The following is a 72,089-nucleotide window of genomic DNA, read 5'->3' on the forward strand; positions in this document are numbered from 1 at the left end:
TTCTTAGCCTGGTTCAGCTGCCAAGTTGTTCCTGGCCTTCCAATCCTCTGCAGAATTTCTAAATAGTCCTTTTCAGGACTATTCTTAAAAATGTTGAACTCCAGCTGCCCAGGTTGCTTCTCAGTATTAATGTTCAGCACTCTGTTGATGTTGGCAGTAATGAAGTCCACTCTCATCTCCTTGACCATTGTGTGGAATTTGGGGATTTGATCTCCCTTGAATCTCATAGCATTAGCATAGAACTCTTGTGTGATTTCTCTCCAGTCCATGCCAGCCAATGAGCTGAAGGAGTCCCATTCCCTCTTTTGGATCTCCTCCTTGTATTCAGGGTAATTTTCACCAGCAATTTCACCCCTGAAGTAGTTTTCATAGGCCAGACTCCTAAAATGGTCTAAAGGCTGAAGCTCCATCCATTCTGTCCCTCTTTGATCTGGAAGTTCCCTTGAAAGATCTAACTGGAGTATTGTTTGAAGTTCTCACCATTTTCAGTTTGCTGCAATAACAATTCAATTTAACAAGTTTAATTTCTCTATGCACAGAGGCAAAAAGTACAGATTGCTGCTATATTTCTAACAGATTAATATGCAGTATGCTATCAGGGTATGTCAATATGCAGATGCAAGAGCACAGATGCACAGTATTAAGAAATCTCATTCTGAGGAATTTTAAATTGACATCCCTAATTTGTAAGTTCAAAGTGCACACTCTCACAAAAAAACATGGTAACGTAGAGGGATATTTACAGGTCTCAACTAATTTTCAAACATAGTTCTGTAACTCACTCATTGTCAGCAAAGAGCTATTTTATCAGAAATAATGCAGAACTGATTTCAGAATAGCAGATAATTTTAGATAATCATATTTAGAAATTTTCAATCTAACATTTTCACAGAAGTCTGTTTAGGTCAACTCAAATTCTGCAGAAATATTATTCATATACAAGCTACAATGCAGGTTCGAATATTGCAATAAAAGCATAGACTACAAGAAAAATCTAGTCACAGTATTTTTTTCAATGCCATTGTTGAATCAAATAATATTAGAACATTGTCCTATTGCCCCATTCGACATTTTCCCAAAATCTTCAAACACAGAAAACCCTAACCACGAATTCATAGAAATGAGGGGAAGCGTACCTTGAAAGAAGATGCAGAAATGTGTGGGAATCAGGTATTACTTCTAGGTCGACACACAGAAAGGGTGACACTTTAGAGAATGTTCAGAGAGAAATGGAATTTTTAGGTTGAGGAGTGTGTGCGTGTTCACTTTAGGGAATATTTATAACTATGCTTGGCACGTGATCACTTTTAAAATTAAAAGTGAATGTCGCATCATTAAAAGCATTTAGTGTGGTTACTATTTTTAAACAGAGTAAGCGTTCCAGAGAGGTTAATTTTTATGATTGAAAAGTGCGTTGTCACTATTGCTGCGCAAAGTGACAACGCACAAGTTACGCATATAGGATTTTTCATACTACCTGTGCATGGTCACTTTTTCCAAGGAAAGTGAGCGTTCCAGAGGGAGGTATTTCCTGTTAGTCTCTGCGTAATCAATCTCACCAGTGAGAGTGAGTGTTCCAGAGGAGTGTTTGAACCTGTATACCTCTGCGTGATCACTTTTATCAGCAAAAGTGATTGTTCCAAAGGGGAACATCAAAATGCAACTTCTGCGTGATTCCTTTCCTATAAAATATTGACTCCTGTCATTAATCTAAATTCTCTAAAACCTCAAATAGCTCACTTATCAAACTCTAATCCTTTCAATACATACTCACAACATCAAATCTCAATTCATTCATCAGATTCACCCCAAATTACAGATGCAGCAGAATCATAAAGATGAAATTGCAGAAATTGAATGATATGAATAATGAAAATTCAAAAGCAATGCAGAAAACTTAAAATGGGTTAGAAATGTGAGTTGCCTCTCACAAAGCGCTCTTTTAACATCACTAGCTTGACATTAAATGTTTCTCACTCAGGAGAAACCAGTTTGGCATAGAAGATATTCCTTGAAAATTCCTCTCCATGATAAACCTTCAACCTTTGGCCATTGATCTTGAATTCTCTCCCTGTCTTTTGATCTTCAATTAGAATTGCTACAAAGGGAGATGTTTCCTTGATCAAAAAAGGGTCAGACCACCTTGATCTAAGTTTCCTTGGAAATAGTTTCAGCCTAGAATTAAACAATAACACTTATTGTCCAGGTTTAAATTCTCTTTGCAGAATAAACTTGTCATGAATTCTCTTAGTTCTCTCTTTGTATATCTTTGCATTCTCATAAGCTTGCTGTCTGAACTCCTCCAATTCGTGCAGCTGCAAAATTCTCTTCTTTTCAGCACTTGTTAAGTCAAAGTTCAGCCATTTAGTAGTCCAATAAGCTTTATGCTCCAACTCCAAAGGTAAGTGACATGCCTTTCCAAAGACTAATTGGTAAGGTGACATACCAATTAGAGTCTTAAAGGTAGTCCTATATGCCCATAGAGAGTCATCTAGCTTCTTTGGCCAATCTTTCCTTGAGATATTCACCACTTTTTCCAAAATCTGCTTGATTTCTCTGTTTGATACTTCAACTTGTCCAAAATCGTAAAGGTAGCAACCTTGTGCTTCACACCATACTTCATTAGTATTGTTTCAAGGTGTTTGTTGCAAAAATGAGCACCTTCATCACTTATTAGAAAACTGGATACTCCAAACCTTGCAAAAATATTCCTTCTTATGAAAGAGATCACTACCTTGGCATCATTTGTTCTTGTTGGAATGGCTTCCACCCACTTAGAAACATAATCAACTGCCACTAGGATATATTCATGAGAAAATGATATGGGAAAAGGTCCCATGAAGTCAATTCCCCATACATCAAATAATTCCACTTCTAGAATACTTGTCAATGGCAGCTCATGCTTCCTAGAGATGTTGCCTATCATTTGACACTTATCACAGCTTTCAACATATTTCTTGGCATCCTTGAAGAGTGTAGGCCAAAAGAAACCTACCTGCAAGACTTTTGTAGCAATTCTTGAACTTTCATGGTGGCCTCCATATTCTGAGTTGTGGCAATGCCATAATATCTCAGCTTGCTCACTTGGTGCGATACATCTCCTAATTAGACCATCCACCCCAATCTTGAACAAATAAGGGTCTTCCCACATATAAAATTTGTTGTCATCCAAGAATTTATTCTTTTGCTACCAAGTAAACCTCTTTCGAACAAGTTGAGTGGCCTTAAAATTTGCAATATCAGCAAACCAAAGCATGTCTCCCACTACAAGCAGCCTTTCATCTGGAAATTCTTCATTGATTTCTAAAGGGTTAGGGATTAGACTTTCCAATGGAAGTCTGGACAAGTGATCAGCTACCCCATTTTTCTTTCCCTTTTTGTCTCTAATTTCCAATTCAAATTCCTGCAGCAAGAGAATCCATCTCAGTAATCTTGGCTTGGCATCCTACTTAGACAACAAATATTTAAGTATAGAATAATCAATATACACCATGACTTTTGATCCCATTAAATATGATCTAAGTTTGTCAAAGACAAACACAATAGCTAGGAGTTCTTTTTCAGTAGTTGTGTAATTTACTTGTGAAGAATTCAAAACCTTGCTAGAATAATAGATGAGATGCAATTTCCTATCCTTTTTCTATCCTAGCACAGCACCTACTACTAATCACACATCAACTCAAAAGGTAAATTCTAATCAGGTTTTGCAAGAATAGGTGCAAAAATAAGTTTTTCTTTTAAAATAGAAAATGCATGCAAACAAGCATCATCAAATACAAAATCAGCATCTTTCACAAGTAAATCACTAAGAGGTTTTGCAATTTTTGAAAAGTCTTTGATAAACCTCCTATAAAAGCCTGCACGACCTAGAAAACTCCTAACTCCCTTAATTGGTTGAGGCAATTTACTAATGATTTCTATTTTTGCTTGGTCCACCTCCATGCCTTCTTCTGAAATTTTATGGCCAAGGACAATGCCCTCTTGGACCATGAAATGACACTTTACCCAGTTCAACACAAGGTTAGCATCTTGACATCTCTGCAAAACAATGGATAGATTAGCTAAACAATCATCAAATGGGTTACCAAAAATAGAGAAGTCATCCATAAACACTTCAATTATTTTCTCTACCAAATGAGAAAAGATGGAAAGCATACACCTTTGAAATGTAGCAGGAGCATTGCATAATCCAAATGGCATTCTTCTATATGCAAAAACTCCAAATGGACATGTAAATGCAGTCTTCTCTTGATTCATAGGGTCCATTGCTATTTGGTTGTAACCTGAATATCTATAAAGGAAACAATAGAATGCATGTCCAGCAAGTCTTTCCAGCATTTGGTCAGCAAATGGAAGTGGGAAGTGATCCTTTCTAGTTGCATCATTCAACTACTTGTAGTCAATACACATGCGCTAACCAGTGACAATCCTAGTAAGTATGAGTTTATTCTTCTCATTAGGCACAATTGTCATTCCTCCTTTCTTAGGGACAACTTAGACTGAACTCACCCATTGGCTGCCAGAAATTGGATAAATGATCCCTGCATCAAGTAATTTCATGACTTCTTTCTTGACCACTTCTTTCATGGCTGAATTCAACCTTCTTTGTGGCTGCACAACTGGTTTAAATTTCTCTTCAAATAAAATTCTATGTTTACAAAAAGAAGGATTTATACCTTTCAAGTCTGAAATGCTCCAGCCTATTGCTAATTTGTGCTCTCTAAAAATTCTCAGCAACTTTTCCTCTTCTTCCTTCTTGAGTTCATTGTTGATGATGACTGAATTTTTGTGATTCTTATCCAAGAAAGCATATCTCAAGTGCAGCTGCTTGAGTTCTAGCTTCTGATTTTGATCTTCTTTCACTTCCTTTTCCAGCTTTTCTTTGATTGAGTTTTTTGCAGGGGTTAGAATTGGTAGAGCTTCCAATTGTTGCTCAATTTCCATGATGTATGCTGCTCTATAAATCTCAGATTTGGTACTCCCTGCAGCTATGGTTTCTCTCAACACAGAATTTTCATCAAGCTCATTAATAGAATAATATGTAATAAGAGAATTCATTATTTCTACTCTCAAGCATGAATAATCTTCAACTGGATATTTCAATGCTTCAAAAACATTAAACACTACCTTTTCATCTTGAACTCTAAGCATAAGCTCTCCTTTTTGAACATCAATAAGAGCTCTCCCAGTTGCAAGGAATGGTCTTCCTAGAATCAAAGGTATGTTTGCATCCGCCTTCATGTCCAAAATTACAAAATCTGCAAGAAAAATGAACTTATCAACTTTAACCAATAAATCTTTAATAACTCTATATGGATAAGGGTATGATCTATCAGCTAGTTGTAGTGTGATGTTGGTGGGTTTCACTTCTTCTATGCCCAGTTTCTTTATGATAGCTAAAGGCATCAAGTTAATGCTTGCTCCCAAGTCACACAATGTTCTTCCTATAGTACATTGTCCTATTTCGCATGGTAAGCTGAAGGATCCTGGATCTTTAAGTTTTTGAGAAATTTTTCTCTTAAGAATGGCACTGCATTCTTTTGTCAATGGCACTGTCTTATCATGCTCTAGCTTCCTTTTTCTAGAGAGTAGTTCCTTCATAAACTTTGCATATGATGGCATTTGCTCCAAAGCTTCTGCAAAAGGAATATTAATTTGTAATTTCTTAAAAATATTCAAAAATCTCTCAAATTGTTCCTCCTATATATGATTTTGGACTCTTTGAGCATAAGGCAGCCTCTTGTATTTTTCGGGATCTATTGGCTTGCAAACATCTTCAAAAAGTTGCTTCTTGGTCTTCCTCTCAGAATTTATAGGAACTTCTATCTTTTTTTTTGAATTATCTCTCTTCAATAATTTAAAATTTCCTTGTTGCAGATCTTGTTTAATTCTTCTTTCTTCTGCTGCATCATTTGCTTTCTTCTCTGTTGGTTTTGGACTTGCAACCACAGCTCCACTCCTTGTAGTTATGACTTGACACTGCTCCTTAGGATTTATTATTGTGTTGCTTGGAAATCTTTCTTCATCTCTGCTGGACAGTTGTTCAGCAAGCTGTCCAATCTATGTTTCCAACTTCTTCATAGAAGCTTCTTGGTTCTTGAAGATTGTTTGAGTTACTTTCATGAACTGCAGCATAGTTTCCTCCATCTCAGTCAACCTTTCAGTCATAGGCTTGGAAAACTTCTGATTTCCTTGAGGTTGAGTGGTTAGATTCCTTTGGAAATAAGGTTGTTGTGCTGCTGGACCTGCATTTGAAAAAGGCAAATTAGAGTTAGAATTCTTGGTAGCAGAATATTGATTATTTCAACTAGAATACTGCTGATTTATATTATTCGAAAATTGAAATCCAGGTGGGAAGGAAGGTTGTTGTCTCTGAAAGTTGCTCATATAGTTCATTTGTTCCTATGGTTCACTTGTAGATGCATCACATGCACCATTGGAATGATTTTCTCCACAAAAATCACAGCTTAGTTGACTAGTTTGCACACTTCCTGCTTGAAGATTGCTAATCTGTTGAGTCAAGGCAGCTATTTGTTCTGAAAACATCTGGTTTTGTAGCTGATTCTGTGCAAGAAAAGTTTCTAAAATCGTGGCTTCATATCCAGTATTTCTCCCTTGATTTCTTGAGTTTGAGTACTGGTACATTGATGATGCCATCATCTCAATTATTTTCTAAGCTTCTTCTAAAGATTTCATGTTTAAAGAGCCTCCTATAGCTACATCAACCAGGGTTCTTGTTGCTGCATTCATCTCATTGTAGAAAGTTTCCAATTGCATCAAATTTGGAATACAATGATGTGGACACCTTCTTAACAATTCCTTGTATCTTTCCCAAGCTTCATACAATGACTCTCCTTCCTGCAGCACAAAGGATGTAATTTCTCCTCTCAGCTTGGTAGCTTTGGATGGAGGAAAGTAATTGGTTAGGAATTTGTTCACAAGCTCTGTCCAAGTTGTAATGCTTCCTTGTGGTTGATCTTGTAACCAACATTTAGCTTTGACTTTTAGAGAGAATGGAAATAATCTCAGTCTTATGGCATCTTCACTTACTCCATTCATTCTTATAGTATCACATAATTGCAAAAAATTTGAAATATGCAGATTAGGATCATCAGAAATTCCACCAGAAAATTGGTCTTGTTGCACTAAATGTAGCAAAGCTGGTTTAATTTCAATATGATTAGCTTGAATGGTTGGACTAACTATTGAAGATTTATAGCCCTGCATGTTTGGAATTACATAGTGTCCTAATGTTCTCATCCTATATTACTCTGCCATCTCTATTTCTGGAGTTAACTGTCCTAGAGGTGAACTTGTTTTGTTTGAAATGGGAGTATTCTGAATCTCTGGAGATTGGATAACCTTTAATTCACTATCACTTCCTAAAAAAATTTCTGTTCTAGCCTTTCTTCTTAATTTTCTCAAAGTTATATCTATATCAGAATCAAAGACCAGAGTTGATTTATTTTTATTTTTGCTACGTATATACAGTTAAAGAAAAAAAAATACAGATATAGCAAAGGAAAACAGAAAATTGCACTAATTCACAGTATACAAATGCAAGGTAACTACTTACAACAATATAAAATCAATCAGACATTAAAACTACACACATATAGAATTAACTATTCAACTGATTGCAAAAAGAAAAAATCTAACAGCAACAAATATGACAGAAACTTTCAAGAAAAAGAAATGCTCAATCTAATTACTTTCTTGTTACTAATGATATTGAAAACAATATTTCCCAGCAACGACGTCAAAAACTTGTCACACTTCAAAAGAGACATAAATTTGACTAGCAAGTATACTAGTGTTGATGTAGCAAGTTATAAAAATTGATAGAACTGTGTTAGAGTCCTAAGTATCAATCTCAAGGAATAAAAGTATTCAATTACCACTTCACAAGGCCACTATTACTTGAGCTTCACGAATTTCAAGGAGTGTTTGGAATTAAAATTGACAAATATCAAAATCAGAAGAAAAACAGAACAATGAATATGTAAATGTTTGATGAACAGATATGGAAGACATAGCTAGGGAGTTGTTTCACCAAAACTTCAATGTTGAATCAATAAGGATCTGAACTTTCAAGTAATTAGAAAAAATGACAATCAGTTTCACGTTTTATTATTCAGAGGTTAATTCCTTAACTCAATGAACCTAACATTCAATCAAATCACTCTAATTACTTAGATCTGGTTCAATTCAATGTTGCTTTAAGTGTGAGAAACTAGAAGATTGCAAGATTAAGTTCTCTTATCCCTAAGAAAGCTATAATCCTGGTAATTAATTTAGATTTGAGAAACAAATCCAATTTTCATTGATAAGAGTTTCTCTATAATTAGTTTATCAAATTTCCATCCAATTACTATGTAAAGTGCAAAATCAACCACTCAATTCATTCCAATAATTGAAATCCAGATCCAGAATCAATTCAACACGTTCGTTTTGGATCCACAATCCATAACTATAAAGAAATTACATAGCCATTGCAGCAGAGAAAGAAAAAGAAAGGGAAGAGGAGAAGGAACGCAGAAGAGTCATCTTTAATCGATCTTCAATCTGATTCCTCAAGGTTGAAGCTCGGTGTTCGTCCCCAATCTCTCTCAAACTCTCTCCATACCAAGAAACGAAGTGGAAGTGAAAAAATGAACAAAAGATCCAAAGATCTGAGCGTTTCTTCAATTTATAAATATCCCGCCATGAGCGCGTTATCACTTTACTTCACAAGAATAGTTACGTAAAGGCTTATCTAATGTTCTGGAAGACTGGAGTAATCACTTTCATTCATAAAAGTGGCAACGCTGAAAGTTGAATTATGTGCGTGTTCACTTTCATGAGGAAAAGTGACCACGCGCAACTTGTAAAGCTGAAGGTCTCTCTGGAACACACACTTTCGTTGGCGAGAGTGACTACGCGCTTCTCGCTATGTATGGAGTCTCTCTAGAACACTCACTTTCGCTAGCGAAAGTGACAACGCACATCATGAAATGTTTGGAACTTCTCTGGAATGCTCACTTTCACCAGCGAAAGTGACAACGCACATTGTGTTCTTCTGAGAAACGCTCTGGAACACTCACTTTCACTGATAATAGTGACCACGCCCAGCTTAAACTCCATAAACCTTGTTCTTTGAGTCTAGACTTGCTATTTTTCTTCTATCTTTCCATTGATCTTCCATCTTCATGAACTTTGCTCACAATTTTCCACAATAACATGCTTGAATTATTAATTTCTAAACAGAAAATTCACAAATGCTAAAATAACTATTTATTTAAGGAAAATCTTCAATCATTCTATTTTTATGAGTTTTTCTGCTTTTTCTAACATATTTTCCTTATCAAATTGATTAAAACAATATTAAAATACTAGTAAAAATATGGATTTATCACTAAACTTATTATTTGTATACTATCATATTATTCATCTCTTAATTTCTCTATTTATCCAAGTTCATTACTACATCATATATCAATCAATCATTGCCGAGGGTTGGTCACCCCCAAACTCAGTGCACAACAAACATGCATATACACTCAAAGCAAAGATCATACACATCATCAAACACCACAAAAACATGCTTTCATCCAACATATGTTCACCATCATTGAGGAACGAAGATTTGCACAAAGATTTGTCGCCAATCCTCATCAAAACATGCAGAAAAAATTATGTAATCTAGGATATAAGCCTAAGTTGTCTCCGATGACTTTGGTTAAGAATATACATCAAACATGTGACAAATCAATTAAATGGGAGATTTTGTGTGATTCCAAATTCTGTATGAAGAACAAGAAACAAAATTATAGAGTTCAATCAATAAGATGCAGCAATCCCTAGTTCATTCACGTGATTCTATCCCAATTCCTCTCAAGATTTAATACTCTTCCTTCTCCTCCCATATTTAGGTTAATTTAACAAGTGAAAATCAACCTTATACTTCCATACGAATTAAGCAATTCAATGGACTCCAATCCTTTTTCCTAAGATTACGCAACTTTAGAAATAAACTCAGAAATAAGCAATTTAAGTCTAAAATTTCATTAAAATGAATTAGGGTTAATTAAGCAATGTCTCCCTCATTAAACTATTTATTCAATTCAAGAAATTAGGAAGAAGAAATTCATGAAAAAAAAGAACTTATATTAACATTCAAAACTCAAGAATTCAAGAATCTAAGTGAACTCACTAGGGATTACTGTCACACTTTAGAAGAGAAGTTAATTTGACTAGCAAGTGTACTAGTGTTGATGTAGCAAGTTATAAAAATGATAGAACTGTATTAGAGCCCCAAGTATCGATCTCAGGGAATAAAAGTATTCAATTACCACTTCACAAGGCCACAATTAGTTGAGCTCATGAATTTCAGAAGGAGTTTGAAATTAAAATTGACAAATGTTGAACTCAAAAGAAAAACAAAACACTGAACATACAAATGTGTGATGAACAAATATGGAAGATATAGCTAGGGAGTTGTTTCACCAAAACCTCAGTGTTGAATCAATAAAGTTTTGAACTTTCAAGAAATTAAAAAGAATGACAATCAGTTTCATGTTGTATTATTCAGAGGTTAATTCCTTAACTCAGGGAACCTAATATTCAATCAAATCACTCTAATTCCTTAAATCTAGTTTAATTCAATGTTGCTTTAAGTATAAGAAACCAAAAGATTGCAAGATCAAGCTCTCTTATCCCTAAGAAAGCTATAATATTGCAACATGCATCAATAATTATCATACAAAACAAATTTACCAAATAACAAAAAATGGGGTGTTACAAAAGAAACTGTGAGAAAGACAAAAACCATGAAAGAGAGAGAGAGCCTTACGAGAGGAAGAAAGAATGAATTTGGTTTTGCCAACCTTTCAACACATGGCTGCACATGTGTTCTGCTGTAAGGGCTAGTCTTGCCACCTTTTGCCACCTATCATCTAGTTTTGCCACCTATTGCCATCTAACGTCACTTATCTTATGGTTTTGCCACCTATCTCATGCATGCATGATATTTTAAAGGCATTTAAGTCATTTCGCGATTCATTCTATGAATTAAAATTTTGAAAACCCTTATTGAAGCAAAATCTACCTTGCTAAGGTTTAAACCCAGATACTTCCAACTTCAAACTAAAGACTAACCCTTCTACTACTACACCACCTTTGCAAGTGCGTATAGTATTTGCAACTTAAATATAATTATGGGATTTCTAAATAATCCAAAGCATTGATATCCATCTTCGACAAATTATTTGAACAAAATAAATTAAATATTTTTATCTCAAAACTTCTTTAATCAAAATTATAAAATTTTGTAAAATATATTGAATTACTTTTGAAAGAGATAAAATTTGCTAACACGCATTAACATGGAGGGAGTAAAAGTAAAGATGTTACACAAAGACATGTTTCTCTAAAGTTATAATCAGAGAAGATGCAACAAACCTTATTGGAAAGAAAGATTTATAGCTATATTACCAACCTTTTTTCTAGAAAAGTATTAGAAAATGTAGAAGCAAGATCAGAAGGAAGAATAAACTATGAGGCTTTAACATTTGGTCAAATACATAATGTAATATGAGATTCATGATTATGAGTTTGTAATGATACAAAATTATAAAATCATATGAGAAAAGAAAAGTTAACTGACAGGAGAAAACTAGGAACTTTTTGTGAACAATATAGTATGGAATCTATACAAACTCATAGTAAAAATATAAAAAACAAATTAAAAAACATACAAAACCTTGAAACATTTCTAATTATAGACCAAAAAAAGTATAAAAAGAATTATAAAAATAATCAAAATATGAAAAAATCAAAAGAAAATAAAAATAATTAAAAGAATAATAAATTTAAAGAAACATGTTTGAAGTGTAGTAAATATGGACACTGTGCTGATTAAGGCAAGGTAGAAAAGAAAATTAATTCTTTAGAAAGTGAAAAGATAAAACAAATTCTAATAACAATATTAATAAATTATGAACCAGAAGAATTTGAATATGGAATTTCAAATGAAGATACATTAGAGAATGAAATTGTTCAAACAACCAAGTGCTAGTGTAGTTATCGATATGACCTTAGAACCACCTATTCCTTTGTATCCCTTTCTATATATGAAAACCCTTATCTCTGCCTGTATCTTCTTGATTATGCAATATCACGATGCCTATCTTTGCCTGTGTATTTCTTAGCTTCTTTTCATTGCACTACAATCTTGTTCTATCTGTACATCCTTTGCCATATAATATTGTAATATTTCTTTTCTACTGATGAATCAGATGTTATTTCTAATAAGTGCTTGACCTGTTCTGTAGCAGTTCGAAGTAAAACTTTCTCCAATAAAGTTGAATTGTCTACCATTTTTTCTTAACTCGTAGTATTGGGAACAAGTTGGCCTAGGCATGTTCTTTTGCTGTAAAAAGGTGAAGCCTTAATATTGAATATTTGTGTACCAATTGTTCATAGATTTTGAATATGGGTAACTTAATGAAATCAAAGAAGGTTAGAACTTTCGTAGCGTTATTTTCTTTGGTGTTACCAATTCTCCTAATATAGAATCATGCCAATTACAGAAAAAGTTCTTAAGGTCTTTCAGAAGGAAGTGATGGAACTGCCAAGTGAAAAAGGACTTGAATCCACTATAGGCCTTGGGTGGAGCATAATTGATGTCAATTGTGTTGAATAGCATATCACTAATGAAATTAACTAAGATGAAGACTCGAGTGCAAGAATAGTTGTAGAAAATGATTCTTGGGACTAAGAATATAATCTTATGGAGTATTCATACTTTTAATGAAAAGAAGAATGACAAAATAAGGATATATACAGACCAACATCAGTTAATAAGGTAACTGGTAAGGATAGGAACTTGTTGTAGCGTCCTAAATTACTAAACTTTGATATCATCCTTTATAAGATAGTAGTACAAAAAACACCAAAATCTGGTAATTTTTTCTTTTCTTTCTTCATACAATCACAAGTATAATTTCCTTTCTCTAAGAGAGAGTTAACATGCATATAATTTTCTCATCTCATCATTCCATAGATAATTAGCATTCCTCATTTCAATCTCGACAGCACAAGATAGTAAGAATATACACAACTCATAATATGAAAATACCTCAATATATTAAGCATTAGTTTGGCAGAATAGTCAAGTACTTAAATAGAATTAAAAGCAGTTAACATGATCCTAAGAGCAAACTTTAATAGATCAGACTTCCTAAGAGCAGTTCCCCTAAAGCATACAAAAATAAAACAGACTTCAATCATAAGGAAAGTAATCCTCAATGGGATCAGACTTCTCAAAAGAAGTAAGGGAAGCGGAGCTAGAAGAAGCAACAGCAATAGAGTCTCCACCGTTCTCCTCAATCTGTGCAACAGTGCGAGGAGGTAAACGGGTATCAGCAGTGGGTAACAAGGTAGAGGGGTAAGCAGCATGCATATAGGATGGCATAGTAGTGTACCTAATTGAGGATTTCACCACATGGACATCCCTCTCTATTGGCACAGGTGGAGAAGCAGGGTGCATAAAAGGAAAAGGCACAGGTGCGGGTGCTGGTGCTGGTCTAGAAATAGACGTGCTGGGGTCAATAGACATAGGAGATGGGGAAGCAGACAAGGCGGGGTAAGGTAACTGAGTGTCACCAGGAGGGACAGAAAAGACAATCTCAATAGGTGTATCAATAACAAACTGGGTGATCCACGAACCTTCATTCTCCAATCCATGAATCACTCAAGCAAATCATGTCCTCCTCAAAAGGAAGGATCCATACCTTCGCCTTGCTCCTGTCCATCTATATAAATAAAAGGAAAAAGGCGATATAGTGCAACACAAAAGGGGTGAGTTCTCCAAGCACAAACATCATTCAATAGCCATACCCCAAGGAAGGCGGCGTCACAATCACAAATCAGTCCAATAATCAACATTCAACATCATTTAATATTCAATGATATAATAGGGTGATAGACAATATCCAAAATCATTATCAAATTCACAAGTAATCAATCATTCCTAGTAATAATGCACATGATGCATGAATGCAAGTTCAATCTCACCCATTTAGTCACTCATGTTTCAATAGCATGCAATGATACATGGGGATCCCATTCCTCTATGACTGGCGACTTGCCCAGCTTTTAGCATAGAGATAGATATATAGATAGATTCAAGTCATATGGCGATCAGAGGACTCCATTCCCTACTCTATACAGTAAGATCATAGATAGAAATAGTAGCACATCAGTCAATGTGTAGTGCCATTTGGCACATTCAAGAATGGACCTCAATGACCCTAATATTATAGAGTTCACGTCAAGTTTGGCTAAGGTCTTGTAAGTGAGTCACGACCTGGCTACAGGGAGCTCAGCTGCCATGTGCCACTTAGGTCGGATATTCCCCCTTTTGCCACCCCCAGGAGGTCTACTCAGGACCGAACCTCCAATACCTACAGTTGTGCCTCTGTTATGCTATCAAATTGTTCAAAAGATAGTACAATGCATGAAGTAGCATTTTTAGTTTTCATTTGATAGTTTTCTCAATTCAATTTGCCGCTTGGAGGCTATTGCACAGTAAGAATAGAAGCCATCATAGGCTTAACAATATAGCATAGAGCTAGAAGTCATCATAGACTTAGCAACATGAATAGATAAACTCCATGAGTCACATGCAGTAGCATGGATAGATAGATTCCATGAGTCTCATGTTGTAGCATGGATAAATAGTTACCATGAGTTTCATAATAGTTTTCAATGAGTTCATAATAGTTTTAAAGCAGTGTAGTTTCAGGAACTTAAAGCATAGAATAGATCTTTCATCATAGATTCATAATCTCCTGGTTTTATAGATTCATACTCATGGATAATTTTAGTGCAGCATATAGTAGTTTGGACCTTAGCTTATTCAATTCATTCAAGCTAATAATTCATTTCCTCTTTCTTGGTTCACTCTCTTTCTTTCATGTTTCAAATCTAGTTCTCTCTTTAACTTGGTACAATTTCATTCTCAATCCATGCAATCTTGTCATTCAAGTTCATCCTAACCATTTCATTTATTTCCAGCAATCTCTAACACCTTCTAAACCATTAATCGTTCAACTCAAACTCTTGCTCTCTTGATTCTTTCCTCTTGGTTTGTCTCTCTATAAAAGAAGTATTCATCAAACTTAAATTCCCTCTAAACCATCAATTAATCAAGTTGATCCACAAGGATCCAAGGTTATTACCTCTCGGTTTTTCACTCTCTATTAGAGAAGTCCAATCAAACTTAGGTTCTTTCTACACCATTGATTAATCAAATTAATTTGCAAGCCCATAAGGTTCTTTCCTCTCAGTTTTTCACACTTTTCTTCATAAGTCACTTGCTGATTTTTCATTCTTTATACTCAATCGCAACTAGATCATAGCATTTCCAATAAATCCAATCATATTCATGGTCCATTTCAATCAAACAGCCCTCAAGGGCACTAGATCATCAAGATCATAGTATTATAGAATTATTTTAGCTGCACATTAGTGTAATTCATCAATTATTTTATAATGGGATACAAATGATGCATGTGATGCTAGCAAAATAGTAGTTTCTCGGCCTAGATCGTAAGAAATAGCAAGTTACTTAGATTTTCAGCCATGCTTCACTTCATGCTCCTTCACGGTTTTCTAAGAGTAATTTCCAAGGATGAATAGTGTTCAATTTCACATCATTCACATTCTTCCAGCAAATTCACTCAAGTAACTTTCATAATTTTCAAGCACCGTAACAAAGTAAAACCAAGTCATGCACTCACTTTCATCCAAGGTCAATCATACCAGTTTGCAAGCAACAATCAACCATTCACACAAGCAAAGTCTAGCACAATGCAATCAATCAAGCCATGGTGCAACTCATTCACTTCCATTTCATTTCCTTACACCTAAAACAAAGCATGCAAGGTATAGTTCACCTTGATAGAATTTCTTAAAGGTCAAAGCCGAGGCTGTCCACTATAATTAGCCCTTCCTTTTGTGTAATTCCTTTTTATAGTTTATACCAACCCTTTCCAAATAGTTCAAGACCTCAAAATACAAAAGTTCTATCCCTTTTTTTTTTGTAAAAATCAAAACTGTTCAACATTATAGTTCATTTTTTCACCAAAGTTCAAAGCATACAAAATAGAGAAACTAACATGCAATCACCTAGCTTCATCACCCAAGTGCAGGGCTTTTATTTCCAACGAGGGTTCATGCTTAAAAGGACAAAACCAAAGCAATACAAGATAGTTTTAGCACTCAACCACTTAATTTTCCAAAAATCTTGAAAGTAACTTGTTTCAAGAGTAATTAAACTTTAGAACAAGGAATCTGAAACATGCAAAGGTAGGAAACTAACATGCAATGGATGAAACTGAACATGCAAGCTCACGGTTCCATGGTTCCAAGGGTGAATCATCACTTGATCAAGAGATTTAACAAAACAAGTGCAAATCCATGACATATACAAGAAGAAATTAACATGCAATTAGTAAGAATTCAAACTTTCAAAGGGATCACCTCATCCAAGCACAAAATTGAGAATTTAGAGGCAATAAAAATGAAGTACAAGATGAAAAACTTCGCATGCAAAGGGTGATTTCAACTTGTTCAAGGTCATTGAACATAAAAATAAAATCTTTTCAAGAGTTTTCACAAGTAAAGCCAAGGAAAGGCAAATCAAGAACAAGAAAATGAGAACTCCCCCTTGCCTTTGAGTTTGGGCGTGAAATGAAAAAGAAGAGGGCTGGAAATTGTGGATCTCCAAAGGGACCTTGCTGGACTGAGAAAACAGCACCAAAGATCTGAATTTCTTCCTCCAAGGCAAGCTTCTTCAACATGAAAATTTAAAAGAATAATGGAGGAGTATGTTGGTGAGGGAAGGATGTTGAACGGTTTGGATGAGAGAATGGTGAGGTTTTATGGGCTGGAATCTCTTGGTTTCCTTGAGAGAAGTTGAGAGAATGAGATACTTAGAAAGAATGAGAACATAGGAAGCAAAGTGAGAGAGAATGAGAAGAGAGGGTCTCATTTTTGGTTTGCAAAATGATAAATGAAGTAAGTTGATCAATTTATATGGAGTGTCAAAACCTTACTTGCTAAATGTCACTAAACACTCACGGTGTGGGCTTGTTGGGTAAGCTTTGCAAGTTCTAAAATTATACATGGTTTAAATTAGATAAAATTAAAGTGAAATTGATAAAAAAAAATTGTACAAGAAGGGGTGTCACAGTTTTTCAAATGGGAATAGTAATTTTTAGGGAAACTTGCAAGTAAAGTATACACACTTTTAGCAAGTAAAATGCATGGAATGGCTTATGGCTGCATGCACACGGTTTTGATGATACAATTCTCAAAATTGGCACAAAATTCCAAGGTAAGATTTTGGGCAACAATTGCATGAATTTCTATTGGCCGGAATAGAATGTGACATGACTAGGTTGACATATGGACGAGATGCTAATTTCAAAAATGACAATTAATTAAGGTAATCATAGTGTCGGCATTTTGGAAGACAAGACAAGAATGTTCCAAAATGATTATTCTGCAAATCGGGAGACAAGAATTTCTTGCATGAAAATCTAGTGGCCGATACTAGATTTAGAAATCTTTAAAGTAATGATTACTAGATTTTGTGAGATTCCGTATAATGATTACGATGGCTAAGAAATGATTAAAGATCTAATGCAATGATTACAAAATCTCACGTTTTTTGAGGCAGATAATTATGATTTTTTAATAATTTAAATAAGACAAAAATTATCTTTTTGAACAAGATTCTTAGGGGTATTTTGGGCAGTATAACTGAACATAGCCAGGATAATTTTGGATGATATCGAAGCTAAATGTATTGCATGCAGTCATTCTAAAATGCAGAACTTAGAGATCAAGTCAATATTCTCCTCAGAGAATAAAATAGAAATTTTTAGCATCTAGCTAATTATTCCGATACTATCAAACAAAATTAGCAAACAATCGATATCTAAGCGTCATTAGCTTAGTTGACAAATTTTGGGGTGTTACACTCGTAGTTAAGGGTAAAAAAGTCACAAGGAATAATTAAAGGGTTTTCTCAACTATCATTGTCGTCAACTAAATTGATTCGGAAGGAGTAAGCTTTGTTTATAAGAAAGAATAAGAGAAATAATGGAAGTGAGTATCAATTTTAACTCTATTTTAGTTGGAAAGGAAATTTGCTTATGCCTTTAGACAGGAAGGTCACGCGAAGGAAAATACTTAATGAATGATTTGGGACGAATAACAGTGTGCTTACAGCAAAGATCTATGAGTACTAAATTAAAAATACTGAAATTTGAAACACTCAACAATTACAAAAGATTGAAATAATTATTTGATGAAAGAAAGTTGTATAGTCAATGAAGTAAGTGGATTAAATCTCTGAAGAAGTGTGACTTTGACCGGTTATACCCTTTGATCAAAATAAGGATTATAACTAATAGGTTAAGTAGAGAATAACTATACAATTCAGATGTGACAGTGAGAGGATGTCGATCAATGAAAAAGTTTAGAAACTTGAACGTAATATTGGGAATTTAGCCTAAGAGTCTATTTTACAATCATCAAGGGTTATTAACAATTTGCTAAGGCAAGATTGAACTATAATAATGAAATAGATTTGAGAAGAGATAATGTTGTGAAAGAAAAGAAACAAGGATATGGAGTTATTCTACAACATTAGCAGACTCACCAGATTTAAATACAGAATACTCATTTCCCAAGTGAAGGAGTTAAAGTAAATAACATGGGTAGAAGCACAATGTTTAAGTCAAACTGATTTGAGGAAAGAATGAAGTAGTACAAGCCCATGAGAAGGACCATTGTGACTGATGTAGAAGACTTTTCATGCTTCAAGATTAAGATCTTACGTTTAAAGAATTATAGGGTTTTAAAGATATAGAAGAGTACTTGGGTACACTTAGTGAGAAATGAATTTTGGGGACAAAATTTCTAAAAGGGTGAAAAAGTTGTAACACCCTCATTTTTATTCCCTTGTTTTTGAGAAAAATAGGAAGATTAGTGCAGAGTCAAGCGAGAATATGTCTCGCTTAAGCGAGACAGGTATTTCAAAAATTGGGCTTTTTGGAGCAAGAGTCTCGCTCAAGCAAGTGAGGAACAGGTCGTCTCAACTATCCTCTCGCCTAGGCGAGAACAGAACTCACTGAGGCGAGAAGCAGCTCGTTCAGGCAACATGGAGCTCGCCCAAGAGAGGAGTCATAGGAAAAATAAGGAGTTCTCTGAACCTATTCTCGCTCAGGCGAGATGAAGCTCACTCAAACAAGAATATAAGAAAAACCATTATCTGCTTTTCTCACTCAAACAAGAGAGAGCTCGCTCAAGCGAGAACGCGTGAGTTTGAAGGGTATTTAAAGGATTCAACGTTGAGAAATTTCATTTCTCACAAAAATCACTTCTCACTCTATGTTCTCTCTATTCTCTCGCTCTTCCTTCCTAGAGAAAGCCTCCTATAACTCAAAGTATCTCTTAAATATGAGCTTCAACATTTATTCTACTCGAATCCAAGTAAGTTCCCGTACCTTAACTCTTGACTCTCCTCTCTATTTCTCTATTTCCTCTCTTTATAATTAGTATTCTACTCTATGATGTTATGAAGAACTCTAGTCTTTAGATAGTATTTTCGATCAAAACGTGGAGCTCGTCTCTTGAGCTCACAAAAAACATAGCTTCAAGGATCTATTTCAAGGTAAGGGAAGCTGACCTTAAACCCTAAGTTCTAACTGTATATTCAGCTTAAGAAAGTTGAAAAATATATATTTTTTAAAAGGTAAATTTGAAGTGCTTTCCCAAAAGTAGAACATGAAGAGAAATATACTTGTGGATGTGTAAAACCTATATGTATTTTTTTTTTCATCTAAGAAAGGTTTTATAATAAGAACTATAAAGAAAATCCCTTTTTTAAAAGTTCCACAACTTTATTAGTGATGATTATGAATGAACAGTTTCAAGGTGTAAATTGGTGTTAAAAATAATAAGTTTGTTAGGAAAAGATTAAATCTCAGATTAAACGATTTTTATTAAGACTTAGAGAGTGTGATTTTCGGCAAATTATTTATCAAATGCGCAACTAGTTTGAGTTTGAAGGTGTCTGACCTTCAGCACACTATATTGACTGTGTGGTGATATATATATATATATATATATATATTTTACCAAAATATGCTTGAATGAAATTTGAATTGTCATGAAAAGTTGAAAATTATGATTGATTGATTGATTTAGAATGTTATATGACAATGAATAAGAATTGTGTCAGATAAGTGGATGCAAATGATTTAACTGTTTTTGAATGATAACAGACATTTTATTTAATATAGGCAAATTGAACAAAGTCTAAATGTATGTACTATGGATATGAAATAATGAAATGAATAAGGTAAAAAGAAATGAAGGAAAGCTTGAATGATAGTGAAAGTGATTAATGAGGTTAATGTGAATTGCTGAGAATTGCTGAGGAAGCGTAAAGCAAAAAAAAAGTGAATAAAAAAGTGTTATTAAGGGAAGTTGGTGAATAAAGAAATGTTGATGAAAAGTGTATTATGTGAAAAGTGCTGAGAAAGTGTAAGAAAAGGGGAAATTGGAGTAACTAATATATGTGTTGCAAAGACACTGATTAATGCGATTATAGCATATATGTTGTAATACATCGACGAGTGAGATTATAACACATACATTGTAATACATTGATTAGTGTCATTGTAATACGTATATTAGAATAGTATGATTATAATGTGCCACGTTCGAGTTACCGCATGGATAGTTCAGAGATACACTAGCAGTATAGAATCTGGAGGTGATTTGGGATATCTAGAGGAATTGAGGGTAATGAATGCTAATAGTTGTATACGCAATTGACAATGAAAGTATTTATAGGCCTCACGCTCATTGTATAACACTCTACATTTCTCCATTTTAAATATATTTATTTTCGTAAAATCTTAGAAAGAATAATCAACTTTTCTATATAACCATTAATTAAATTTACAAAAATAAAACCCTTCCATAATAGTAAATTCGTATATAAAATAAATTTAAGAAGATAATTGCATGAAATATAATACAAATTAATCTTTACATATCATTATCCATAACATGTCAAAATTTACAGCAGTTCATACTCCTTCCCACATACTGAGGACCTAAAACTAATCATCTATATCATGTCAGCCCTTAATCTCCGCCAAGTCCTCAGTAGTTAATTCATCATCCTCTCCAAGATAGGCGTCACCACGAGTCCACCACCAAATCTATATTAGGGAATCTCTCAAAAGTATAAGTGTTAGGTCTTCCTAGTAAATCATGACCATAATAAGTAAATACATTATTCATGATTCGAGAAGGCCTTTCAATTCCCTAGTATAGATAAAAACTAAGAGATTGATGAATTTGACCACTGGTTGAGAAATCAAACAAAACTGCATAATTATAGACTACTTCTAATGTGTACTCCTGATTCTCCAGAAAATTTACGCTAAAATACAAATGTATTACATGACTATATTCGTTAAAAACATAGTTTAGCCTACTACTAGCATAGACATCTACTATATCAATCCACACAGGATGAGTTGTCATCTTTACTACCTGTAGGATGATGTAAGGGTGAGCAATTATTCTACTTTTCAAACATAACACAATTGCATCATATCACTTATCACAATAATTATAAATATGCAAAAATTATCACTTCATATCACGTGTCAATTATTCTCTTCCTAACATACAAATTTTCACACAATTGCATTATATTCTAATCATTCCATTTCCAAATACGCATTGTGATCACAGTTATTCGATGCCTCCAGCAGTTCTCAAAGTCTTACTCAATCATGTAAATAGTTGCCAGTTAGCTCATGCAATATGGACACAATGTATGTAATCATGAGCCCCTTAGCAAAGGCATAGTCAAGAGTCTAGTCGAGAAATGAGTGTGAGGTCTTGTGGCGCATTCGCACTTAACAATAATATGCGTACAATCGCGAATGTCGCTTACTACCCTGCATTTTTCCTGAGATTTCCTTATCGCCTCCAGACTCTGTACCCGCAGTGTATCTCTGTAACTATTTATACTAATCCATTCAACTCTCATATTTATTCCATCATCCAATCATAAAATCATGCTTATTAACACTTCCAGACTATTTCCATATTGCTCATCACTTACGCATGATCTCAATAATTACATCATTCAATAAATCATCGATAACTCATTCATCATTTTCAGGCATATCTCAGCAATAAGCTAATATCACATTCAGTACATTTATAAACTTGTCAACTATAATATTATACTTTTTCATCATATATTTCATATTTACACAGTATAATAAGTTAACCAACCATCAAACATATGCATATTAGCCATCTTTCTTCATTAATACTCTTTACTTATACATACCTCATCAAAATTGCTACATAAACATGCTCTCATGAACTCAACATATAACTTATATCATATAATGATAGAATAGAGCTCCCCTTACCTTATAATGAAGATCTAAACGGATATTGTTGATCAAGAACATCCTAAAATAGCACTTTTATCTAGACAACATGAATTTGTTTCTTAAGAACAAGATTCAAAGAAAATGAACAATAAAAATACGGTTAAACTCAGAGAAACTTACTTAGGATCGTGTAAAATGGTTCTACGATCTTAAATTTGAAGAACAATCAAGGTTTTGAGGGGTTTTATCTGAAAAGGAAGGGTGAAAGTTGAGAGAAATCAGAGCGAACATGAAAATGATAGGATAATATGTTTTTTCATGCAGAAAAATCCTTAACTACCCTCAGAATCGCAACATTCTTGCTACAGCGAAATATTACTCGTAACATTCCTCACTATGGCGAGTCATTTCTCACTACAACGAGAGATTGTCGCTACAGCGAGATGTCTTCTCGCTATAGCAAAAATATCAAACAAAATTGCACTCTATTTTCTACACCTTTTGCTACAGTGAGGGACCTCTTGCTACAGCGAGAGTGCTCCAGAATGTTCTATTTTCACTGCATCTTTCTCGCTATAGCGAGAGCCTTACAGTTCAACATTTCAAAAACTCTCCTAACATACCCTTACATGCATATTTATCATATAATGCAATTTTAATTAATACAAAAATAAGGATGTTACACATTTCTTGACTAGTCTCTTGACAACACCTTTGCTATGAATGCCTAATAAAGCACATATTGTATTCGTGTGTAGAGGCAGACAACGATTATTCATGCTAGTGTAAGACCATCATAACTAGGAAGAGTATATTGACAGCAATTTAAGGGCCCATGAGTACCTAGAGTACTCTTGTTTAATGAATACTTCAGGATTGAAATGATTAAAGTGCCATAAGTTAAGAAATTGAATGATTATGCTAAATATAGGAGAGAATAGAGTTTTTTTAATTTGATTGAATAATGAATGATGTGTACGAATGTTTCTTGTTTGATTATAATGATTTTTATAAATGAATTTTAATTTGATGTTTAATGTACTTGAAAACACTTTTCGTGTTACTAAGATATTGTTATTAAAATGAGAATTTATTGGGTGAGAGAAGCTCACCCTTACAAACATTTTCAGGTAAAAGAAGATTTTAACGAAAATAGATCTGATCTAAGATCATACTTGCAAATGATTGTGGGAAAAGAACTACTATGTTAGGATTTATTTATTTAAAGAAATTGCTTACCCTTACAAACATTTTCAGGTAAAAGAAGATTTTAATGAAGATAGATCCGATCTAAGATCATACTTGCAAAGGATTGTGGGAAAAGAACTACTTTGTCAGGATTAATTTATTTAAAGAAATGTAATATTACTAAGTAAATTTGTATTTAGAATTTGTATTTATTGATAAACCCTATTGTAAGTGTTGATTAAAATTTTTGTGGATTATTTAGTAGTTAATCGATTTAAATTTTAATTTATACTCAATCTAGGTTGAAAACTTAATTTATTGTAAAGTAGTATTGCTTATATTATAAATTCCAATTACGAAAAGCGTTTTTTTTACTTCATTATGAATTAAACTTTTACTCTAACCAAGATATAAAATTTGTTAACCTCCATCAGTTTATTTTCATGTATCCACAAATTTTTATAAAGTTTGTTGCACAATATTATATAATATTAAGGGAAATTATTGGAATTTTAGTAATATTACAATTGAACTATAACCTTCATCAATCTCTCTCTGAATACTTACCTCAAGATAAGGATAGCTCTATTTTATCATTTTTAAAGTATATAATATGTGCTCATGGGAGCATTATTATCTGATTATTGTATGAGAATATATGTTGGAGTAATATCACTTGTGAGGAAAATTGATGATATGTGTGTTTGATTTTTTTACTTAAATTGTAACACCTTTTTTTTTTATTTAATAAATTGATAAATTATTTGATATTATATAGTGTTAGTGTGTATTAGAATGATTTAAGAGTGTTTTGATAAAAGTCTGGTGCAGGGGTCTCGCTCAGGCGAGACAAATCTCGCTCAAGCGAGACTAAGTGCCCAGAACCACATATTTTTAGGGCAATCTCACTCAAGTGAGAGGTAATCTCGTTCAGGCGAGGACTCACCTAAAAATATCCAACTTTCTAGATGTTATCTCGCTCAAACAAGAATATCAAAAGATGCTTAGTGATGTCACTGTCTGGTGTTGTTGCTTAGGGAAGCAATATCAGGCGAGAATAGCATTACACAAGAAAGCAGTTCCTCGCTTAAGCGAGAGCACGTAGGGTTGAGGGGTATTTAAAAAATTTCCAACATGGAAATTTCATTTCATTCCAAACCTCACATTCCCTTCTCATTTTCTTTGAACTCTCACTTCCTTCTCTTACATAAAACTCCTTCCAACTTTGATCACTCCTCGAATCTGAGCTTGGGCGTCAAATCTAAATAACTCCAAGTAAGTTTCTCTAGATTCACCATACCTTATGTATATATAGAGAGAGCACGGTTAGGACCTCAACAGCCATAACTTATTTGTGTATATACCATGATTATGACCATCTCGGAAGGCAAACCTAAATTACCTTTGAACGAGTATCAGGAGTTGAGGTTACGGCCGATTTGGGAGACCTCTATCTTGGATCAGATAATGACCTTGATTCTGAGATTTAGCAGGGATAAAGAGATGGCATAGTGATGACTAGTATCGGGTCTTCAGTGTCTAGATATATTTTGGGACTGCCCTGGGACGTTGTTTATTTTGGTTGTGTAATTATTATCTTAAGTCCCACAAATTTTGATAAACATTTTGTAAATTATTATACTTGTTATATTTAAATGCAGGTTCAGTAACCATACTTGTAAAATTATATCTAGTTCATTATGATCTTTAAATTCATTGTTTATTTATTTAATACTATCATGTTGGCAAGTTTTATAAATAATTTTATTCACAAAAAGATTTTAATTTACTCATAGTTGTAATACTTGTCATATATGATAATTTGTATTTTATTCTGTTTTGTATATATAAAATGCTCAATTTAAGATTAAAAATTTAGGATGTTACATGAATGATTACATGAAGTATATAATGAGATGTTATGATAAAGCATGATATTACACTTGTTGATTTGAAATGCATAGACTATATGTCGAGATATGTATAGGAGAATTTTGTGACTGTGATAAAAGGTTAATGATACTAGTCTGAATGACTTAATAATTGAAATTGTATTAAGATGATATGAGTGATGGACTTAGTTTGGAAGTGCTTTACTAAGCACAATCTTATAAATGAAAAATGAAAGGATTCTTGGTTGAGTATAAGTGTTCAATATTGAATGAATCTAATGTCAATAGTTATAGAGATATACTAGAGGTATAGAGTCTGGAGATAATGAAAAATCTGGGGAAAATGTAGGATGGTGAGTGACATTCGGGTATATGTACACACTTTTTCTGAGAGCGAATGCGTCACATGACTTCACACTCGTTTCCTGACTAGACTTTTGACTATACCTTTGCTAAGGGGGCCATTATTGTATACGTTGTATCCGTACGCATGGGCTAACCGGCGACTATTTACCTAGTTAAGTAAGACATCAAGAAATGTTGGAAGCATCATTTTTCTGTGATCATAGTGCACTGGATGTGAGTGTTTAAGGGAGAGAAATTAAATTATGTATGACAAATTCATGTGTTGTGACTACGTGATTTGTTATCGTTCTATTAATTTGTTGTTGAAATGATTATATTTTCTTTTATGTTATAACTATGATTTTTCTGTAATATAGTTTGTAAAATGGTAGAATAGATGCTCATCCTTACTAAAATTTTTAGGGAACCAGGATGATGGCACTCCAGGAAAGAATTAGATTAATAGATAGTTTTGTATAGTGTACACTAAATTATGTATTTAACGAGTATCAGAGAACTTATTACTTTAAGCTGGCTATCGATTGTGATGATGTACCCAACCATATTTATATTTTAGAGATGGAATTATATTGTAGTATTCCTTTAGATTTTCATGTAAATAATAGGATTCACAATTTATATATATTTATAAAGGTACAGTAAGGACTCCGGTATCAATGACTTACCTGTGTACATACCATGACCACGATCATCTCAAAAGGCCGACCCGGGTAACTTTTGAGCGAGTCATGACTAATTCGAGCGATCTTTTCCTTGAATTAAATAAAGATCTTGATTCTAAGGATTGTGCAGAGATAGAAGGATGTCATGGTAACGACTAGCACCGCATTCTCAGTATTTGGATGGGGCTTAAAACTGTTATGAGACTTAGTTTATTTTGATTATGTAATTACTATTCTAAGTCCTACATGTTTTGATGAATAGTTTGTAAATCATTATATTCATCATATGTAATTAAAAGTTTATCATCTATATTTCTTTCATTACTTTGGTATATTATGATTATTGAGTTACACTTTTCTTTATTCATCATATTATATTGATAATGAAACATTGGAAATGGTTTAAATTGTAGAAAAGTTTTAATTTTCTTGTACATTCTTTCTATACTATCATTAAATATGAAATTTATATTATTTATTCGAGTTATATATAAATATGTTTTAAAATTTGAGAAATAAAAATTTAGGATGTTAAAGCCCCTATTCTAATACAAGAGTTTTATAATAATTATTTTGATTATATAAATGCATGGAGAAATATGATGTATCTTAGATCAACAACTCACTCCTGGTTTATTTGGTTTAAAAAAGGAAGCTCATTTAAATTTTCAAAGTAGTTCCATTACTCGTGTCTTGATTCTGGAACAGAAATATCAATATTTCCCGAAGAAGCTAGAAAAGCTATGGAATATTTTAAAAGAAATACAAATTTTACACCAGAATGTCAACTTTTATCTTTTGTAGTTAGTCTAGGAGTTACTTGGATTGTCATGTGGGAATATGACTCTGCCAAACTTCATGAGCATAAAGCTATACAATTACTAGTACGAACCATAACAATAAAATGGTAAACAAAATTCAATCTTGATCTTCTTAACCAAATGATTACAAACTCATGCCAAAGCTCCCCATCAAAATCAGAAGTTTCTAGGACTTCCTTAAGGATATCTAAGTCCTCCAGCCAATTCAGCAATATCAATAAAATAATTAAGAATTCTTAGCACAAAAATCCAAAATAATAGCAAGTTTTCATTCAACAGGAACATAATAAGAGTTTAATAAAATTATGCCACTAATGTCACATAAAAAGGTTAATCTATTAAATAAAATAGTGTATAATTTTTACAAGTCAATAATTTACAAATAAAATAATTATAACATTATTTGTAATTAGTTTAAAATTTTGAAAATTAAAAATATAAAGATTGTTGTATGAACTTTTATTTTATGCTTGAAATGCCATAAAAATATAGAATAAGAAAGATTAAAGTAGAAAAACAGAAAGCTAAGGATGCATTTAGATATATAATTTATTTAAGTATATATTTAATAAGTTATTTTTATAAGGATAATTTATATGATAAATTTAATGATTAAATTTATTATAATAATTTAAAAATAATTTACGAGAGTTGTTAATTGTTTGTAAAACATTTTAAACAGACTCTAAAATTAATACAAATTGATTTTTATTATAACTAACATACATTCTAATTCAATTATCATTACACCAACCTTAAGAACAAATATTTATATATCATCTTTACTTTAGCTCTTAACTGATCAACATTTTATAATTTTATTTAAACTTATATTATTATTAATATGAAGTCATGATATTTTTTAATGTAAATTATTATTTTTACACAATACTTAACTCATTTCAATTTGAAACCACAATTTATAACTTTTCATAAAAACTTAAGAGAAAAAAAAAATTCACAACATAATTTATATGATCACACAAGGACAGTGACACATATTTTCTTCACATATAAAACAATTTAAATAAGTATAAGGAAAAAGAATTATACGTGTTTTTATGAAAAAGACTGACATATAAAAAAACATAACATTTTATTATGATAAAAAAAATACAATTAAAGTTATTTTATTGGACTATAGCATATATCATAAATAGAGAAAAATAAAATAAAATTAATTGTACACTAAATAAGATAAAGTAAACATTGCAAGTAACTATTAAAATAATTTATAAAACATGCATTTTTTTTAATATAAAACACATCATTAAAGTAGTTGTATATAACGAATAAAATTTCTAAAATATTTTGATCAATCATTGGTTCAAATATAGAAATTCCATGAATGATGAAAACTAAACTTGAAGAATGAATCAATTTCATCTTTTATTTTATTCAATGAAATTACATTATTTTATATATGTTAATTGCAACTCAATATTTAAAGAATTTTTCGATCAATTTCAATAATTATTGAAAAAATGTTCAAAATTAAGGTTTGATGAATGCAATAACTAATTTTTATGCTTTAATCTTTCATTTTAACTCATAAAATAATAAAAAAAGTTTATATGTTAGTTATAATATAGTTTTAAAGTAACTACTCAATCAATTTCAATCATTACTAAAACAGAAACTTAATGGTGTTTTAATAGAAGGACTAACTTAAAACAAAAATGAAAGTTAAATAACTAAATTAAACTAAAATAGAGAAGACAAATTTGAAACAAAAATAAAATTAAACTATTATAGAGCATATTTGATTTACTTTTTAAAAACAGTTTTTAGTTTTTAAAAATAAATTGTAGTATTTTTTTTTAGATCAATTTAGAAATTTTAAAATAATTTGATTTGATTTTTAAACACATCAAGAATTATTATGATTTTGATTAAAAAGAAAAGAAAAGAAAAGTGAGTGTTTGGTTATTGAAGAAAATAAGAGGGATTTATCATTATATTATAACTTGCTAAGTAAATTTACACTTAAACTAGAAGAAAATATACATATATTAACTTTCATTTAGACACAAAAGTTTGAAATTTACATATCATAACCTCAAAAATACATTAGGACTTAATTTATATATTGCAAAATCAAATATAACAAGTCACAATGAGCATATCACTCTCACATCGAAGTGAAAATATAATTCTAGTATAGGCCATTTATCCTAACTAATTTCCTGAAAATGTAAGTAAGGAAGAGTCTTCTCCTTACCGCTAAAACCAAATTGAAACAATAATTTAACAATTCACAGAGCAAACATGATGGCAATTATATCAACAATATTTTTAAAAATAAAAACATACACCAAGATCTTAGTATTTAATATATGCTTACACCAATTAGAATGGTATAATACATGTAATATAATCATACTAATCAATAAGTTAAAACACATGTATTATAATAACACATATTGAAGTATTACAATACATATATTATAATCATATCAATTAATATGTTAGATCATATATATTATAATTACACGATCATTGTCCCAAAGATCCCTTGAGATCTTTCATAAGTATAGATAATCATTGGTTAGCTATAGCAACATAGATATAATGTGTGTCATTGCGACTCCTTTTAGCAAAAGTATAGCAAGAGTGTTAGTTAGAAAATAAATGTGAGGCCTGTGATGCTTTTGCTTTTAGTTATGTACACATTAGTAAACAACATTCACTACCCTCATTTCTCCCAGATTTCTAAAATTGAAACTTTATACTCCTAGTGTACTTTTGTAGCTACTCATGCGTATTCTTATCACTTTTCATAATAATACAACTTTTACCCTTTTCATTTCTCATCATAATATGAATTTACCATTTTTAAATATACATCAACTTTCAAATAAATGTCCACAATCACTATAACATGTCATTCAAATACAGTTAAATCATTAATTAATTTGCTAGAGGTTGAATACACCGAACTCACCTCCAATTGCATTTCATGCTATATCTACTTTAAAAATATGAATCCTCTGTACTAGGGTTTAAAGTACATCACTATATAATTATTTTGTATCACACATTTTTTATATATCCCATGCGAACTTCTCAAAACAAAAAATATCATGCAATCATCCATTTCAAAATTTATTTAATTCAAGACAATAACTTAAATCTTCTCTTAATTATAACTTTCTCTAGAAAACTCTTATTTAAGTGATTCTTGAGTTGAACCCTAAGTTTTAACATCCAAGGAATTCATTTTTAAGTTTAGATTTTTAAAATAAACATCATATAACCACATACTATACAGGGTATGTGTACAAAAATGGAAGGAAATTCTGTAGTAAAAGCTTTAAATGATGGGATAGAACCCTCATTATCTTAAAGAGATGATTTTGTGAAGAGTTTTGCGGAAGAGATCATTTAAAGACCAAGTTCTTTCCATATATTCAAAGTGGAACACTTTTGAGAAGAGAGAAAATAGAGAAATAGAAGTGAGCTGAGAAGATTGAGTTCCAAAGAATTTACTTGGAATCAAAAGAGAAAGACATCTGAGCTTGGATTTAAAGGTAGTTTGAGAATCAAAGGAATTTTCTCTAGAAAAGGAAAGAAAACGTTCTGAGAGAAAAGTGAGAAGTGTTTGCTTGGATTGTAATGCAAGTTTTAGAACAAGAATTTTCTTAAATACCCTTTTTGCTCATGGCCTTTCACTTTAGCAAGACTTTGCTCGCATTTACATGTTTTCTAATAATCTTGTTTGAGTGAGATCCCTTCTCGCCTGAGCAAGACATGGTCCAAAGAACTTCTCATTTTCCTGTACCTTCTTGTTTGGGTGAGGGGCTTCTAACTTGGATGAGAGGACAATTATAGTGATATTATCCATTCTCACTTGAGCAAGACCTTTCTCACTTGAGTGAGAATATCCTGAAACGTCTAGTTTAGAAAACTCAATTTTGCTTGAGTAAGATCCTCAGCAGCTTCCAAAAATTTAACTTCTTCTATTTTAAAAATAAAATACAATAATAAATGATAAACAAAATAAATATGTAATAAATAAATAAAGGTATTACAAATTGTGACCTGTATTTTAAATTCAATTACGTGAAAAATTTTCACCCAAATAAATTTAGTAAAAAAAATAATTTGTTAAAGAGAATTTAGTGACAGAGTTATTCTTTTTTAAGTAAAAAAATTCATTTAAGGCAAAATTATAAAAAATTTCATCTTCTTCTTTAAACTACCAAAAACCTTGTGATCATACCATTTTAATATATATGATCTAAATCTTTTTATTTAATTTACATTTCTTGAGTCAATGAAATAATAAATTATATAAATGATAAATTTTAATTGTACATATAAAATGTAGGCAGGAGGGATAACGCGGGAGGATACTTTGGATATTTTCAAAGAAAAAGAAAAATCTATGGTAAGTTGTGAAAAAAAAGTAAGGAAGAGAGGTAAACGTAGTAGTGAAAAAAATTAGGGGCAAAATTGGTATTTCAGTCAAATTTAAAAATGTGACCCGAAAATGGTAAAAGATGTCTGAAATGGACCGGGTATTTGGGCCTGTCCTGCATAATAAAAGACGTCTGAAATCTGAAACACTTGCGGTGGTTTCGTTTGGTTCACTTCCATTTCCCTCTGTGTCTGCCCTCACACCGCTCCAAAACCCAAAACCCTAGCTCTCATTCTCGACCCTCGCTTCAACCATGAATTGCTCCAGTTATTTTCACTTCTTCTTATTCTGATTCAACGCTTCATTCTACTGTGCTTTATTTCATTCTTATTTTTAATTTAATTTTGCTGATCTGAACCTACGTCGTCGTTTTTTGCCTATTTGCAGTCTCCGGCGAAGTTCCGGAAGAGCCCGTGGTGTCGAAGAACTCCGGTCTTCTCTTTGAGAAGCGTTTGATTGAGAGACACATTTCGGTAACCCTTCTCTCTCTCTCTCTCTCATGTTCAAGCACCTTCCGCAGTTCAATTTGCTGATAGAATGAGTAAAACTGGGTGAAGAATGAAGGGAAAATTAAGAAAAGTGTTGTAATTATTGAACAATGGAAGTGGGTAAAGAAAGGGACCTTCTTTTGTAGTTGAAATTAAGGGTTTGGTTTTGGACTTCGGGAGACTGGTTTATAGACCTCATGGCTGTAATTTCAGATTCCTAGTTGTTTGACTCGTTTCAGTGACTAATCTTTTAAATCTTTTTTTTTAATAAATTTTTACATTTTCTTTCTTATTTTTGCTCATTTCAGAAACTAGATTTTGTATTGGTTGTTTGGTTAAAGTTAATAGGATAGGACTGTCAAGCGGCAAAAATATATTTTGATTTTGTAGTAGGTCTGTTATGTGCCTTCTTATTTCAGTGAAGCGGTACGGTTTTTTTTTTTTTTTAATTGTTTGCTCTCTGTTCATGTTCAATCTACTGAAAGAGAAAGGAAAGTGAGGCGTTTGTATATGCAGTTACTTGTGGAACATGATTGAGGTGCCTTTTTGTTTTGTGTGTATTTTGCTATGCAATGGGTGTTGCGGTCACGCTTAATTTGATTATTTGTTATCTTTAAGCTTATCTGTACATATATTATTACTAATCTGTTTTTGACATTTTATATTCAAATTTGCAAAAAAATGTTGAGTAGGATTATGGGAAGTGTCCAATTACTGGAGAACCACTTACTATGGACGACATTGTACCAGTCAAGACAGGGAAGGTATGGTGGTAAATGGTATCTGTTCTATGCTTTTAATATTGAGTATGGAGTTTTTAACTATATACTAAGCCACCCATGTTTGATGTGATTCAATGCTTTTCAAGCATTCATTTGCAATATACTGATTGAATCAGGATAATTTATCATGCAGATAGTGAAGCCCAGACCCATTCAGGCAGCTAGCATCCCTGGCATGATTGGAATGTTCCAAAATGTATGGAATTCAGGCTAAGTATTCCTTACAATTTTTGGCATATGATGACTTCACTTGAAACTGTATGCTGCCGATTTCTTTTAAAAAGAATTACATGCTTTACATTATTGAATAGGGATTTTAATTGTGGTTTCTATTAATAAGTTTTCTAAGTCAATAATTAGAGATGCTTAGACATGTGTTTGTCTTCTCTATGTTGAAAGAATACTACTTTGTAGTCTTCCACTCATGATGGTTTGATATGTCTTATTTATAGGAATGGGATGGGTTGATGCTATCTAATTTTGCGTTGGAGCAACAACTGCACACAGCAAGGCAAGAGCTTAGTCATGCTCTATATCAGGTAAGAGCAACAAGGTTATTGACCTAAATTGTTGTCTTCTACAGTTATCATTTACATTTCTTGGCCTTTGAATTTACAACCTCCAAAACTTCAAGGTTTCTTGCCTTTTTAGGTTTTCATTTTGGTTATAATTTTTTTTCCAGTTTAGACTTCTTTAATTTCTTTTCTACTGATGGAAATTGAAACATTTTAGATTGATACCATTTTTTAATGGGCCTTTTAGTTTTTTGAAAAATAAGTGTTATAAGTTGTCAGCTATATTCCCGTTCAAGTTTTTTATTATTATCTTTTGCTTGACTTATTCTGCTTTAATATTATTTCTTTATTGTTGAACTTTTCATTCCTTGGTTTTATTTTTTATTTCAATATGATCTTTTGATATTGATTTCAAAATGATAGTATTTTTGTTGCTATATTTTCCACTGCCAGAGTTACCCTTTATTTATTACAGTTTTAATGTGTAGCATGATGCTGCTTGCCGAGTGATTGCAAGACTTAAAAAGGAACGAGATGAAGCTAGGTCTTTCCTTTCACAAGCAGAAAGGAAGTTCACTGTTTCTGCTCCAAATGCTGTGGCAGCAAATGCCCCTGTTCTGAGCAATGGGAAAAGAGGTGTTTTTCACAATATCATTTCGTCAAACTTTTGACCTATTTTTTGCAATTTTGAAAATTACTTTCTAGGATGAGTTTGATATAAATTTCAAAAGGAGCCCCCATTATTATTATTATAGATAAAATGTGAGTGTTCGAAAGCATACATTTGGTGCTTCCTCATGGATATTTTCCATAGTTGCTATTTGTTTCAATTGCTTATTTGGATTATCTTGCATTTTAGCTGCTGAGGATGAGGATCTTGCACCTGGTGCAAAGAAAATGCATCCTGGAATGTCTTCTAGCATAATTTCTGAGCTTAGTGACTGCAATGCTGCTCTTTCCCAGCAGAGGAAAAAGAGACAGGTATTCCTCATGATAATATATAAATGCATTGTTTTTTGCTTTGCAATAATATTTTCTTATTTGTTAGTATCTTCTTTTTCTGTTAAATTATACATTTAATCGAAATAGTTGACACATCTACACATTAGTTCCTTTATATGAAAAAGTAACATTTTAGTCCCTATACAAGTGTTATGTTACATTTTGGTTTCTACCGATATAATGACATTAATGATGCAAGGGACCAAATCAATAACAAAATTTTCGTGTAGGGACTAAAACATTAGTTGTTTTAAGTATAAAGACTAACACACAAGTTTTTTTAAGTATAGGGATGAAAATGTGAGTTTTTATTTAAATATAGGACTAATTTGTAAACATGTCAAATTTAGGAATCAAATATGTATTTTAGTCAATTATAATTTTAAAAGAATACAATACACTAAATTTAGTTAAGAAAATACATGTATTATAATCATGGTAGTCAAACTCACATGTCAGAAAGTAAAATCGCATGATTTTACGATCTTCAACTCCCTCTCCATGCTAACTCGGTGCCAGGGTTGTGATTTAGCAAGATCGGGTGGGACTGCCATCCCAGAATGTAAAGATCCCCCGTGTTTTCAAACCCAATTTTTAACCACCCATGACCTGTTTTGCTTGAAACCCTAAAATTGATTGCGCTCTGTGATCCCTAAACCTTTCCTCTGCTCTGCGATCCCTATTGCTTTTGACCTTGTCATACTGGAGCGTTTTGCTGTGGGTATCCACCACCCCGCTCGTGCGTGTCATATATTGCAGCTGTATTTGCAGCCATCGTCATAGCCTAATTTGCAGTGCAACAGTGCCGCTAGAGCAAAAGTTGTCGACTTTCCTTTCTATCCCTAGAATGAGGCAGATTTTAGGGTTCTTTAAGGGTAAAAAAGACTTCTTATCTTTTAAAAATAATTTGACTTTCCCTTTTTGCCCTTAAAATGATTCTGCTATAAATGTTTTTTAAGGGCAAAATAGTCTTTCCATCAGAATAAATTACCTAATCCATCTTTTCCTTCTCTTCTCTGTCTCTGTTTTTAATGGGCATGTGCCTGTTTCTGTTTTGAGTTAAGGGTGGTTCCCTTCTCTCATTTGTCTTTGTTTAGTTTCTTTCATTTTTATATTTATACTATTTTATATGCATTCATACAATTTTGTAAGATCTTACGATCTTACGAGTTATGATCTTTCACCCCTTCTTCGATCCTATGTAAAATCTCAATTTTGACTACTATGATTATAACTTGATTTTATCTTCATAACACTTTGTTCTTGACGAATGAGATGTAAAATTACACTATTACTCAATTTTAGAGGACCAACTTTACTACATGAATGAATTCAAAATTTTTTATCATGATATAAGTAAGCAATTCTTATTATATTAACTCAAAACATCATTAGTTGGTCTTTTTGTTACTTCCTCTATCAATTAGATAAAAAAGATATCTAGGCGTATCTAGTTTTTTTTTTTTTGTCCTATTATATCGACTCAAAAAGACTAGATATATGCCTAAGATATTTTTTTTTAACCATAATGAGAAGTCTTTATTATATGTGAACTAATTTTAGTATTTTATTAACTATAAGTATTATTTTTTTATTGATTTATGTATTTACCAAATCAATAAGTTTTATAAAAAAATATATATAGTCTTAAACCATAAATGATCTTTTAACTTAAATATATGAGTTTTTAAGTATTTTTAAAATTCATGATTCATTTATTTGGTGACTCATTTTGAATTTTTTCTAGACAAGTTAACCAAAATTATTTTTTTTTTACTTTTGTTAAACTATATATTTTATTCCTATTGTTAGCACTTGTTTACAAATTGGTCCCTAAACTTAAGAAAACTGTTGTTTTAGTCCCTATGTAAGTATATTGTTACATTTTAGTTTCTGCCATTATAACATTATTAACACCCTTAATGATAAGGGCCAAAATCTAAACAATAGGGACCGAAACCTAACAAAACATTTGGATAGGGAATAAAACGTAACTTTTAAGTATAAGGACTATTTTGTAAACGTGTGTCAACTATAGGGATTAACTGCATAATTTAACGCTTTTCTTCCTTTTTGGGCTCAGTTTTGCTTAGAGCTTTTGACAGATTGGAATTTGATGGCACTTATATTATTCCTTTTTACTTGTTTTAACTTGACTTTTGAAATTGTAATTTTCTTTTTCCTTGTGGAACAATGCAAATATTACTTTGATGTTTCTAATTATAAACTTGAATGTTTGCACTTGCCTTTTCATGTTCTTTTTTGGTTGTTTCAGATTCCTGCTACTTTGGCTCCTGTTGAAGCTGTAGAGGCATATACCCAGATATCTAGTCATCCCTTTCACAAAACAAACAAACAGGGCATTATATCTCTTGATATCCTTTATTCTAAGGTATGGCTTTTTATCGATAAATAGGAAACATGCAAAAAAGGCACTGTCATTTTCTTTAACTAGCAAACTACTGTGTTCTAATCAAGGATCATCTCACTGTCTGGTTTACAGGACCTAATTGCAACTGGAGGTATTGATACAAATGCTGTTATTTTTGACCGACCATCAGGACAGATATTATCTACACTCAGTGGTCACTCTAAAAAGGTTTTATTTTAGTTGGAATTGCCAGAGTTATCTTTCCTTCAAAAATTTTATCTAATTATTGATACTTATTGTAGGTTACAAGTGTAAAGTTTGTAGCTCAGGGTGAATCATTCTTAACTGGTTCGGCAGATAAGGTGAAATGCTATCCTTCACTTTAGGTTAAATTACTGGGAATTTGGAACAATTTTATAATCATAAATCATCTTTCTTCTTCCTAGAACGGACATTGTATAGCATGACACATGTTCTGTCCAAGCATAGCCACTTTTTATAATCACAAATGTTTTCTGAATTTCTGAGCTTGTTTGTTGCACACTGGGTAGAGTAATTCCAAACTTTTATGAAGTTGTCTTTGAATCCAAAATGATATTCTGTTGATTGTTATTCTCACTCAGTCAACCAAAAATGGTGTATGACTTGTAATGTGAATTCAACTGCACCCAGAAAACTGAAAAAATGTAGTTTGGTGCTAAAGACTAATACTTGCAGTTGTAACTTTACTCAGCCAATTTGATCAAAGTTCTAACACAAGTGCTTATGTTGCGCTTGTCCAAGAATATTTTGGATAATATTCTCTAGTTATCAGCTAGTAATCAGTAAATTGATTCTTTCAACTCTGTCATCAAACAAAGGAAACAAATTGATTATGTTCAAAATTTTCTCTAATCTGCAACTTTTTAATACAAGTTAGCTATTGTCATTTTGTTCTTTCATGTGGTCAATATTTTAACTTTATGTTGCAGACAGTTCGTTTGTGGCAAGGGTCAGATGATGGTAACTATAACTGCAAGCACATCTTAAAGGATCATACAGCTGAGGTAAATGAAACTAATGTTACTATATCACATCCATAATTAGTTATAATTTTATGTATTAACAGTAGTCCTCTCTAGGGCTTCTAATGCTGCTGTAAAAATAAACTGGAAAAATTTTCTCCTTTTTTCTGAAGATTACATTTCAATGTTTTTTCATCAGTGAAATTGAGGCATAGCTATGCTGTGCACTTGTGCTTATTGATGAGTTTTAGGTTAATATATGTTCAATTGATGTGGGCATGGTGTATTACTTAATATGTTCTGCTGGTGACTCAACAGTAATTAATAAAGCTTTCAGATTGGCCTTTGATGTTTGTCAATCAATTATGTTTCCTCTTCAACATTATTCTTTCCCTATATTTGTGTGATAATTTTGCTGGCACAATATTAAATTTTACCTGTGGAGTGATACCATGCTCTTTGCTGCCTGATAGTGGTTTTAGTAGATCTGGTGGCATGTAAGATTGTTTTATAGGATTGAACCCCATTTTGATTGTTTCTCAAGTTCAATGGTATGGCTTGATATGAATTCTTTTGTAGAATATAAGAAATGTTTTGAAGATAAGAGAATAAAAAAATGAAAAGGGTAAGGAGATTCTGATTATAGAAATTTCTTCAAACCTCCACCTTCAGAAATCAAGCAAAGAAGTCCTCAAATAATGACCTTCCCCAAATGGCTGGAAAAATCCGAAATCTTACACTAAACTATTCCTGCTTGAGAACATCATGGAGGCAACAGCTTATTCAGTTCCCTACAATCCTACATCTATTTCTCTGCACTTTCCATTTTTGCAAGTGTCTGCAATTCTTTCTTCAATTATTTTCTATTTCATCTAGAGAAAAGGTTAATTGTTTGTTGCAAAATAACATGTAAAAATAAAAATAAAAATAAATATTTGAAAGGATAAAGTAGAACAATATTTCTAGTTACTGTGCACTTTGTAAGGAGATTCTCCTTTTTCGAAACACATGTTAGAATTATATTTTAAAATCCAATACTAGTATCCACTTGTTGACTTTTTTTTTTCATATTCATGTAAGTGAGGTTTGTTATTAAAAAATTATGCTGAAAGTATAAAAAGAATATGGAAAGTTTATAATATTAATAAAGTATTTTACCAGTATTGTATAAACAAGAAATTGTTCACATTATGCAAAAAGCACGATAAAAGAATTTTGTTGAAGATGACTTAATTGTTAACATTTGTTCTTGCTAAATAATAAAAAAAATGCATAACAAAGGGGTGTAAGCAATAAAAAATAATGAATGAATCATGAATGCTTCGTCAATATCATATACAATTACTTATAAAAATAATATGTTTAGATAACTTCATATATATATATATATATATATATATATATATAAGTGCGGGTATGTGGTAGGTGAGTACTTAGGTATCCATACTCGTACCTGTTTAACAGATAAATACTCTAGGGTAAATTTTGCAGGTACTCATTGAGTACTTTACCCTAATAGTGTCTGCTATTTCGAACATGGCTAAACCTTGCATGCAATAACCACAAGCCCAAAATCCACTATGCAAAAATGATATATAGCCGCTATTCGACAACATTGATCTGAACTGAAGAAAAGAAGAGGTGCAGACAAGACAAAATAAAGTCTTTCTTTATTTTCTCTATTTTCAGATAGCATACTTTTCTTGTGCACAGCAAAACACATTTTTCATGCAGATTGGATTTGTAGGCAGCATGAAAAATTGTAGAATCATTCATCTCATGCAGATTTGACTTATGGTATAGAGTCTCCCTCCTCTCAATGAATAGAGTTGGAATCTGAATTATCTCCATTCATAGCAGATAAATCCATCTAACTTTATACCAATAAGCATAAGCATATGTTTGAACTTTGAAACAAAAGAATACAAGATAAATAGAGTAGGGAGGAAACATGGTTTCCTAGGTCTTTTCTTTTCTTTGGATTGACAAGAAAACGAGAGAAAAGAAATTCGTAATGGGGCCCACCATTGTTCTTTGCAGAAAATTTGCTCATCTCTTGGCATGTTTCCCAAAATTTATGTTATATAAACCAATTTTTAGGATTGTTTTAGACTTTTTTACATACACATTTTCTTTTTTTTTTTTCCTTCTGAGCCAAACAAATAAAAAATCATTCATTTTCTCCTTTATTTCTTTCTTTCCATTCATATACTCCTTTCCTGCCAAACAACCCATGAAAGAAAATTATTCCTCAGTACTTCAATAATAATTCCAATCATTCATGTGTACAGAAGCTACATTATTGATCATTAAGCATATCTAGGAAATATCTTTTAATTTTATTATTGTATCTTATGAGTATATTTATATCTTAGTAGCAGTTTCCATATTTCCTTTTTGTTTATATATTTTATTTGACTTGATCTTAGGAGTGTGGTACTAGTTTAATATTTAGTGCTTTATCTTTCTGTATCATATTAATCACATCATTATATAGTAGAGAATGTTATTCAGAATCTCTAAACTATGATTGGAGTGGTTTCATCTGCTCAATAACCAAGTAATCTAGATTTCTATCCCTGCCATCCCCATTTTTCTCGTAATATTTGGAATTTCAGCAGAAGGTAGGTGGGTTTGTGCATTGACCTTTGTCTCAAGCCCACATAGCTCTTGCATAATTCATGTATCCTCAACTAATAGCTTAAGCTTTTGGAATAGTTGATTCCTGGCTTGTTATCAGTCTATCAGAGCATGTTGTATCCACATTGAGAATAGTTTCTCCTTTTTATTATGTCGATATTGTGTAACTCAGATACCTACAAAACCCTGTTCAATGCCCTTATTTTTTTATGCCTTCTTTATGCAAATGAAGTCTGTTTCAGCCTCTTTTTCTGCTGATGGTCTTTGTTTTAGGTTGCCTTTCCATGGATTGGCTGTTCTAGCATGTTTTTGCACTGACTGTCTCTGTTTGGGCCCATCTTTCTGTAGATTGGCTCCTTATCAACCTATCTTTTCATTGCCCTTCACCCCCAGTGCTGAATATACTTAGGCTCCCATTTCTTGTCCCAGATGTAGTTTGACCTGTCTCCAACCCCAGGTGTTGTTAGGCACTTTTATCTGAACTGAACCCAAGCCAGATGTAATCTAGCCCCCATATCTTTCCTAGATTCAGTCTGGCCAGTGTTTCCAGAATCCAGCTACAAATGCAGCCTGGCCCTTGTCTCCTGCCTGAAGGTTGTGTTATTAGTTTTTATTTACTGTAACTAAGCTTTAGTTTGAGAGTGTGTTAAGAGTACCTAGGAAATATCTCAATGCTATTGTTGTATTTTTTAATATATTCAAGAATCTTTGATAATCACTTAGGAGTTGTTTCTATGTTTCATTGCATATCTTGATATGTTTCCATATACGACTAGGAATATTAGTAGTCTAGTACTAGTAGAAATAGGGGCTAATGTTTTTTCTTTTGTATCATATCCATCACGTGTTTTGTCTATAAAATCAACCATTTTCAATCCATGCAATTGCATGCGTTCAAGATTGTTGTTCCTAACTACGAGGCTTATTTCAAATATATATTTCCCTGAACCCCTGCTAATTATACTTGTCTTGTTTATGCACTGAATGTGATGCAAGAGTGATTTGTCTTTCCAATTTTTCAGGTACAAGCTGTCACTGTCCATGCCACCAATAATTACTTTGTGACTGCTTCACTTGACGGCACTTGGTGCTTTTATGAACTTTCTTCAGGGACATGTCTGACTCAGGTATCATCTCTTGTTTCTTCTGTAATACAACAGGCAATAAAAGGGAAGAAATATGCATGAACATGGACCTTCCTTTTGGGGAGCCTTTTTTTTTTTTTTTTTTTTTTGTTGGCATAATATGAAAATTAACTTGGTGTTTAGTGCACTGTTGAAGTTATATTTCTATATGAAATGGTTTTGTAGAAGTGTCTAAAGAATGTGGAGTTTTTAAATTTCTTTCAAAACTATCTTCTGAAAGTAATAATTTTTAACCTCTTCAGTCCTTTTTAGAGAAATGCTAGCTACACTCATACACTTTTTCAAACACACTTTGTTACTGCTTGAAATTTATTGAAAATCACAAATTACATGGGTCTCACTTGTACTTCTGTAGTTTCTAATAAATTTCAACTAACAACCAAGTGTTAAGAGTGTGTTCTTAGTATTCCCTGTCTTTCCTATTTAAGTTCTAAATCAAACCACTAATGATTTGAGTTGTGTAGGTTTTCGACTCATCAGGTTCTTCTGAAGGCTATACATCTGCAGCTTTTCATCCTGATGGTCTCATTCTTGGAACTGGCACCACAGACTCTCTTGTTAAGATCTGGGATGTAAAAAGTCAGGTATACAATTTCACTTTTTCTTATTTGAAGTTAAATATTAATATTTTTTTAATTCTGTGTTTTACTTTCTTCCATTGGTTGAAGGCAAATGTTGCTAGGTTTGATGGACATGTTGGGCCAGTAACTTCCATTTCTTTTTCTGAGAATGGATACTTCCTTGCGGTATGTGAGAAATGTAACTAAAAGTAGGATGATTGTTTATATGGTATTCTTATACTCTTAAATTTAACAGACTGCTGCTCACGATGGTGTAAAGCTTTGGGATCTTCGTAAATTGAAAAATTTTAGGAATTTTACCCCTTATGATTCAGAAACTCCACCAAACTCTGGTATTTATTTTCACTTGATGAACATAGAACTTATTTTGGACGCAGGATAAGAAATTACTCTTATTTCAAAAGGTCCTCATTTAGTTCTCTCTATATTGCAGTGGAGTTCGACCACAGTGGGTCCTACCTTGCAATTGCAGGCTCTGATATAAGGTGAGGAAAACTGTGTAGTACTGAATTTAGTGACATTTCCAGAATTTACAGCAAAAAATCTTCTCAGACTTGTCAATTTATCAACCCTTTCATTTGTTTTCCTGAAACTGATTTCCAGCACCTGTTAATTTATTCAGGATTTACCAAGTTGCAAATGTGAAGTCTGAATGGAACTGTATCAAAACTTTTCCTGATTTATCTGGAACAGGTTCTGTTTTTTTCCCCCTTGTTTATTTTTTCCTTCGGGCTTTGAGGGTTCCATGTTTGTCTAGTTACTACTTACTAAGACGCTACTTGAACTTCTTCCCAGGTAAAGCCACGTGTGTAAAATTTGGTCCAGATTCTCAGTACATAGCGGTGGGATCAATGGACCGGAATCTTCGAATATTTGGCTTGCCTAGTGAAGATGCTGCTGCTGAGTCATAGAACGCCTCTGTTGCCGAGGTCAAAGTCTTGCTATGGAGTGACAGTTGCTGCCTGCTATTGGTGCATGGTCTAATATGATTGGAAAAGTTAATGAAAGTAGTGGTTTCTTTGACTATTCAGTCTTGATCCTCATACCACGATGTGTGTGGGATGGAGCATATGTACTTTCAGGCTTTCTGCAGCAACATTACTATGCCTTGATCATGGCTCTAACTAAGTGACACAAGCTGCAATATTTGCCTTGTCATCAAAACCTTAAGCTTATATTGTTCGTAGATAATTTTGTAACGTGATGATTTGATTAGTGAGATAAGTGAAATTTGTCGGCCATTACTATAACTATTTATTTCCTTTTCTCGTCTCTTATTCCGGGTGCTAAGATGATTTATTAGACATAAAAAAACTTGGGTAAAAGACATTAGTAATTTGTTTATAGTGAAAAATCCTATCGAGCTCTTTTTCTTCTAGATATCATGCAAGTTAATATAATCGAAAACAAAGGATCCAACAACGAATCACTTATTGTCCGCCATTCAGTGACATTTGGTACCTAAATTTGTTTTATACTGTGCGGCATTATTTATTTTTACATCGGCATTGTTATACGTAAAGGAATATTTCATCGTTGCGGTGACATGAAACTACAGCGAAGGTTATTTACGCGGAAAAAAAATTTATTTTTTTGTTCCTGATACCTGGTTTGAGTGCATATTTGCTTACGATAGCTACGCTGCATATGGCAACAAAAAAATAGTTAACGAGTAGAAATATTTTTACATTTCGTCGAATTTTATCTTGTTAGGAACTAGAAGAATCAGGAGCGCAAGGAAATTATGTCAACCATGTTGGAGTACGAAATAAAGGTGGTTTATCTCAATTCACAAACATCATGTTTAAGCTTCTAATAGAAGATTTGAGGCTGATTTCAGATTGGCAAAGTGAGCAGAGCATGTTAGTAACAGTTAGACCGAGATATAGCATTTTGGTAACTGTTAGACTGAGATATAGACAATTAGAGGGAACATTATTTAATTGAATTTAAAAAATTATACAACCACCAAACTTTATCCCACTATGAGGTCGGATATATGGATCACGCTGTTAAGTTTGGTCAAAAACCAAATTCTCTAAGATATTAATTAGTTGCATTATAAAATACTGAAATTTGGAGGATGCCTTTCACGTTAGAGGTGGACATAAGTTCATTTCAGTATACCCTCAACAGTCATCAAAGTTCAAACATATAGACATCAACAATTTTATGATCATGAATTTTGATTCTGATTTTCATGAAGCAGGAAAAATAAAAGATAAACTTGAAAGAAAGGTAAATCGGTAGATAGAACATACTAACTGGACTCTTCACTTTTTATCTTTGTTTACCTCCTGTTGGAGTAATTATCACCATCATGTCACTCATTATATGAAATAAAATATTTTTAGTTGCTCAGACACAGATCAGAACAAAAAAGTATCAAATGATTCACCACGATAACTCCAGTTTAACCATGCATTATTTTGGCAATCAAAAGACAGTTAAATGAAGTGTGGCAGATGAAGAGATATTGATCAAAGTACTTAACACAAATATTAAGTTAATTACAAAAAATTTAAAAAGCAAGGAAAATTAAAAGAAAAAAAAAATCTAATCAATAGAGATGAAAGCCTCTTATTAACTTGATGTAAGCAAAACAAATAACTTCACTAGAAAGAACACTACCTCAACATTTTTCAATTCAAATTCTGGACTATGAGCCAAACATAAGTTTCCAAATGTATCACATGGTCCACTAGTTCCAGTTAACCTTTCCAACCAGAAGAATACATTCAAACGTAGAGATTTCATTAGTGGCACTTGGACAATAAAGAAGTGGACTGACAAGAACTAAGCAGCACTATTGAAATACTTACAAATATCCATCTAAGCATAGAGCAAAACTATCACCACCACCAAGTGCAAGCAAATCATTCAAACATAAGAAATAGTACCGGTTGACACCTACAAATAAACACACATATCAGAATACTCCTAGTTCAAAGGAAATAAGAAGGATTGAATCAGGTTTTCATGCTTTAGAATAAAAGATTGAGACAGTATATACCCTGCATAACGGATAAATTACTCATTTCCAATCTAACTAAACTAGTAAAATGATTTCTAATTGTTGCATTTTCACCCCCAATTAACCATAACCACCAAATGCCTCGGAGGCTCAGAAAATTAACAAGCCCCATTTTGGAAGGTAGTTACTAATGTCTTTTTCATAACTTCCTTCATTCTGTCTTTGCCCTTATGACTGTTAACTGTGAGGCTCAAAAGGAGCAGCCATCAAAACTACAGAATTTAATTGACATGTTCATATAAAAAAGCCTTTCTGGTTTTTCAAAGAAATAATTTGAGACGATGATGATCAAGGCATATGGTAAAATCCTTCCACTTGACTATACATCAGAAATGTTTATGGAGTATACCAATTAAGTGAAGACCACAAACACTGTCAAAAGATACTGAAACTATAAGACAAAATGCAGGAGGTGATGAAGAACTATTCAGTCAACAGCCAATTTGAAATCCTCATTGATTCTTTACTAATTGTCTTCTATATAAGGCTTTAATTAAAAATAATTTCTAGTGATGAGTTTACTGGCTTTCATGTCATACAAATCCAGATTCAGGTGATGCTTATTAATATTTGTTGGGTCAAACGAGGAGGCTTAAAACACCAGAGAGATCTCCACCAATTGGTCCACGAGCAATTATATAAGCATACTTGGACATTGCACCCATCTCAAAAACCTTAAAACTATTGACTTATGGGTCTTTATCACTTATATGTTGTCAATCCCCTCGTTCTTACCCAACGTAAGATTTCTCCACTCATACTTGACTTGAACAAAATTGAAAATTGATATATCTAAATTACAATAATTTAGATAATGCAACAATGTCTGACGTCTACCTACAAATAAAACACACTTGTACATCAACCAATAAGAACCCTTACCAGTAGGTCGAAACAGCCTTGGCCGACCACGTAAGGTTGTAAAAACAAAAGTTTGGTTTGTCCCCTATTACCACAGCAAACAGAAAAAAAATCATACGTCAAGATATGAAAGAATGTTTATATCAAAAAGAAAATAAAGAGTTAGCATACTTGATATTTTCTCTTTGACAATCTAGCAGCCCACCAAACACAGCACCTTGTGTATCTCCAACAACCTAACCGTTTAATAAATAACAATTCAATAATAGAATAATACATTAATGTACACCATAACAAGAGACATGTATTTAATTCATAAATGCTGCAATACCAACAAAGCAGGACCAGAAAGTTTAGCACTGTTGCGAAGAAGGGTACGAAGCGATATGCCATGTTTCAACGTACTGCCTTTCATTGAAGGAATGTTGAATCAATAATTTAGTGTAATAAGTAAAAACACAATAAAAACCATTCTACACACAAACCAAAAACTAGAAAGCAAAAATTACCTATAAAGTAAGACCCGCTGACACCCTTTTACTGTATTAGGGAGGCATGATTCAAAAAATTCATTCAACTCAGCAGTAATAAAAGTAGAATCAGTAAAACTGAGTAGAGGCTTCTTTGGAGTATTTGGAGAATGGCGCTCAACTACTTCTTCAGAGACTTTAGAACTGCCATTGCTCTTTCTAAAGGCTTGATCTTCATCATTACTTTTACCTTTCAATAAATCTTTGCTATTCTTACACATGGGACTAAAATTAACAAATTTATCCAAGAGAAGATCATCCCGGTCAAATTTTTCATGATTGCTTCTAACGGAAACAGATCGATGATTGCTTTTCGTGGATCCATCAGAGCTAACTGAAGGAATAATATAAGACCAATATGACAAAAGTTTACCCCTAGAATAGGTGCTGCCCTACACAAATCAAGAAAAAAAAAAAACTTTAAGCTATAACTTTTCCACATAGTAATGCAAAACCACACATTCATTCTTAGGTCTAGGCTCTTATTCAGTTAGATGTAAAATGAGATGCTATAGATCACTCATAGTTCCATCCTTCTCTCATGATAAGACTAAAGGGTAGTACAGGCCACACTACAAAGAATGCATTTATAGTTGTTAAAGCCCAGTAAATAGGTGTTCACCCAAACCAGTTAAATCACAGCCCCAAAAACAAGTTACCAACGTACAAATCAAAGGCCACAAAACAAACATCCTCAGGTAAATGCAAAAACAGTCAGGGACACGCATATAACCCCACTAGGTAAATTTCAGGTAAATGCAAAAACAATGGCTATGAGATATTATAAGCTATGATGTGAGTCTGAGTTATCTGAACGAAGTTTTTCGCTAAGAAAGAAACTGAATGACATGACAAGAAGGAAACAAAGACAAATGAAAGTGGAATGTTAGGATGGGTCATTTTCTTTTTTACTTGACCAGAAAATTAAATAGGGTTGTTTATTTATATTTCACTTTGATCTGATCCAATTTGATTTTGTTGCTAAACTTCTCGCGCTCTAAACGAACAAATACTTTTACAATTAAAATATTTTTCAATAGAAGTTAGAAATATATTAATGATTATTTTAGATTAAATGAATTTAAAAAGTAAATATTTTATTATTAATAATAAATATTTCATTATATTAAATATAATTAAATTAAAGAGATAAGATATTTAAAATGTAAATTAAGATTTAATGAAAAAAATTATTTTATTAATATAATGTGTCAAAATTTTAAAATTTAAATTCAAATTAATATGATTGAGAATTTTAAATTTTAATTTATCTAAAATAATATATCTTTAACCAAATACATTGTATCAGCTGTAACCAAAAAACATTGTATCAATATTTCAAATTTATATTAAATTTTAAATAATAATAAAAAAAATTAACAAAAAAATTAACAAAATTCTAAAAAGTCATATAACACAATAAGGAAAAAGTAATTTTTAAAATTTTTGTGTTTTAATAAGTTCTTAAAAATATTTTTTTAAAAATAAATAAATACTCATATATAACATAGAGATGGAAGGTACATTAAACTAAATAATATATGAAATAAAAGGTAAATTTAATTCTTCTTTTGAAATCAGCATACGTCTCCACAAATAAAAGCTAATTTAGTATTTTATTTAAATTAAATTAATCGTTAAAAAAGAAAAATTAATGAAATCTTTTATTTTTAAAGATAAACATAGTAATTTCTATATTAATCCCAAATTTTAAATATCAAAATGATATTTCACAAATCATCATAATATAGGGTGAGTTGATATTTGAGTGATTTATTTTTTTTAAAAAGAAAAGTTTAAATATGTGGTTGGTCTTTATAAATATAACATATTTTATGAGTATTTATAATTTGTTTTATTAGAATTTAATCATTGTCATTAACTCTTTTGTTAAATGTGAGTGAAATACTTCTATGTAGCATGACATGTCATTTAATTTTTTAATTTTATTATTTAAAATAAATATTTATAAATAAATCTCTAAACACATTTTAAATACTTATAAAAAAATCTCCTAAACTCAATTTTTTTTTTTCGGTCCTTACTCTCCCAACCTCAAACTCACTTCCTCCCACACTCCACACCCCACATATATTAAACTCTCTAATCTCAAACATATTTTATTTTTAAATCACTTACATAAACTTCTTTCACTACCTTTCACCAATCAAAATAATCAAGAAACATTCAAACACAAAATATAACAACTAATAAAAAATTCATATTAAAGCTTTTATAAAAGTTGAAACATAACATATAAACACACAAAGATAATAACATCAAGTGTGCATGGATAAAAAAAAAAAAAAAACTCAAAATTCACAAGCAAGAAATGAGAAAAAGTGTGAGTTTGGGTGGAGGAGGAGGAGAGAATGGAGTGAGGGAATGGGAAAGGAGAAGGGAAGAGGGAGGGGTTAAGGGTGTAGGGTGAAGGAAAGGGAAAGAGTGGGAGTGGGAGTAGGTTAGGAGTGAGGCAGAAAGAGAGAAAAAAATATTTGAGTTTAGAAGATTTTTTTTGGTAAATATTTAAAATATGTTTAGGGATTGATTTGTAAATATTATTTTTAAATAATAAAATATTAAAAAATTAAATATCGTGACATAATATATAGAAGTATTAAACGATTTTCTTGGTTAGCTTAACATTTAACTAAAAAAAGTTGATGCAAATTAACTAAATTCTAACTTTTTAATATTTCAGAGACTAAATTCTAATAAAATATTTTATAAAAACTTATAGCAAAATATGATATATTTATAAAGATTAATAACATATTTAAATCTTAAAAAAATTTAAAATATAGTGTCATTTTATTAATTTTTTCCTTTATTATTTTAAGGATAATTTTCTTTTTTCTTAAAAGTTAATGTTTGATTGACCTTTATAAATTATTTATTTTACCAGATATAAAGGAAATTGATGAGATTAATAGTTATGAATTTCAACGCTTATATATTTTAATTTTTAAACTTAACAAATTTACCACACACATGATAATAATATGTTATAATTATTTCTTTAAAACTATATAAAAATTAACATCTATATTATAGATGAGTATACTGAAACATTGATTTTTTAAAATTAAAATTGACTATAAATAATGTATGAATTACACATTTTTTATTTGAATGATTTTACTTTTTATTCATCATTTTATTAATTTTATTCTAAATTTTAAAAATAAAAATTATTATTTAACTTTTTTCATTACTTTATATAAATTTTCTGATTTTTTTTTGTAAATGTCTATGTTCGCCTTTATAAAATTTCTCTTACGGTACTTTATATAAACTTTTAAATTTTTCATGAATACACATATGTTTTAATTTATAAATTTTTATTATCTTATATAAATTTCTATTTTTTTGTGAATAGGTATATTTACATTTATAAATTAAGTATACTGAATTTATTATTTATAATACCTTCAGTCAAAAATCGTAACAATTACTCAATTTAGTTTTGTACATAAAACATGTTTTCTCTTCTATAAATTGCAGAATTCATTACTTCCATTTTTTTTTTCTCCCAAAATTTGCGTTGTTTTTAAATACTCAGTTTTTTGTTTTTTTTTTTCAAACAAACGCACATGTATGTTTTATTATACTTTAGTACATTAACTTAATTTAACATCTTACTAACTAGTATTATAATATCAATACTAATTTTAAAATACAAAACTTCTTAGATCTAATAAAAATATCAAGTATCAAAATAACTTGACGACAATCCTAATTCCTCTCTTCCGATGCCATAAAAAAGCTGCAATGAAATTAATAGATATAGATATAATATATCTCAATTTAAATAATTTATTTTGAAATTTTCTTTTAAGATACAGTGAAAGAATCTAAAAATGCACCATAACTGTTATGTTACCAAAACAAACTCGCATGCTTAAAAATATCTCGTGCTATTTTATTCCACCTACCTAATAATAGTTCTTTGACACAAGGCACAAATTATATAATAAACGAGAACAAGAAACAATAAAAACAAGTTTCATTTTAATTCAGAACGACTAAGCTTACAAATAATATTAAAATAATAAGATATACTTCGGATAATAAAGTTACATAGATAACAAGATATAATATATAAAGTGATAAAATAATTATAAATATTTACTTAAAGAAATGTAAATAATAAAATTTCATAAATAAAATAATATGAACTTATAAGTTCAACTTAAATGAATTAAATCGATTTTGAAGATTAACACTGGGATCTTCAACTATGAAACCCAGCGAATTAGAAACCATTTTCTACCAAAATGTGAATTTAGACAGCCCAATTTTCTTCACCCAAGGACGCAATGATGAGCTCAGAACAACAAAGGTATAAAGGAAACCATCTGCGGCGTTTAAATGTTTTGTTTGATTTTCATTTCTTTTTATATGTTTTGGACAAAATAGTGTTCCATAGCATTTATTTTGTTAAATTATTGTAATACCATTTCTTATAATAGTTATTCTGCAACGTCTGATGTAAGTTCCCATACCTGATTCTTTAAAAAAAAACTATATGAATGGTATGCCCAATTCAGCTGAGGCTCCAAATATCGAGGACTACGTATACACATAAGAATATTGTGCAGATTAACAATTGCAAATTTGTCATTTCATGTTAATCAACTGATCATCCGACTTCCAAATTAAACCCAACCATGACGAACCGAAATATTGTACAACATTCACTAAAAAAAATCTTTGATAAATAACCTCCAAGACCACACAATGTTTGTGTACTACAAAGTTCAGTGACAAGGCACCATTTGATAAAGCAAGTCTGATACAGAAATAAGTGAAATGGAATACAAGTGTGATAAACATGAAAAGTCAAACAACACTTGGTGCAAACAAACAAAAGCAAGCAACAACGCAAAGGTCAACTTCCATGTAAAGGCAGGCAAAACTCTCCTCAATATGTACTAGTTACAACAACAAAATGTTCGAATTTTAACATATTCTAATAAACATTTTAAGACTAATAAAACTACAGGTGAGGTGACCAAAGATTAAGTGTAGTGTGGGTAGAGGGGACCTGAAGCTAGGTAACCACAAATAAGCTCATTTCAAATATATCCTTGTATCCAACCTCGAATACAGAAGAAAAAAAAAAAAAAAGACACTGAAGCAATCCAAGCACAAGGAAAAGACATATGAAATAGAACATGTAACCCCCAACGTTACTGCATGAATACAAAGCGTTTCATGAGTTTTGATGGAATAGGGGACATAAAATGATTTAGTCATCTTCCGACACAAACTTGGTACATGAGCTCCAATCTGCTTTATAGATGACCAAACATGATAAGCTCCAAGATAAACAAATTCACGTCCATAAAATCACAATACACATCCATAAAAAACAATATATCATCCCATCTTTCACACAAAAAAATGTACAAGAGAATAACTGGAACTTACACATCAGCTTTGAGAAAAATATTTCAAAGCCATCACATTCCTCAGTGGCAATAAACACTACAGCAAACAAAAACCAGAATACCATGGATGGAGAAGCCATAATCACACTTCAGCCTCAAGCACACACTTGATTAACAGCATTAAAAAATGAAACAATACAAAACTACCATACTACATATAAGCAACAAAGTTCATTTTCCATGTCTAAATGACTAATTTTAAGCATTAACACTCATGGTTGTTGAACTCAAAAGTTTAAGTAAACTCTTCGTAAATTCATAAGAGTTTATACCTCATGCAAAGATATAGTAGAAAAAATCAAAATAACGAAACATATCATAATAACAAAGTTTAAAACACACATAGGACCAAATCTTAAGTAAGAATAAGGAGCTCTTTTCACAGAACTCTATTCACACAAATTTGCTGCAGTTTGGAGGTCGATCGTTCCCAAAAATCCGCTGCTGCAGGATGCTCTGTTTTTACATCAACTAGTCGAAGCTTGGAAGTTCTGGTCGCAGTTCATAGAATGTCGCTAGCGTGTGGCTTGCAGTTCATGCACTGTAGTCAGCGGTGAAAGGGATGCAATCTGTTTGTTCGTTTGGGATGGAAGGTTGGAGGTGAGGGAAAAACATAACAAAGACAGTACAATAGAATCATAGAATAGAGTGAAGAAAGGAAGTGAATTTTGCCAGATAAACCATTGAAGATAAGTGACACTGCTGGATTGAATATTTTGTTGCTAAGCAGAAAAGACAGGAGAGTGCGTCGAATAAAGATGCGAAGAAAAAGAAAGTAGAGAAGTGGGATTTTATTACTTGGCTCCAGTTGCAAAGCAGAACGTCAATAGAGACGAGAGTACAGGGTGCTCGGTGTTGAACAGAGCAAGGAAGAAGAAAACCGTCGGAAAAAGTGAAATTAGGTCTAAAAATTGAGACGACTGTTTTACCCTTACTAAAATAACATCTAATACAAATTTGTATTAAATTTTATTTTTAAAAAATTATTTTTAAATCAGAAATCAAATATGCTTAGTCATCTTAAGAGCAAAAAGGGAAAATCAGACCTGTAGCAGCCGAAGGCCACTCCCGTCACAAATGCACGTAAACTCGGTGGTTGATTCAATTTCAACCAAGTGCAGCCGAGTTCATTCCAAAACGATTTTACCGTCCATCCAACTCATATTTGCTTTCTGAGATCATAACTCATTCGATTTTACGAGATAACTTCAACAACCATGTTTACACCTCTGAAACTAGAAGAATGTAGCAGATAGACTAGAACTGTCAATAGCAGAACCCTAATATTGACCTAAGTATATGACTCCCACACAATTTTTAGGAAACTTGAACCTCATCTGTGTACTAAGGCAAGCGCCCTAATTCACCTTTGCTTCTCACCCATATTTCACTATCCCAAAAACAGAAACAAATCAAATCATTCAAAATGAGAAACATTAGATTACAATGAAAAAAACTCTATAACCCAAATAATAGAAGGGGGAATGCACCAAGTACAGCCTGAGTATGAGAGTACTCTGACATTGACTTTAGAATGTCGATAGGTATTTTCAAGCCATTAGCGTCTAATTTTAACAGTATGTTCATAAGAGACGGCGCAAGTTTTAATCTAATTTAAAGTTTTCCAGGTCGAAGACAAGGTATACAGTGTACTCAATCAGCCAAACATTCTATTAAAACCCAAATAAAAGCATTACTTTATGAAAAGACGTACAAAAAGAATGATTAACATACAAGAAGTTCGCTGGATACCGTTCATTCACTAGGGAGGTCAATTCACTTGGATGACAAATGTGTAGATCATGGTAAAATGTTTTCTACTAACATTATGGAACATAGTAAGATTCTTAAGCATCATATGCAATGGACAGGTACAAAAAACTGGAGTTATTCCTAATCAATGTGTGATTAGTTGATAAATGCAAACATAAAACTTAAGACTTAAATACTTGTAACTGAGTATGACAATTTCTTCAAAATTCTAGAAAGAAAATTTTGAATGTCTTTGAAAACAAACATTGCATACAATAAAAACTAGGCACTCAGCTACTATGAATTACTGCTCCATAGCACTTAAAAACATTTCAAGCAACAGGGACCTCGGCATCATTAGCCAAAACAGCAGCAGGTCGGATGTTTTCTTCCTCCTCCTTTGGAGTATGGATAGTAACAAGATCAGGGACAGGAGTTTTAGGACCCTGTTTTCCTTTAGGATCCCAATCAAGCATGATCTTCACCTTGATACCGAGAACACCCTACAGGCCAGAGAGGAAAACAATTAGGGTCACACTCCACATTAAAACAAAATGCATCAAAACCTGAAAAGGAAATTCAATCAGAAACTATGAAGAATAGAAGCAAACTAACCTGTCTAAGGAGAACATGTCTAACTGCAGAGTCAATGTAATCCTTGACTGGTTGCCCAGAAGAAATCATGTACCCATCCTTGAACTTCATAGATTTGGCTCTTTGAGCTCGCAATTTTCCACTCACAATGACCTGGACAAATCAAGCAACTATTATCACACAAAGCAACACCACAACAGCACCACATCAAAGCCAACCAATGTCTGGAGAACAAACCTCACATCCCTTGGCACCACTCTCCATAACAAATCTCAAAACACCATAGCACGCCCTGAAAGCAAAAAAGTTCAAGCATCCACAAACCCACAGAAGTATCACATTCATGCAAGAGCAGTTAAATAAACCGTCAAATTACTAATAGAAATTATGTCCATCGCGGGAACAATTAGGTCTAAATAATAATAAAATTATGTTTATCCACCAACATTAGATTTATTTTGCACAATAATAAATTATCAATTCAAAATAAAACAATGCAACTAACAAAATTATGCTTACCAATTATTTCAAAAAGAATTGTAATTATAAACAATAAATATAAGATCATGCATAAAAAAAGAATGTATATCTATACCTGCGTACAGCGAGGCCACCAAGGAGCTTGTAGCGAAGAGATTCAGCCTGAGCAATAGCACAAAGACCCCTATTGTTGACTTTCTCAGCGTAAAGTTCAACGCTGTTTTCTGGAAACTTGAACCTCTTCTGAACCACTGAGGTGAGTTCTCTGATTCTCCTTCCCTTCTCCCCTATACATATATATATATATATATATATAAGAAAAAGAACCTTCAAAATTAGATTCCAACAACAGAGCAATGGACGGTTCTAGAACAGAGGGACGCACCGAGAACGGCTTGTGTTCGAGTGGCTCTGATGATGATTTCGGTGCGCATCGGCGTAACCCTAACTTCGACACCGGAGTAACCGTCCTCCGCAAGCTCTCGCGTGAGAACCTCGTTCAGCTCCGCGAAGAACACTCCATCGGCTACGAACTGCGTAATTGGTTGATTATTAGGAACATGGATCGAAATTTATTAAGGTAGCGTAATGAATTACTCACCTTTCTCTTTTTGCTCATTTGAGTTGCCATTGTTGTGAATCGCAAAAGCACACGCACGAGGTGAAGATGAAGGTTGGGTGGTGGTGGCAAACCCCAACTTCAGAGTAGCGAGTAAGATATATAGGTAGAGGCCGTCACTGCAAAGTCCAAACCCTAGTTTTAGAAAAGAAAAATAAAATAAAATATATATATATATATATATATATATATCTTAATTTTAAGCAAAATTTTAAACAATAATGAGTTATATCAAACAAATATTTCTAAAAAATTATTTTTTTGATGCATTTTAATTTGTAATTTTTTTAAATTTCCAAAATTAAAATTTTATTTTAAAAAATAAAAGTAAAAAAAAATTAATTTAAAAATAAAATTTTCAAATTTAAGCTTAAAATAACCTAATATATATTAAGAAAATAAAATTATCTTAAATCTTTAGATAAATTTTTTGTGAGATATTTTCTTGTTCAATATTTTTTTATTATTATTTTACTTCCTTGCATTTTATTTATAAGATATTTTTAACTAAATAATATAGATTTTAAAATGTTATTAAATTTAATTCACATATTTATTTTAAAAATTATAGCATTTTATATTTACTCTTAATTAAAATAAAATTTTATTGTCATATTAATTATTAAATAATAAAATTATTCAAATAATTATGAAAAGATAAATATGAAAATAATAAATATTTATAAAATTTTGTAAAAAATTGTTAAAAATTATAAAATACCTTTAATAAAGTTAGAAGAATTAATTTAATTTAAATTTTGAATTTAATATTTAAATCATACATGTGAAATGAATTTTGGTCAATTTATTTCGACAACTCTAACCTTAAAATATTGCATAATATAAAGTCTATCAATTGCATATTAATATATAGTTAAACATATAGAGAAAAAAAATCCTTTAAAAAATATATAATTCTTTAGAAAATATTAGAGAATTTGTTGTGCTAAATTTTAAGAGGAAGAAGCAAGCTATTTCCTAAGAGAATGGTTTTCAAAATTATAAGGACATTGCTATTATGGTTTGAGTTTCTTTAATATATGAATTTTAAATGTCCTTCCAATTTGTTTTGCTATATGCAAAGGGATTATAATTTATCTATAAATGAAGAGATAGTTTCATGTTTGTATGAAATAACCTATGTCTAATATGTGAATCATGCAATGATTCATGAGATTTTATTTGAGTTTATCTTTTGATGCACGATACTAATTAACTAAAGTGTTAAACAAGAATGACTTTTGCTATTAAAGACTCTACTTTAGTCTAACTACTACTTAATGAATCTATAAGAGTGAAACGTAGTTAACCAAAGTAATAAACCAAAATTTATATTAGAAGGACTTAATTCAAGCTCTTGATCAATGATATTAGTTAACTTTTTAATAACTTTTAATTAATTAATTGATGATTTCACATTAGAGACCTCCTCTAACACAATTTACCATTAATAAAACTTTACTAGTAACACATCTAAGTATCTCCATCCAATTATATATATATATATATATATATATATATATATATTGTAGGAATTTCTTTATAATTGTATTCTTGAAAGTAATTCTTTTCTTTTTCAATCATTTTTAAGTTACTTTCTCACCTCCTAGTTAACCAATATACAAGAACAATTAGAAAAGAAAGATCCAAAAATAGGGTTTAAACCCTAAACCCTAAAAACATGATTACAGATATTATGAAAATGCAATATACTTTTTACACAAAAAATGAGTTACATTCCCCTAAAAATGAATGAATGTACAAGATATTTCAATAATTTTATCAATTCTTTTTTTGGTAGTGTGCTTTTGTGCAAATGTTTGTTTGCATGGATCCTCCTTCTTTATATGTTTAGTCTTTTTTACATTTTTGGGCCACAATGTTGTAACATTCTCATTTTGTAATTTATTATTTTTGCAATTAATGTTAGTTATTTGTCCATGTTATTTGAAATTAGAAGTGTTTAATTGATGTGAACTGTGGGATATCTCGTTGTAGCGAGAATGAGGCGGTGAAAATGGAACATTCTAGAGCCCTCTCGCTGTAGCTAGAATCTCTCGCTGTAGCAAGAATGCTACTCTCTCGCTATAGCGAGGAGCTCTCTTGCTGTAGCTAGAATGACATACAACAAAGGAAGAAAACTTCTGGTTTTTTCGCTGTAGCGAGAACCTCTCACTGTAGCGAGAAAGTCGTGAGTTTGAAAGATATTTAAGGAACTCTCGCCCTAAAAAATCTTCATTTTCAACCAAATCACATATCCCTCTCCATCCTCTTCGTTCTCTCCCTCTTCTTTCTCTGAGAAAACCTTCAATAACTCTGGATTTTCTTCAGATTTGAGCTTAAACATCCGTTCTTCTTGGATCTAAGTAAGTTTCTCGGAGCTCAGATCTCTATTTCATTCCTTTTCTTCGATTCTCTTATCATCTTAAGATCTATACCTCGAAATACTTAGAAAATCTTATCTTTTGGAAGATCTCTCTGTGGATAGTGTGGAATCTCTCCGTAGATCACTCAGAGAACTAGTTCGAAGGAACCGTTATCAAGTAAGGGGAGTATTTTCTACCTGTAGTTATATATGTATATATAGATCTAGTGGTTCTTTGAGAAATATGAGTATCTTACTTAGTAAAGTTCTGTAAATTTTGATAGTATCATATGACAAAGGTGTATTTTGATATAAAGAGAGGTTTGAAGTTTATTTTAAACTGATAATATCATATTTTTAGAGAAAATATGGGCTTAAGTAGTATTAAGAGATTTTAGAACCGAGTTTCTTAAGATGTATATGAATTAAGTAATAAAAGATATACTATAATGAATTTTAGGTTAGGAGACTATATATTGAGATTGTACGAGCTAGGCTGAGTCTGAAGGTGTTCGACCCTCGGCATATTGTATCGATTGTATGGTGTGATTATTGCTTGGTAATCTCTGTGTTAAGTTTGATGTATTGTATTGGTTGCGTAATATGACTTTGTATGACAACTTTACATGTTGAACTGGTAGATTATGGAAATGAATGAAGTGTTAAATAAGAGTGAAAGCATGTGATGTATGAATGAGAAATGAGAATATGATTTAGAAAGAATATGAGGTGAGATTATAATGCGTGAGTCCATGCAACTTGAAACAGAGTGATTATGATATAAATTATAACACATTGAAAGGGTGTGTTATCATATATATTGTAATTTATTAATTTATATAAATTGTGACTCATGAATCATGACATGCTGATTGATATAAAGAATGTGAAATGAAAAATGTTGAGAATGATAAAGAGAATGAGTATAGATAGTACAGCGATACACTGGGGGTATAGAGTTAAGGAGAAAATTTGGAAAATTTTGGGGAAATGAGGATGGTGAATGTTAACAATGAAAAGGGTGCACAATAAATTATTAAAAATAAACATTCACAGGCCACATCCTCATCTCCCAACGAAACTCCTGACTATACCTTTGCTAAAAGGGGTCGAGGCGGCACACGTGTATCCATGATGTTGTGGCCAACCAGCAGCTATCTATGCTAGAAGTCCTCAAAGGATCCCAGGGGCAATTATTATGATGAAAAGTTATATAGATGAGAGGTGGTAAAGAATATGTATGATATGATATATGTATCGTAGCAAATCAGTTCATGTTGTTATGGTACGTGTGTTGTAGTACATCGATGGGTGTTACTGGGACTATGTATCATGACACATGAATTGAAATGATATGATACATGTATAATAACATATAGGTCAGCATAGAAATGTATGTATAATGAGTAAAATGTTATATGTGCTTGATGAATGATTGTATGACTACATGTATTTGAATGAGAATTAATTAGAATAAAGTATTAGGCTACGACTCAAATTATTATTATTAGTTAAGATATACTAAAAGAAATTTAGTGGGCGAGAAATACTCACCCTTATTAATTATTTTCAGGTAATGAAAGAGAAGAAATGGAGACAAATGATTCGTTCTAGGGTCATACTCATCAAGGAGTTGTAGGAAAGGAACTGCTCGGATATAATAAATTTTTATGAAATAGATGTATAAATCTTTAATGTATTTTCATTCATTTTAAAAGAGAAATCTTGTGTTAATAATATATTTGTATATTTCTGAAGAAATATTGTAAATTCGTCAAGTTTTTCTAATTTGTGTTCCCATACTGTACCATTTATACAAAGTATATAAATTTTACTAATTATGTTTTGATAATATTAGTGTTAAATATAAATTAATTTCAATATGAGAGAGGGATGTTACAAATGTCATTTAGTAGATCTTCGTCTTTTAAACTTAGAAGATATGCGACACATACAATTAATATGCCTTTAAACAACAATATGTGCATAGAAGTTATGTATAGAAATAAATAAATTAATGTAGATAGAGATGGCCAAACCTTAGTATTTGAGATGCCATCATGAAAAATTAGGAATTTAAAGTGTCGTTCAACTATTGATAGTCAAAATAAAAATAGACAGACAAAAAATGTTTGTTAGGGTTTCCTAAAAAAAATGCATAATTTACTCTCTAACTCATATGTTAATAGTTGTATTTATTCTTTTTGTACATCATATCAAACATAACAATTTCACCAAAATACTAAAAATCAATTCTACTACCTCTATCAACCAAAAAATGATTTTCAATATATTATCACTTAGATATCTATTTTGAACAAAACACATGATTAATGTTTATCTTGTAGTGTAGATAGATTAAGATAACACATACATTCCTATCCTTAATTTCAACATGCTTTTGATGGTCAAAATGATTGTACAATATTTTTTCAAGAAACCTATGATATCATATCCCTCATTTTGAGACAATAAATAAATATCTCATTACGTGACAGATTCCAATATTAAATAAATACAAGCTATCAACCTGAGTTTTATTTGTATAAATCATTAAACAGTATGCAAGGATTAAATGCACAAATTTAGAAGGTGTTAGATCATTATTATTGCACAATTTTAGAAGGATTAAATATCTCATTATTATCATTTGAATTATTTTACTCTTTATTTTTATTTTCATTGTTACAAATAAAATAATTCACATAATTCAAATTAAAAATTGCAACATCATCCAAATTATCCACTTGCATTAAAGTACAGTATATTTCAATAAATTGAGTGTAACACCTTGTGTTTAATTTCAATAAATCATAATTTCGCAAATTTAGAATAAAATAAATTTCATTTCAAATAAGTATCTCAATCCTTGGTTTCATCAAATATTTTAAAATAAGGAAAGGGGTTACAATTTCTATCAAGTCACTACTACAGGACCCATTTAAATACATTAGTTTTAAATTAAAATCCTAGTCATATTGCAGTTTCATCTGCCCCTTTCACTAAGTCTGGTGCTGATCGTCTTGATTACCTGAAAAATAAATGTAAGAGTGAGTATTCTACACTACCAAAACATATAATTAAGCCTAGAGTCTCACCTCAAGCACATTTCCAATGCATTAAACAAATACAAGCACAGGCAGCATTATCACATCCATAAGCACAATTCATGAACCAATGCATACTCACATCAACCACACTCACATTGACATTGTGATCACATAAATGCACCCCAAACTGTCGTTTTGTCACTACAGTGAGACGTCTCTTGTTACAGCGAGAAGGCGACAGTTTTGATCCTTCCTCCTAGGGCCCAGTATCTCGCCCTGTACTTAAGAACTTAGCCCATTTCAGCCCAACCAATCATACATACACATATCCATGTAATTAATACACATAAAACATCATTTTTAAATAAATCAACACACACACACACACACACACACACACATATATATATATATATATATATATATATATAAGAATAATAATAATAATTAATATTACCAAAATTCGGGGCGTTACATTGAGAAATAATATCTTAATCCAAGTTTATTTTATATTAGTAGTGAGATTTGAACCCACGTACGCATATAGGCTACATTTTAAAATAAAAAAAAATTGAATATAAAAAATAAAAACTTTTTTCATTGTGTTTTCTTTTTAAATTTTTTCAATTAATTTTAAAAGTTGGTTTTACAAAAACTAAAAATAAAATTAAAAATTGCTTGATAAGACTCGTTTGATTGCATTAACTTCTTTTATATGTTTCTTAAATTAAATGAAAGAAATTTAAATATAATTTTTTTAAAAAATAATTCTTTTAAAATGATTTTTCTTTTTTTGTCGTTATATTTGATAAAAATAATGTTTAATATCAATATTTAATAATTAATCATGACATTTTTTTAACTCTATAGAATTTAAAAAAAAATCAAATTAAGTCTAATGTATATAAAAAAGAATAAATAAAATTAAAATTTACTTATATTGCAATAGAAATGTTTAAAAACATTTGATAATTTTATTAAAATAATTAAGTAAATAAAAAAATTATGCACTGAAAAATTAGTGTTGATAGTATGTCTTGTATATAGTAAGTGTGATTATCCAATTTTATTTGAGTCCCATTTAAATAAAGTATAAATAAATAAATAATAAAAATAAAATAAATAAGATTTTAAATTTAAATTTTAAATATGTAGATATTTAAGTTAGTGAAGAAAAAAAAATGATTAGTGGGTAGATTTTAAGAGAAGTGGAGGAGATGGTTAAAAAAATTTAAGAGGTAGCCATAAGAAAACAAAGGATTATAGGAAGGTGAAATCTTTTTTTTTAAATAAAAATAAATAAGTGATCCTATTAAATAAGATCTAGGGTTAAGAAGTGTGGCTATAAATAGAAAGCTTAAGTCTTTAGGGAGACAATTTTATTTTTTATGGGAAACCAATAGAAAGAAAATCAAACTTTCTTGGAGAGCACGAAAAACAAAGAGAGAAGAAAAAGAGAAAAAATTGAAAAAATTTGAGAGATCAAAGAAGGAGTGAAAATTTAAGGGAGCACGACGAGACAAAGAGGAGAAGGGAGAAAAGAAACTGACAGAGTTAATAACATGTTAGAGATTGAAGGAATGAGTTCCAATAAATGAATCCTAAGTCATCAAGAAAGAGCTGACAAAACAAGTAAAGATTTATTTCATTTTTTTTTTATTCTTCTTCTTTGGATGCTCTCTTTCCTTTTTATTGTCTTCTTGCTTTCATGATTCTCTCTAGTCCATGCAAAAAAAAAAATCTAATATCATGAAACCCTAATTTTCCCCCAAATCCTTTTCTCTTTTCTCTTTTTTTTCTCTCTCTTAAAAACCATTCTTTTTACAAACCCTAAAAAATCTATAAAAAAAATATTGTTTGCCTTTTTTTTTTTTGCCTTTTGCCAACCCTAAAAATTAATTTTTTAACTCTAACAATTTTTGCAAACCCTAAAAAAATATATTGTTTGCTTTTTGTTTTTGTTTGCCTTTTTGCCAATCCTAAAAACTGATTTTTTAACCCTAACAATTCTTGCAAAACCTAGTTTTTCTAAACCCTCAAAAAAATATAAAAAAACTATTGTTTGATTTTTATTTTCGTTTGTCTTTTTGCCAACCTAAAAAATGATTTTTTTAACCCTAACAATTTTTGCAAACCCTACTTTTTTTTTTCAAACTCTAAAAAACTTCTTTCTTTACATAAAATCTAAAAACTCTATTGTTTGTTTTTTTATTATTATTTTGTTTGCTTTTATTTTTTATTTATTTTATATTTCTCCGTTGTTTTCTTTTGGCATCTAAAGATTTAATATTAATATGTAAATAGTCATTTTTTTGTTTTTTTAAAGGAAGAAATCTTTTAAATCTACGTAACAGTCAAACGATTTTGATAGTGTGGTGGATTCACCTTCAACGTTGTTTGGATCGTAAAAGTTTACTAAGTAGCCTGTGCTAACTTGAATTAAACCCCGTGTAAGAATGAATTTATTAAAATAAATAATAATAATAAAATCAAATTTTTCAAAAAAATCCTTACAACTTATCATAAACGTAATTTTTAAAAGAGAAAAGAACTACGTGACTTTGATTCTTAAAAAAAAAAAGGTTTACAAGAATTCAGTATATTTTTTGTATATCTGACATTTCACAAACCGTTCTATTTATAATACTTCACTACTTAACCGACTCTCAAATTACAATAGAATCTAATCAATTCAATTAAAATTTACACGTGTCCTAATTTCTATCATATTACTAATCAATGGGTGATAGCAATCTACACATGTCCTAATTTTCATCATTCTACTAATCAATGGATGACAACTCCTGTATCAATCCCCTCTGCTTGAAAGAATCCGTGTCCTCAAGGATTAAAATTGGGAAATTTCTTTTTCAAATCATAAAAGAATTCCCAAGTGGCCTCCTCAAGTAGCTGGTGTTTCCATTTCACTAAAACTTTGGTGACTGCTCGATTGCCTCTTTTCGCTGTCATCCTGTCAATAATAGCTTCAGGTTCCTTTGCAATTGTATCTGCATTTGTACCCAGACACTAACTAGCGACAACAGCGTCGCCAACAAACTTCTTTAATTGGGAGACATGGAATACATCGTGAATTTGAGAACCTGCAGGTAACTTGATCTTGTATGCTACTGCACCAATTTGGTCCACAATTGGGTAAGGACCATAATACTTGGGAGACAATTTGGCATTGCTCCGAAATGCAACTGAGACTTGCCTATAGGGATGTAATTTTACATAGACCAATTCCCCAATTTGAAAGCTCCTGTCTGATCTATGTTTATTGGCAAGTTGTTTCATCCTCTCTTGGGCTCTCTTCATATGGAACTTGATTAATTTCAGCATCTCTTCTCTTTTCTGCAAGCTTCTGTCTATTAATTCAACCTTAGATTCTCCAGGAAGATAAGGTAGATGAGTAGGAGGAACTTGACCATATACTATCACATAAGGACTGGCTTTAATTGTGCTGTGATAAGTAGTATTGTACCACCATTCCGCTAGTGTCAACCACTTAGACCACTGAGATAAGTTTCAAGACATCTATTTACCACTTTAGATTGGCCATCTGTTTGTGGGTGGTAAGCAGTTGACAATTGAACCTGTATACCTTGAAGTGACATGAATTCCTTCCAAAATTGACTTACAAAAATAGGATCCCTATCACTGGTAATTGAGGCAGGAAACCCATGTAACTTGAAAACATTATCTAAGAAACTTTGAGCCACATCAGAAGCAGAGTAAGGATGTTTCAAGGCCATAAAATGAGCTGCTTTGCTTAATCTATCAATAACAACAAAGATGAATTGCTTACCAAAGGATTTAGGCAATCCTTCAATGAAGTCCATAGTGATGTGCTGCCAAACAAACTCAGGAATAGGCAAGGGTTGTAACATTCCAAGGGAAGCCGCATTCTCATATTTATTTCGCTGACACGTAACACATTGGTGCACAAATGACTTCACATCCCGAGACATTCCTTTCCAATAGACAACTGATTTAATTCTCTGCAAAGTGGCATCCCTTTCAGAATGACCTCCACAAGCAGAAGCATGAATCCAGAACAGTATATCAGTCCTCAACTGCATATCCTTTCCAACCACTAATCTCCCTTTCCTTCTCAGTTCTTCCTTTTGCCATGAATAATGCTTATGAGAAGAGCTACTGTATTGCAATTCTGCAATGATTCTTTGTGTTGCAAGATCAGTTTTCCATGACTGTTGAATCCTAGTAAGCATATCAGAATTAGGTTGATGGATGGCTACTACATTATATTGGATATGTTCAAGCCTTGACAAAGCATCTACTGCCACATTCTCATGTCCCTGTCTATATTCAATATGAAAATCAAACTCCATCAACTTGACTAGCCATTTTTGTTGAAAGTCAGTTGTAAGCCGTTGGTCTAAGATATACTTCAAACTGCGACGATCAGTTTTGATGATGAATTTTCTGTTGAGCAAATAATGCCTCCATTTCTGGACTGCAAACACTACAGCCAAAAGTTCTTTTTCATAAGTGGACAAGGACTGTTGTTGTTGATTTAAACTTCGACTAATAAATGCAATGGGATGGTGATCTTGCATGAGGACAGCTCCAATCCCCTGTCCAGAAGCATCAACCTCTACTACAAAATCTTTGGAAAAATCAGGTAAGGCCAAGACTGGTGCTTGTATAAGCTGCTGTTTCAAGTGAAGAAAAGCTTCCTTAGCTTGAGGAGTCCAGCAGAAATTATCCTTTTTTAACATATCCGTCAAGGGCTTAGCAACGGAACCATATCTACTAACAAATCGTCTATAATAACCCGTTAATCCTAAAAAACTTCTTAGCTGTTTTAGTGTTTGAGGTAATAGCCACTGCTTTACAACCTCTATTTTTGCAGGATCAGTAGAGACACCATCTTTAGAAATAAAGTGTCCGAGATATTCAACTTTAGGAACAGCGAAATAACATTTGGATTTCTTAGCATATAAGGAATTAGCCCTCATTGTTTGTAAGACCATGTGTAGGTGAACAAGGTGATCTGTCAAGCTCTTACTGTATATTAAGATATCATCAAAAAATACTAGCAAAAACTTCCTCAAATACTCCTGAAAAACAGCATTCATCAGGCCTTGAAAAGTTGTAGGTGCATTTGTAAGACCAAATGGCATGACCAAGTATTCATAGTGCCCACCATGAGTCTTGAATGCAATTTTATGAATGTCATCTACAGCCATTCGCACCTGATTATATCCAGACCGAAGGTCAATTTTGGAGAACACCACTGAACCATTAACTCATCCAATAGATCATCCACAAGAGGAATTGGAAACTTGTTTTTAATAGTGCCTTTGTTAAGTTCCCTGTAGTCAACACAAAGTCTCCACCCTCCATCTTTCTTCCCTACCAAAACGACTGGACTAGCATAAGGGCTATCACTATTCTGAATAAGGCCAGATTTGAGGTATTCTTGAACTAATCCATCAATGACATCTTTTTGCTGTTTGGCATACCTATAGGGTCTTTTACTAGCAGGATTGACTCCCTGTGCTAAGGGAATTTTATGATCATAACCTGGTCTCACAGGGGGAAGTTCAGTAGGCACCTGAAAAACATCATCAAATTTAAGCAAAAGAGTTTGAATGTCAGCAGGAAGTTCTAGTTGAGTGGCATGAGTTGTCAAGGAATGCAGAAGAGAGTTGCCACTATCATCTCCAACATTGAGCATTGATAAATGTACCCCAGAAGAAAGTGTCCGATGCAGTTGTTGTCTTCTTACTATTTTAAGTCCACTAGCTGAAGCTCCTCTTAAAACATGTTTTTTTCCTTCACAAAGAATTCCATAGTTAACTTGTGAAAGTTCCATGTGATGTCTCCTAAGGTCACCAACCATTCTATTCCCAAAACTAAATCACAGCATCCAAGTGGCAATAACAGCATATCAGAAACAAAGGTTGTATTCTGAATGGACCAAGAAAACCCTTTAACCACCTTAGATATTGACACCTTATTCCCATCAGCCACAGTGACAGAGACAGGTTCTCTGATAGCAATTTTACACCCCAATTTTTGAGCCAATTATACATCTAGGAAGTTATGTGTGCTACCACTGTCTATTAAGATGTGTAATGGTTTTTTCTAGCAGTAACCAGTCACTCTCATGGTTTTGAAACTAGCTATTCCTGTGAGTGCATGAACAGAAATCAAGGGTTCTAACCGATGATCCTGTTGTCTATCCTCCCTGTCTGATTCATCACTCAACTGATCCTCCAAGTCCTCAACCTCTAACACATGAATTCTGAGCTTTTTGTGGGTTAATCCATGTTCTGTGGTAAAAGGTTCATCACAGAAGTAGCATAGACCTTTAGCTCTCCTCTCACTCATATATGCAGGTGTCATGTTCCTAATGGTTTGTGCTTTGTGTTTGGTATGCATAGGTGTGGATTCTATTGGTTTAGGTGCGTCAGAAATTATAGGTGATTTAGAAGAAGATTGTGGCTTCTGCTTTTTTAGAAATGGTTTGAATTGAGGGCTATTTAAGGTAGAGGATTCATACATTTTTGCAAGGGAAAAGGCTTTTCGCACAGAATTAGGTTGGAACATGCGAACCATCATTGGAACATCTTGTTTTAACCCTCCCAAGAAACAACTTAATTGGTGTTCTTCAGATAATTCCACACGTGACACAATAGAATCGAATTCTTCATGATAGTCTGCAATAGAACTTTTCTGTCTCAACTTCATCAAATCTGCCATTGGATCCTCACAAATTTCCCCAAATCTATCAAGCAAGATTTGTGTATATTCAAGCCAAGATGGTAAATTTTCGAACCCCACTATTTTCACATAAGCACTATGCCATTGAAGTGCCTTTCCTTCAAAATGTACAACTGCTAACCTCACTTTATAATCATCAGGTGTGTTATCAACAGAAAAGAAAGTCTCACACTGGATTAACCATTGTTTAACCCCATCGCCGTTAAATCTTGGAAAATCTAAACGTGCCAATCGTGTATTGCAAGAATAGGAAGAAGATCTTCCACTTCGCTTTGGACTTCTAGACCCATAAGATGGTGGATTATCGTGTGCATGTTGCTGAAACAGTTCTTTCATGTTCTGGATCAAGGTTCGCTGCATCGATGCTGCAAGTTCCATGAATTTCGCTTCCATCTTGGTGCTGATACGTTCTTCAACTTCACGAACAGATGCTTGAGTGCGCGTGTTTTCCGCCATGAATGATTCCGAAGGAAGGACCAGACTGATATGGAGCGTCAACCTGACCTGTCAAATGTGAATTTTTTTTAAATTTTTTTTATCTAAATTATTTTAAGAAAATTTTAAACTAAGAGTAATTCAAAATAATTCTAAAAAAAATGAAATTATTATGTTTATTTTAAAAAGAGATAAATAAATAAAATATCAAGATAAAATATTTTAAGATTGTTTTCTTTAATTTCAAAAATGTAAAAAGAGAGAGAGGGTAATAATATTCTATAATTAATCCTTTCTCTCAATTCAAATTATTTTTTTTATTTAAAAATAAAAATATAAAAAATAATTTTTAGTTTAGGAAAAATAAAAAAAATCAAGTTGAAGTTTACCTAAATTTATTTAGTACAAAAATACAAAAAAGGGATAAATGTATAATTCATCCTATAATTAAATAAGCACAAATATATTCTGCTATATTGAAGGAATATCCATTAATATAATATAGAATTCAGATTTCATAAAAGTTTGGTATTTGTCTTGGATTATCATCAAACAAATATAACTTTTACATATAAGTCATGATTTTCAATTTCTTATAACTTTTCCTTAGAATAAACTGTCTAACAATTCAAGTGAAATACCACGTTATTCAAAGTGTAGCAATAAGCTAAAGTAAAATAATTTTAATTTATAAACCAACAAAAAAGTTATAAACCAAATAGCAAAACAAACTAACAAAGAAAGCAAGACAATAAGAATTTTAATTTATAAACTAGCAAAGCAAAATGACAAGAGTTTTAATTTTCAAATAAGCATGCAAAACTAATTATAAACCAAGAAGAAAATAAATTAACAAACCAAAGCAAAGTAGCAAGAGTTTTAATTTATAAACCAACATACAAGAAAAACATGACAAAACAAGTTATAAACTATCAGTAAAAAAAAAAAACGAAATAAAAAACAAGAATTTTAATTTATAAACTGATAAGTAAAATAAACACCAAAGCAAAACTAAATAACAAAAGCTATTATTTATAAATTAGCATGCAAAACAAGTTATAAACCAACGGGAAAACAAGGAAAACGAACTAGCAAAGTAGAGCAAAATAACAAAAGTTTTAAATTATAAACCAGTAACAAAACAAAGCAAAGCAAAGTAAAAATTTTACTGTAAAACTATACACATGTTGAATGCAATAATGGTGTAAATGGAATCAATTCAACCTTAAAATGAAGTTAGACACAGTAAAAAGATACACTGGCAACGTGGTAAGAGTGATATGCTCACGTATGTAGAAACTAAAAGTTGTTTGTAATGAAAGTAATCAAATTAGTTTTTGGTTTCCTACTTTGCTCTATGAAGAAAATCACACTATTTCACGAATAAAAATAAAAACCGCAAAGAATGAATGTGATTCCTACGGTAGGATTTAAATAAATACAAATTGCCAAGAACAAGTCAATTAAATCTATTTCTAGAAATTTTTTTCTAAACTTGTGTATTCCAAAACTTAAACTTGAGAAACAACAAATAAATTTCTCAGATAATATATCAATTACATTCATTTTCAAAACAAAATTTCTAAGTTTTTTTATTGTAAAATCTAAACTAAAAAAAAAAACGAGACAAGTTTCTCAAATAAGAAATACAAACTGAAATAGTAAGAACTTCAATTTTGAAGAAACAACCATGCAACCGCACCAATTTATCAAAAATTAGTAGCAAAATCAAACAAACAAGACACCTGTAATGCGATTCAAGTGACTAGAAATTCAATAAACTAATCAAAGATTGTTTCATGGTAAAAACGAACCTAAACAAGGTGGAAGTCAATTTAGAAAAGTGAGCAATGAAATCCAATAAATTTGCACTTCACTTACTCTTATATATACATCATAATATAAAGTTCACCGTAAGCTAATTAAACTTTCAATTAGACACAATTAAGGTCTCTAGTCTAGTGTGCATTCATAAAAGAATATTAAGTTTAGGGACAAAGATAATTTAGAAAATTCATCACATTCTATTAGGGTGTTTTCTTTGCAAAAGTTAATATAGCCGTAGAAGGGACTACGTTAAAAATAAAAATGACCTTTAAAAACGGATGTCCAAATAATATGATTTTGCATCATTTAAATAAATATCATAATTTGATTGGTTATTTATTAGAATTTTAAAAACTCCTAAATTACAAGATATCAAAAAAATTTCCAAACTACAATAGAATTTTAAAATATTCATCATATTATTGGAATGTTTATTGATTGGAAATGGTTGTGTTTATGTTTACATTTTTTAGTTTTCAAATGCTTATCTTTTTCTGGTTCATGAAGTAAATGAATTAGTCATGGAGTGCTATGAAGCCAAACAATGGTTTCTTCTTTCAAAGATTGCATTCCTTTTCTTACTAGAATGGTGTGTTATAGTTCCTTAGAAAATTTATTTGCTGGAACTATTGTCAAAATAATCGAAATAGCTGATCAATAATATAGTCTGAGGCATGTAAAACACTGTTCTTAAGAATTATTTCAGTGTAGTAAAAAATCCTTCAAGATACAATAGACTCTTCTTGTCTGAATGAAAAAGGCTCTCACGAAGTAGCAAAATTCTCTTACTTCAGTCTAATAGAATAGCTAAAAAGAAAAATAGAACATTAAAGAGAATGATAAATGCTCTTTTAATTAGTTCATGAGAAATTGGGGTCTATACTTGGCATATCTAAGGTTGACCATGCAAATAAGTCGGCATTTCTTGTCATCACTTTTTGAAGTGCCAGGTGCTCGTAGAAGGATAAACCTACTCCAAGGTACGTGATCTGCTTGAGTTTTTTCCTATTTGAAAAGATATCTTATCTTCATTGGGTTCAACCCGAGACCCTTCATTTATTCTTGGGTCGATTTCTACATCTAAATCAACCTCTGATCGAAGAGATATGATGTTGACATCTCATCTATGTGTAGGAAGCAATTTTATATGCAGGCTTGCAAAATAACATTCTCTGGCCATCTTTTGGTCTGCATGGACCGTGACAATTCAGCCTTTGTCTGAAGGGAATTTCATGGCCAAGTGAGGAGTAGATACTATGGCTTCAACTTGTTGAGGGATGGGCAGTCAAGTAGTATATTGTATGACATACTCGTATGTACTACTAGGTAAGTGACATTGATACATCTTCCATCTTGTTCTGATTCGAAAAAGGGTGTATAAATCTATGCATCCTCGAGTTTCCACTCACTCGCCTGAAAATCCGACCAGTGGTTCATTATACTTGCTCAATTCTTCTTCTGATATACCCAACTGCTTGAAGGTATTCCAATAAAGGATGTCAGCTGAGCTCCCTTGATCAATTAAGGTTTTACGAACTATGCAATTAAGGATATCAATACTTATAACCATGGAGTCATCCTGGACAAGGTCCACCCCCTGAAAATCTTTGTTAGTAAACATGATTGGAGGGATTCAGATTCTGCTTTCCAATGATATATGATTTACTAACCGAACATGCCTCAAATGTCTTTTCCTGGCTGAGTTGGTAGACCATCCTCCAACAAATCCTCATGCTATGGTGTTAATAATTCGACGAGGATACTTCTCGCGTTCGTCATGAAGCCTAATAGGTGGTTCCTTCGATCTACTGTGCTGCCTTTTTGTTCTTTCATCATATCTCCTTCATGGTTCGGTCTGGTAATCCCTTCCCCTCTCGGTATGGGTTTGTACAAATCCTTGTAGGTGTCTGACTTTAATTAAGTCTTCGATGCGGTCTTTAAAGGCTGTACATTCTTCAGTGGTATACCCTTT

The 72,089-nt window shown here is 31.9% G+C and overlaps 2 protein-coding genes, 1 non-coding gene and 1 pseudogene across 6 annotated transcripts; 2 read left to right on the top strand and 2 right to left on the bottom strand.

The window, feature by feature from the left end:
• Positions 1-6,787: 6,787 nt before the first annotated feature.
• Positions 6,788-6,894, top strand: LOC113874003. The gene has a single exon (XR_003506065.1). It is a non-coding gene; the product is annotated as a small nucleolar RNA R71 (small nucleolar RNA).
• A 25,088-nt stretch (positions 6,895-31,982) lies between these two features.
• Positions 31,983-43,741, top strand: LOC113870945 (pre-mRNA-processing factor 19-like). 4 transcript variants are annotated; one of them, XM_027507535.1, is made up of 18 exons: positions 31,983-32,102; positions 32,224-32,309; positions 33,017-33,088; positions 33,240-33,302; positions 33,559-33,645; positions 34,110-34,257; positions 34,481-34,602; positions 36,899-37,015; positions 37,127-37,222; positions 37,297-37,356; positions 37,966-38,040; positions 41,661-41,765; positions 42,248-42,367; positions 42,452-42,529; positions 42,600-42,696; positions 42,798-42,849; positions 42,987-43,057; positions 43,160-43,741. In XM_027507535.1, the coding sequence occupies exons 1-18, from the start codon at positions 32,090-32,092 to the stop codon at positions 43,273-43,275; spliced, it is 1,578 nt and encodes a 525-aa protein (XP_027363336.1). In that variant the 5' UTR covers positions 31,983-32,089; the 3' UTR covers positions 43,276-43,741. The 4 variants fall into 4 exon arrangements, with proteins under 4 accessions (XP_027363336.1, XP_027363334.1, XP_027363333.1 ...); XM_027507533.1 differs by having other exon boundaries at positions 42,248-42,529; positions 43,160-43,612; XM_027507532.1 differs by having other exon boundaries at positions 42,987-43,609.
• Positions 43,742-44,947: 1,206 nt separating this feature from the next.
• On the bottom strand, positions 44,948-47,517 carry LOC113871525 (annotated as a pseudogene).
• A 6,454-nt stretch (positions 47,518-53,971) lies between these two features.
• Positions 53,972-55,845, bottom strand: LOC113872310 (40S ribosomal protein S3-3-like). The gene is made up of 6 exons (XM_027509767.1): positions 55,670-55,845; positions 55,454-55,601; positions 55,184-55,355; positions 54,826-54,880; positions 54,610-54,741; positions 53,972-54,497 (listed from the first exon to the last, which is right to left on the bottom strand). The coding sequence occupies exons 1-6, from the start codon at positions 55,697-55,699 to the stop codon at positions 54,327-54,329; spliced, it is 708 nt and encodes a 235-aa protein (XP_027365568.1). The 5' UTR covers positions 55,700-55,845; the 3' UTR covers positions 53,972-54,326.
• Between the last annotated feature and the right edge of the window lie 16,244 nt (positions 55,846-72,089).

This window comes from Abrus precatorius, unplaced genomic scaffold (assembly GCF_003935025.1).
Source record: "Abrus precatorius isolate BTA unplaced genomic scaffold, Abrus_2018 Scaffold7, whole genome shotgun sequence".
NCBI lineage: Eukaryota > Viridiplantae > Streptophyta > Magnoliopsida > Fabales > Fabaceae > Abrus > Abrus precatorius.

Bases quoted from the DNA above. Each gene is read 5' to 3' on its own strand.
- LOC113870945 (XM_027507532.1), top strand. The intron at 33,089-33,239 runs GTATGGTGGTAA...TTTATCATGCAG, and splicing joins TACCAGTCAAGACAGGGAAG to ATAGTGAAGCCCAGACCCAT. The intron at 42,530-42,599 runs GTATGTGAGAAA...TAAATTTAACAG, and splicing joins AGAATGGATACTTCCTTGCG to ACTGCTGCTCACGATGGTGT.
- LOC113872310 (XM_027509767.1), bottom strand. From the start codon at position 55,699: ATGGCAACTCAAATGAGCAAAAAGAGAAAG. The intron at 55,602-55,669 runs GTGAGTAATTCA...CCAATTACGCAG, and splicing joins AAATGAGCAAAAAGAGAAAG to TTCGTAGCCGATGGAGTGTT. The intron at 54,742-54,825 runs GTTTGTTCTCCA...TGATTTGTCCAG, and splicing joins GTGGTGCCAAGGGATGTGAG to GTCATTGTGAGTGGAAAATT.